At 45.2% G+C, this 71,901-nt stretch overlaps 1 protein-coding gene across 2 annotated transcripts; it reads left to right on the top strand.

The window, feature by feature from the left end:
- Positions 1-48,651: 48,651 nt before the first annotated feature.
- Positions 48,652-67,251, top strand: GPR132 (G protein-coupled receptor 132). Of its 2 annotated transcripts, none has more exons than XM_035329209.1 (2): positions 48,652-49,089; positions 63,313-67,251. In XM_035329209.1, exons 1-2 carry the CDS (start codon positions 48,967-48,969, stop codon positions 64,441-64,443), a joined length of 1,254 nt encoding a protein of 417 aa, XP_035185100.1. In that variant the 5' UTR covers positions 48,652-48,966; the 3' UTR covers positions 64,444-67,251. The 2 variants fall into 2 exon arrangements, with proteins under 2 accessions (XP_035185100.1, XP_035185101.1); XM_035329210.1 differs by having other exon boundaries at positions 48,959-49,092; positions 63,314-67,251.
- Positions 67,252-71,901: the final 4,650 nt, after the last annotated feature.

The raw sequence follows: 71,901 nt of genomic DNA, 5'->3' as shown, positions 1-71,901 counted from the left end.
TAAGTCTAGCATGCGAGTAAGTAATCTTGATTCTGCAGGAGACATTTTTACCAGGGTACAATCGAAGAAAAACTCTCTACCTTCCCACACCCTTTTCACTGCGTGATTTCAGGAAACTGCTCCCTCGTGATGAAAAGTTCCTGCAATAACGCACCCCGAGGTGTTGGTTTTTAAGCTTTTCCAATGAACAAGACGTGTCCTGCTTAGAGAAATGTGCTCGCCAGCGTACAGCTTGCCAAATGCTAGGATTCAGACTCAGGGAACTGATTTATTTATTTTTTTGCTAAATTGAGCTGGATCAAATCTTCATAAGAAAAGAGTATCTTGGCACTGTCTGGAATGAAAACAGAGATACTGCCAGTTGCGTGTTAACTTTTCAACTGGCATATGTTTTGCTGTTTAGGGCTGGTATTAGTGGGATGTGATCTTCTCTCCAGTGCCAAAAAGGTTAATGTAACTGTCCCTACAAGCATTTGAGTTAGGCAACACATATCTCAGTTTAAATCATGCTTCACATGTGGACTTAGCATACTGAAAGCATTTAGGATTTCAATCCACACTTCCTCTTTCAAGTCAAGGCTTCTTTCAGCTTCTCTGAATACCTTTTAATGACTTTTAAAAGAAACTGAACTAAGTGGGTAGAGTGCTTGACACAATTTCCAGCACGCAGAGCAGTCCGAGCTCAGCACTACGAGCACTGCTTCCAGCAAGCCTCCTCCGAGCATTCACTGCGGGCACTGCCTGCCGCCCTCCGAGCCCTCATTGCCACCAGCGATGGTCCAGAGGAACCTCTGCTCCATTTCCATGCATCTTCCAGCAAAATTTCATGGCCCATGCACCTTGGAGTCTAGTTTTATCTTAATAAATAAATAAATAAATAAATAAGTGAGGTGTTCTCTTGCGTTCTGGTTACAGGAGTGCAGCATAGCAGTCAGAAAGGGAGCATCTGATCAGCAAAAAGTCCTCTCAGTTCTGCTCAGAATAAACACCAGCCAGCACAGAGAAGGGTCTATTTCGTTGGACCACACATCTCCCCTGGTTTCTGCTTGCTGGAGTCATGCAAATCTCCCACACTTCCAGCAGAGACATGCTTTTTTTCTCAGCTGTTTAAATATTCCACTTAAATAATGGGATCCTAACATGCTTGCCTCCCCACCACAACAGAGAGAAGTAGTAGGACCTATCTGGAGTGAGCTGCCTGCAATCATGCTGCTCTTTGAGAAAAATCTCATTTTTTCCAGAGGGCTCCCCCAGCCTGGAAGCCTGGAGATAAGGAAGCGAAGATAAAGGCTGCACTGTGGGGCTGTTTGCATTGGAAGAGACAGTAAAGTTGATAGTAAATGCTGAGTGTATGAGACTGAATGGATGGATGGAAAATTACTGAGATATTATATGCTGCTTTATCTTGGGAACTCAGCAACCAAATGTGATTTCTAGCCCAGCATGATATACTAGCTGAGCTGCATCCTCAGATACAGGGGAGGATGGCTGACCAGCCTGCATGCCAGCCTGCTGCCCTTTTCGGGGGTCTGGCCACAATGAGAGGGGGGTCTGGGGTCTAACACATCTTCTAGGGACCACCAGGCTGTCTGGATTCATGTCCAACCTGTGCCACCCTTGGGAAAGTCATGCGGGCTTGGTCCTCACCTCCCTTTAATTTTTCTTTAAGTCCTTCTGGGGTTCTGAGACTGCATATCAGCCGCTCCAAGCTATTTTTTTTTATTTTTTTTATTTTTTTTTTTTTTTTACGGAGTAACAGCACTTCCCTTCCCACAGACATGTTGTGTAGATAAATGCATGGTGCCTGAGGGTGTACACTGCAAGCGTTTCTGACAGCATAAACCTGAGGCCAGTTCAGGGAGTTTGCCTCTGGGGTAGCAGAACAAGAGGCTGTACTTCTGTTAAAACAACATCCAGACTAATGAACAAATAAATGAAACACTTCCCTGCCATCTGAAGCATTACCCAGTGCTCACAGCTGCCGGAGGAAGCTTTCATTGGAGCACTAGACTGATCAAATGGAGGAACAAGGAGCCTTCATTTCTTTCAGCCACTATGCTGCATCAGAAACCCCACATTATGGTGGAAGGAATTTTTATTTTCAATATCCGTGAAAATTGATGGCTACTGATGTAGCTGAGCTGGAATTAGGGCGGAGCCTTCATTATTCTTTCACATTTTTGCCTTCGTCTTCCTCTTCCCCTCGTCCTCCTCATTCCAGCAAGTCCAAGCAGGGCTGGAGGACAGGCGTGAGATCAGGATGAAATGCAAAGGACATGCTGGGACCTTCCCAGGGACCAGACCACAGCCTGTGGGCCATCTGCATGCAACACGTGGCTCTGCTCCCCATCAGCCCCAACATGGAGCCAAACCTCACGCTTCTACATCCAAAGCAGAGGGAAGGTCTGTGACCAGCTCAACCACAACCTGTCCCCTTCTCCTTCTTGAATGTCCTAGAGGAAGATGTTGGGCACCCCAGGGACTACAGCCTTGATTTGCTTTATGCACTCCGTTTCCAAAGGAAAGCTGTTAGCCCTTGAAGCACGGGGAGAAGGGAAAAAGTAGAAATATGTGCATAGTTTGCATTTCTCTTAGGTATAAAGCAACTGGTAACACTTGGAGTGAACTTGCCCCATTGCCTTCTAATTTGAACCACAATCCTTTTTACATGGAAAGGCACATCCTTTTCAGAGGCAGGCACAGGTTTTCAGATGTGAGCTGAGGAGCTTCATGCAAGGGTTCCCACGCGAAGCTCTGAGAAAAGGGCCCTTTTCTCCAGTCTGCACTGAGCTCCTCTCCAAAAACCAGAGAAAATATAGCACCTCCCAGCAGCGACTGCCCCTCACTTTTCTTTGGCTGATGGTTGCAGAGCTTTTCTGCCCGACACGACATTTCTTCACAAGCCTGGAATCTGACAGGGGTTAAAAAAAAAAAAAAATTATACAGATGTGCATTCCAGGCATCATTCCCACATGAAATGCCCAAATTAGCCTGGATTTACACCAGCACAGTAGGTCAGCCCAGACATGAGAACTGAGTACACCCAGGAGCCCAGCCCCACATCTCTGCACCATTTGGATCAGCCTGATATACCAAAGGGATTGGGAAGGGTCCTGGGCAGACCCCACCATGATCCTCTTTGCAGTGGCAGCCGCTGCCTCAGCTCCCATTCACAGGACAGGTTGGAAGGAGGCTTTGTCAGGGGGTGGTTGGTCTCATGGTGTGTCCGTGTAACCTCAAGGAGGTTAGTCTGTAATTCTCACATCTCACGGGTGCTTAGAGGGCTGCAAGATGGTCCCATTACCTCATCTGGCCTATATCTGAAGGGGAGCACTTGTTTTCAGTGCAATGTGCAGCTTCTTTCTCTTCCCACGCCGCCATTTCATGACCCATGGGTGCTTCTCAGTATGGGTTGCCCTGTGCATTGACCCTGCAAACTGACAGTCTTCTAGCAGCTTTATGATTGATATTCATATATATAGTCTACTTGGATAACTGGGCCAAAGTCTTAGCTGTCATAAACATGTGCTAGTCCAATAGGGTCAGCTGGTGTAGATCAGAAAATATGGCTCTGTGTGACTGGGGCTGAGAATCTTACAGGGAGGGAATTGTCTGCAACATTTTGTCACATCTCATTGCAAAGCTGAGCAAATAACTCACACTATATAACATCCACTCAATGAATGCATCTGCACTGTTGCTCACAGTTAGTGTGGGACCGATGAGCACTCTCCTCCTGAGCCCCAGATCTGTGCGGGGACAAGGGCTGGCCATGCACATGTCCCCCCTACCCATGGGGAGGACCCCATCAGAAAGAAAACCTGGTGTTCACATCCCCCATAGCCTAGACATAGCAAAATTATCCCAGAGCGGTGTCCAGTGCTCACAGATTCATTTCCCATGACTCACGATGCAATAATTCCTGTCGTAATTCGTGGTATGTCTCCTTGCGTTGTGCTTCTAGGATTCGCCATCTGAAATTTGAGGAGAACTGCAAGGGTTTGACTGGGCATGTGGATTACGGGGCGTCTTCCAAGGATCTCATGGCCCAAGCACCCAGTTTCTGGCTGGAAATGTTTCCAGCCCAGAAGTGTGGTGGATTTCCTGTTTGCAGAGATCCCAGATGTTTGCTTTAAAATTCTCTCCGACCCAAGTGTTCTTGCTGGTGAACTTGTTCACTGGACTGTTTCCAGAAAATGAATGCAAAAATGGGGCTGGGTCACAGAGAGAGCGACAGGCGGTGGTTTATTTGCTTCAGATGAAACAAATGCACACAGACACTGGCTGGGATTTGACCAGCAGTGATTGGAAAACTTATAAGAATCAAGTAATGGAGATGGTAGAGGAAATCCTCTCATTCATTGTTTTAATTTTACTGATGTCACTTTTATGTCCACTTTATCCCTTGTCTCATCTAAGTCTTCCAGAGGGAAAGTTGTGACTGACAGCTTTGGTCAGATGAGCAGACATGACGTGCAAGAGGTCAATTCATTCTGTGTTTGTCAGAGAGGAAGAGATTTATTTGCTGTAGGTACATCCGGCTTTGACTTCTTTGCGATGCTCTTTTGTTTATGCAAACCAGTCGGCTAGGGGCATGGAGGTCAAGATCTACATCCCAAGTAGGAAATCGGTGCTCAGAAATAGCAGCCCTGGGAGTTCACGAGATGAAGGTCCCTCCAGGCTCCCTCTCAAATGTGCCTTACGCAAGGGAAAACAAAAGCCCTGTATTTCTTCAGGAGGCCGTATTTATGCTTTTAAACTGCAAAGCCAAGCTTTATCACAATGCAACCAAAAGATTTCAGGGTAGATACAGGGAGGAGGTGATCGGGAACTATTAGCTACCCACATTTTTCAAATGGAAATTCCAAGCACTTTAGAACATGTTGTGTTTTGATAAATTTTGCCATACCAGCTTTTTTTTGCAGAAACATTTGGGGATCGAGACAAGTCCCTATTTGCTATTCAAACACAGCATAAAGGTCAGGTTTGTGCCCAAAAGAACACAGGCAGTTAATAAACCCATTCAGGTGGCTTTCTTCTCTTGATCTGCAGTTATGTGGTAACATAGGGGTTTTTCTTCTGAGCTGAAAGCTATCTATACATGACACAGGGCTTCTCTTTCTTTGCAGGTTACTTTTACTACTTGTTTGTAGCCATGGTGTCTTGCTTGCTTTCCTAACCCATTGCTGTTAAAAATTGAAAGTGGTTCAAGTCTCAGGTGAAGTAACTCCCTCCGCTGACCCTGTTAATGACAGACCTATGTACTCTCCCTGCCCTGCCTTCACCAAGTTGGTTGGTTTCCTTGTGCTGCCATCTACAGAGCAAGCAACAGGTAATGCCCGGGGATTATTAACAGACGGTTAATTCCAAATCCTCCTCTTTAAATCCTTATGATCAGTACGTTTGCCAGCTCTGATAAGCACTGGTGGCAGCTGGGTCTGCTGGTTTTCTCTCCCAAGGCTGTCCTTGAAGCCATCGCGGCAGCACAGGCTGCCCACACGCCTTTGCTGCAGGCCTGTGCCACGCACAGCTCCAGCACTGGGGAGATCCCAGCCTCCAGGCCCCTGGACAGGGACCCAGAGCTGGGCCTTGGATCCAGGGGCCCCTGGGCTGCCCACGGAAGGGTTGCTTCCCATCTCGTTCTCACTTCATGCTTCAAACCCTTCCTCCTCGCCTACAACGGCCTTCTGTCTGTGGGAAGCTTACTGCCTTAGACACACAGCAGGCCCTGGGAGCAGTTATAAAAGCAATAGAACAGACAGGGCATGGGGGCTGTCTTTCACTTAGTTGAAGGGCTTTGAGGAAAACCTCAGAATCCTGTAAGCGCCAGGGCCACCTTTATTGTTATTATGGTGCTAGCTGAGTGTCTGTCCTCACCTCGCACCCACTGACCTGCTCAGAACTTTCCCTGCTGTTATCAGTCACAAAAAGAAAAAATCAGACACAGACCCCAGCCCTTTCAGCTTCTGGACTGGGATTCCACCCTGCTTCAACAGCTCTCTGTCTGCCCCATTGGGTTCTGAAATATTTGTGGTGTCAGCAGTGACTTGTTCAGGGACATTTTTCTGCATATCTGCACTCCTGGTCCCTGTCACTGAGCTGCTGCATGCCCTCAGCCATGTCCCCTGTCCCAAGGGGTCCTCTGAGATGAGGCAGAGTGGTGATGTTCTCCTGTAAAGGGAGGAAAAGCTTGCCTGGCATCACCCAAAAGCTTTCTGTTGATTTTAGTAGGTTTAGGGTTTGGTGTCAAGAGCTAAGTCTTGTCCACGCCAGTTCGAGTGGTGTCGGTGTGCACAGGTACACAAAGATATACCCGTCTCTTACACAAAGATATACCCGTCTCTGCAGACCAAGAAGTGGACAAGAACCACGATGAGCCAATCAGGCTGATGGGAACCCATTTACTTCTTGCATTTTAGACATTGCAAAAAAACATATTTTAACAAATCCTGATGGTATTTAAACTCTGTCTGGAACCTCATGGCACTGGCTGGACCTTCTTTTTTATCAGAGGTGAAGAAAGCAGACTGGGAATGTATTGATTTATAATGTGCTAACATCTTTAAAAATCTAATCCAGCCTGAATGCTCCGAGGGTCTCTGTGTGAAATCCTACCCTGGGTGACTCCCTTTAGGTTAAAAATAAATGCTGCATTTCTGTGTGTGGTGAAGTGGCCCAAGATGGAAAATCTGGATGCAAAGTGTACAAGCCAGCCTGCAGGGGGAATTGCAGCACAGGGCAGTTTGTCACTGGGATGGGGCTGTCATAGAGTTTTCCCCAGCAGCAGGGAGAAGGAAGAACACCTGCACGGTGGTCTTCTCCTTCCTGTTATGCTTGATCCCTCGGATGGCAGTGGGCAGGGAGGACCAAGGTCTGGTGGGAGGTTCTGGGGGCCACCAAGCACGATGGCCTCGGAGGAAGTGAGGAGGGATGGGAGAGAGCTGCAGCACTGGGAAACAAGTACACACACCGGCATACACAAACCTGGGCCAGCTGTAGCTCCCGGGACCTGCTGCGGGGCAGAGCTTTCACCCAGCGCATGGCTGAGCCGAGCTTGCCAAAGCAGGTAAAGATATAACCTGCAGCTCCCTCAACGTGTTTGTGCAGCTCTTTGAATGTGTCTCGAAGAGGAAGGAGGGCACTAGGCAATAACTCACATACCTGCACTGGATTGTGTAAAATGTGGCTGTGAGCGCCCGCCTGCCATGTTGCTGCATGTGCATTGGCTTTATTGCGCTCTGCCCCAGCAGCGTGTATGCTGGTATTTCCAGGGTGGGGTTCATCATAGGTTTCCATGATTTATTTCCCTTCTCTTTGCTGGGGTTTCTGAAGCCTCTGAAGAGGCTTTTGATACTGATGGAGGGAATCTTATTTTTGTGCCACTGCCAGTTTTTTGTGGTTAGGCTATGACTGAAGAGCCTTTGGCATTAGGGTCACTCTGTAGAGTCCACAAGAAAGAGTATTGCATCTTTATTTTTTTTATTTTTTTTTATTTTTTTTTTAAATACTGCTGAGGCAAAGTCTGGCTGCTCTGTGCTATATGAGAAACTACTCTTGAATAGGGTAGGAATTGGTTTTGTTTCCAAAGACTGACATCTAGGACAAGGCTCTGCAGAAGCCAGCACTAGCCAAGGACTTATGGCCACCACGTAGGTTTTGCTGAGAGCCTGCTTTGCACTGTGTAGTCAGCCTGCAGACCTCTCCTATGGGATCCAAATCCATCACAAAGGAGAGCCTAGAAGGCAACAACAGCCAGTCTGGCTCTTCCCACTCGGTTCCCAGGATGCTCGCTCCACCCTACACATCCCACACTGTGCCTTAAACCCCCCCGTGCCACCTCCACCTCCTGGGCTGACGGGAAGGCACCAAGTCACCCACAGCAGTGACACCTGCTTGCACCCCACACTACCCACCATCCATGGGTGCCTCCCAGGAGGCTGGGGTACAGGCAAAGTACTCCTCCTTCCCTGCAGAGGACATTCGGATTCATTTAAAACGGCGTGACTGACGTTAATGGCATGCACACCTCCCTGGAGGCTGCAAAAAGCAGTAGGAAAAGATGCTGTGAGACGAAAAGAAGTCGCCTGCGGTGGAGGAACCATCACGTTGAGCTGCTGCCCTCTGCTGCTGTGCAGCTCGGATCGAGCAGATAATCTGGGTGTGCATCCATTTCCTGCAGAACTTCTTACTGGGAGCGTCCCTGGGGCTGCTGAGCCGAAGCCGCCGCAGGACTGGGAAGCTGCTTCTCCCAGAGTTTTGTTGTGGATGAAAGCAAACATATTTGTTCAGCTTGTCCTGAACACTCATTGTCAACGTAGGTAGCCTACAAGGAAGTAACCAAGATAAAAGATTGCAACTTAATCACTAATTATCTCTTATCATGTGTTGCTGGCCTGACATGAGCCAAAATGAACACAGTGCTGGCAATCGGTGTTGTGCTGGTGCCCGGGAAGTAGGAGCCTCCGGGCTCCTCTGTAGAGTTTGGACAGATGGGACCTGGGGCTTTGGTGTCTTCTGAGCCTTGTTGTACTCCTGACATCCCCTGCATGCTGCACACAATCCCTATGACATCCTCTGTGACAATAACCATTAAATTAGCAAATTGATTTTCCATTGAAAGCTAGATAAGCAAATGCTTTTACGGAGTTATTTATAAATTCTTAAAAGATAAAATTTCATGAAATGGGGAGGTTCTTTAGTAATTCAGTAATTCAAGTTGGAAATTAGGAGAAATTTCTTCTCTGAAAGAGTAGTCAGGTGTTGGGATGGGTTGCCCAGGGAGGTGCTGGAGTCACCATCCCTGGGGGTGTTCAAGGAGAGGTTGGACATGGTGCTTAGGGACATGGTTTAGTGGGTGATACTGGTGGCAGGGGGACGGTTGGACCAGATGATTTTGGAGGTCTTTCCAGTTTTAACAATTCTGTGGTCCTATGATTCTATGCTTCTAATACTGAGTGAAGTGTCTGTCACTTCATCTTGAGAGGAGCGTACGATTACAATCAGCACCCAAAGGAAAGATCACAGACTACATCCCTGATGCTGCAGTTCCTTTCACTCCAGAAACATTATGTCCTGGATATACCATAATATTTTTTCAGCAAATTAGCAAAAAAGTCTGTTTTAGTTAGCATATGAAATGTATTCCGCACACTGCTACTGTCAAAATTGTAACTGACTGCATAATGAAATATAATTTGGGATGTAAAAATAGCATTTTAATATGCTGTACTCGGGGATCAGAATTAGATATGTCATGCTGGCTTACTGGTAATATACATTTCCCACTGGGCAACTAGGAGACAAGTTTCTATCCAGAAAGGTGCCAAGTCATACCCAATCAAGAACATGGTTTTCTAGGCTGTACCAAAAAATGTTGAATTTTGCAATACATGGCTTAATTCAGAGAAGATAACCAGTCATATGCTTTAGACCAAAATTGCAGTAGTCAGGTGATTGCTAGGGCAGGAAGCCACAGTCACACCAAGCTGGAAACAAGCAGCAATGATCTGGCATTGCACAGCTGAAATCTTACCCAACTGGCTGCTTGGGATGCTGGAGTCAGGGGTTAGGCTTGGCGTAGGGCTGGCGGTGCAATCAGGTGCCATAGCTGGGGAAAAGTTCATTGGATATGAGACAAAACTTCCATCCTTGGACATTGGCAGTCTCCAAAAAAGGGGCTGTTCTGCACCCATAGGTGCCCCTTTGTCTCCCGCATTTGCCACAGAGCCCAGTGGTGCCTCTGTGTGTCCCCTTGGCCAAGCAACAAATACCCAGGCAGGTCCAGGTGCCCACCCTAATAGCAGCCAAATCCTGCACCTTCAGCAAGGAGAGCCGTGGTCCCATATCCTCAGCACCGGCTGCCTCCACTGATGGCCTTCCCAGCCTAAAAACCCTCTCGGCAGAGTTTCATCCCCACTGTTCCTCGACCAATTAGCGAGCTTCCTAACAGGATGCCGTGTCACGTTATCTTTATTTGCACAGTGTTTCAGATGCTGGAGAGCTGGCTGGGAACTGGACGTTGATTTAAAGGAGCATCGGCCAATTTATCATCTGCTCCTTGAATTTCTGACTGCTTGCTCTGACCTCACTTCTCAGGCTCAGAACTTGGCCTCACAAGTAACCCCTTCACACCTCCTTTTTTTTTTTTTTTTTTTTTTTTTTTTTTTCCGCCTTATTTCTGTTTTATTTTTGGGTCAGGGACAAGAAAAGCCGGTTCCTCCTACGGCCCTTGCTGCGTCAGGCCAAGCTTGTCCTGAAGGTGCAGGGGGAAGCAGGGCAGGGATCCACCCTTCTGGGAGCCACCATGGTGGGGGAGGATCCTGCTGAGGACAGGAGCTTTCAAGTCCCACCAGAATGCTTTGATTAAGAAGAGGGAAGAGGGAGCCTCTGAATCACCCCAGATCCTGCTTCCCCTTGCCAAAATATCCCACAAAAAATGTTGGTTCTCGCTGCTGACCCCAGGCAGAGTCGGTGCAGGGAACAACTTAGGAAATATTAAAGCCCCCTTCCAGACACCATGTGAACAGTCGGCTGCTTATTATCCTGATTGGTTTAGCATTGCATTTTGGCTGATGCGCAAAAGCCGTACAGTCACACAAAGGACCCGGTGTCACATTAGCTGCAGCTGAGCAGTAACATTATATAAGGCCAAGGAAGGGAGAAGAGAGCACGGATCCCTGCAAAGGCCGTGGCTGTCATGCCAGGGACTCTGTCAGTGCTGCGGCTTCACTTTGGCATCCTGCAGGTCTTCAGATCACTACTTTGACCTCCACAGACTGGAATCTGCCCCACAGGATGTCCCACATTACAAGCAGGGGCAATGGCAGGCAAAGCAAGTGTGTAACAAAATGTGCGTGTGCGTGTTCATGTGAGCACAGGAGAAGTGGAGGTTAGGCTTGGAAGGGAGATCAAAATGAAGGAGAGACTTTTGGTCTGGTGCCCCTTGGCCACCTGTTCCTGCACTGCACTGGTGTAGAAATACTGCAGCCACCACCAGCCTCTGAACCACCTGGAGCTCCCTGATGTAACATCTCTACACAGCCTTTTCTTATCCTTCCTGGCTGTACCTTTCCATGTCCAACTTAATCGGCTATTTGTTGATCTTAAACTTCTCGGATTGAACTGGAAACACTGTGTTTATGTTCAGGAAGCATGGAGAAGCAGTATATATTGCATTATTTAACTTTTCTGGGGATAGAGACCTGGCTGGTGATAACATGGGGCAAAACAGGGTGGATGAGGCTCTCTGAGACTGCCTCAAGCAGTATGATTTCAGAGAAACTGAGCTGGTGTCCAGAGGTGGGAGAAGCAACCTGGAGCCCAAGAGCATCAGTGTTCAGTGGAAGGGCTTCTCCACTAGTGTGTATCTTTGTCCACACTGCAGATCCTTGGCAGTGAATCATGAAACAATTGCATATACAATAAGCCACCTCTGGGAACAGGAGGGAAAATGGATTTTTCAAAAGATATGTAAGAAAAGGGAGTCATTGCTCTTGGAAAATGGGATATTTCATCCCTCTGCAACCCAAAATGTGCCCTTTCCAGTTAAGGCACTTTAATAGCAATGGGGAATTGTCCTGCCCCATCTGTAGAGCAGCACCTTTGGACTTCTCCTTTGTTATTGGATCTGAGATTTCCCCATCCCCCAGTGATAACTGGAGTAGGTGGCCTGAGGAAAAATTCTTTATTCATGTGAAGACAACCCATCAGGTTCATTATACTGCAGATTACATATTTTGATGACAGAAATAAATTAAATAAGGTTTAGATTCACTACTTCCTTATTTTTAATTGAATAATAGACAATTAATTTGATTGAAGCTAGACATATTTCTTAGGATATCATTCGGAAAAATGTCTCACACTGCAGGTTGCCCTGTGACTCATTTACCTCTTTGGCAGTCATTTTGAGGTGCCCACTGAGGTATTTCTCCTGGATTGCTAGGTCCTTTTTTTTTTTTTTTTCTTTTGGATGTAGGGTGGGCGGTAGGGTTGTTGCCGTTATTCCATATTTAAAGCAGAGCCAGGGGCAGAGGAAAAGCAATCTGGTGTGACAGTGAGACAACTCTGGTGAGAAATGGGAGGGAAGAGGGCACAAGGTTCAGGCTGCTGAAATGGGGAAGGTCCAGGCTGAACGTCAGCTGGACAGAGCCCCTCTCTTATTCCTTGTGCTCTTGCCCACACCAGCACTAGTGCATCCAGTGGGAAGTTTGCCTGGACACGTGAAAGAGTGCCTGCAGGAGAACAGGCTGAGTGCTTTCCAGCCCACGTCTGCAAAGCCCACGGGGGTGGGCAGATGCTTGAGGAAGACTGCCCTATGAGTTATGGATGGGCAAGCCACTTCCTCACCTCAGTGCCTCTGCCAGCACCCATGCCGATGCCCAGGCTGATCAAATCTCGTGGAAATGAAGCACGAGCTCGGTGGAGAAGGAGCGTGGCCAGGTAGCTGCCCCTCAAGGAGGCTGGCTCCCTCCCTGCTGCAGAATGTGGAATACTGTTTTGCTCCAAGCAAGCATAGTTTGTGTGGGTGTAGATTTACATTTCGTTAAGGAAAATGAAATAAGGGGGCCGGTTTCAACTAGCCTGCAATTTTATTATTTGCAAGAGCCCTTGCCTTCATGTGATGTTTTACGTAACAGCCTTACACATCTGCAAAGTATGTAAAGCATTTCCACTGTTGGGAAAAAGAAAAAAGGGGAGGAGAGTCCTGAAAGGTATTGTATCTCCCAGGAGGATTTTATAAGGAATTTTTAACTCCCATCAGGCAAGAAAACAGCAGTCATTGTGGGTCTGCTCTCTAGACCCAACTTTCCCAAGGCTTTTGGGAGAGCAGACCACATTCCCTGTGAAGACCACAAAGTATGCTTGAGAACATACCCGATAACGGCTTCAGTTCAGAAATAAAAAGCTAAACTGAGACGGGCTGAGTGGGAATAAAAGCAACAGGAAACTGGGACGTGCTTCCTGATCTCAAGGAGAAACAATAGTACCAGGAAGAACATGAAATTAAGAAATGGACAGGGCTTGGGGAACAGGAGAGATGTTGCCACGGGCAGTCTGAGCAGCTGCAGAGCTGCAGAGAGCTGAGCTGAGGGCTACCTTTCTGTCTTACATCACCTGGAAGACGTGAACAAGCACACTCCTTTAATGCTGATTATTACCCTATCTGATAGTGGAAATCTGGTGCGATGTATATACATGTAAGGCTGTGGAAAAAAAAATAGCAAAAATGTTACAAATGCCGCCAAGGAGGATTGGAATGAATGAAAAATGTCTGAAGCCGTTCGAGTGCAAAGTCTAGTGAATCAGCCCATCCACTGTTCTTTGGCTTCTGAGTCTGGGTGGACCCAAACCACAAAGAAAAGAGGAAACAAAGGTGGAGTAGACGTTGAGAAAGATCTTTCTGAAACTTGGCATTAAAATGTAAGAGCTCCCAATCACTGCTCAGCCCACGCGATGTGAAGCAATTGGAGAGGACTGGAAAATCACTGCACGATGTCCTGAGATGAAGGGGGTGTTTTGACTCTTCCCCAGGAATTTCTTAAGAGCTAAATAACTTCTGGGGACTTGTCACCAAGTCCCCCTTCCATCGAAGTCTCCCATAAAATGATTTGAAGAAAGAGACAGGGAACGTGAATGTTTTCTTCAAGGCAGTAGTTCTGCTTCTGCTTTGCACTTAGTTGTCTCCATTCAGAGATGTGTTAAAATTCTAACAACCTTCCCCATTTTTACACTCAGGCATAAACCTGACTGTGGGACTCTTTCAAAATAGAAGCTTGTAACCTTTGCATACAGAGACTTGGTGTCCATCACAGGGCACAACCCCGCAAGTACTTCCAATAATGAGCACAGCTTGCCCCTGAGAGCACTTTTCAGTCCGAACCACTGTGGGGTGGCATGCTCTTTACTGTGGTCCCTTTGCTGCAGCTCTTCTCCTGTGCCACGAGCCAGCAGAGGAGCAAAGTAACCCCAGATCCCAGGACACAGGGAACAGACACCAGCCTCTTAAATCCATACTGGGGTGACCAGAAACCTCCCAGAAATGGTGCAGAGAGAAGAGATAACTCCCCTGCACCCTGCCAGGGCTGTAGCCACCTGAGCAGGACAGATGTTGCATTTTCCAGCTAATGGAAAGAGTGGTGTTTCTTCTGTGGGTTTCTTTAGGTCCCTAATTCTGTCATGTAAAAGCCACCTCGAATCACCTTGCTCTGCTGCCCCTGTGACTGCACATCACTCTTCCCTTCTTTGCCTGCACATTTTCTTGGCTGGGAGCCATTCACTGGGAGCTTTTCCTTCTCCCATTTGGGTGCTCAATTCATTTTATGTTTTATCTTCTCCTCCTTCCTTCTGAAGCATTTACCACTCAGCAGAAATATTTACATTACTAATCCATCTCCAGTCTTTTTACTGCTGCCCATCTCCGCAGCCTCTGATGCTCTTCCTTATCACTTTTCTCTTTATTACTTATCCATGATTTATACAGTACAGGGCTCAGCAATCACCACCAGAAGCATCCCCAGTTGTGCCCATACCCAGGCCCACAGAGGGAAACAGTCCATCACCCGAGGACTTTACAATCGGCCAGGACAGACGGAGACCTGGCATGCAGAGGGTCTCACCACCATGCCTGCACCCCTCATCTGCACCACACGAGTGTCCTCCTTGCCACCAGCTGTGGTTTCCCCTGCCTGCCACATGGTGGTGGAGTGTGACATTAACAATACCTCACTGCTCCAGCACGCACCAAGAAGCGGGAGGAGACCTCTCCCTTCCCACCCATCCCACTGCACTATCTTCCCGGCATGGTGCAGGGTCAGCTCTTTCTGCACAGGAGCTGCATCCCAGCATGAGCACAGTGCAGCTTATTCAGCTTTTAAAAATGATTTGCAGGGCCCAGTTTTTACCATTTAACCCCTGGGTCGCAGCCTTTCCACGTTGTGCATGCATACTATTCTTTTGCAAAGCAAATGGCAATTTTTCTTCACTGAAGGGATAAAGGCAGAAACTAAGTCTTAGAGAGAAGGGGGAACTTTTCCCATCCTTTTTTTTTTTTTTTTTTTTTTTTCTTTTTGTCACTTTTTGTAATGCTGGCACCAAGCCAACTTGCTGCATTTTACTCTTTCCTCCATATGCATGAATTTTATTTTATTTATTTTTTATTTTTATTTTTTTGCACGGCTCCAGAGGAAAAGGATCGCTGTGTCTTAACATCCTGTTCGGTTCTGCATACTGTTGAATGCTCGTTATTAAAAGCTATCTATTTATACACAAGAACAAAGCACATTCCCCTAACCCCTTGTGGCACAGCTCTGCATGCTGACTGCTAAGCCCTAGAAAGGTGAATCAAATATATGACAGAGAGCTTTTTATAGGGATCGAATACCCACCGTACATTAGCACAGTAATACCCGTTTAAGATTCTCTTTGTTATCATGTCTTTGGAAATATGAAAGGAAAACCTTTCAACAGCCTCATTCCCTCTGACTCTAATCTTGATCACGTTGAGAGGGATAGGTGCCAGATAACTATTGGTGGAAACAAAGATAAGAAGGCCGTGCATACCATAAACAGTTGTATCGCCTGAATTATGTTCTTGAACAGATGCAGTGACAATAACAGGACAGCGTTAATAGAGTGAGCGGTTAATTTACCTGCCTGATGTCTTTCAAAGTGATCAAGTTGCATTTCATTGCTGGAAAATTCCTAAGGACCTGAAATGAATCAAGAACAAGTGCATTATCTCATAACCACCATCTGACAATGCAACACAGTGGGCATCTCACAAGGAGAGGTTAATTTAAGTGGTGCCTTTGTGCACCTCACAAAAGGGACTGGGGTTGAAAACAGAATGTCAAAGCAATCTCTCTCTGCTGAAGAATAGAAGGCTCCTTCAGAGAAGTTTTGAATGTTTTGGGTCTATCAGTTCTTGGAATATCTTTAAGACAAAAGGTTGGTGCCCAAGGTGCAATTCAACATTTTTGCTTTGATTTCCACCTTTTTCATATTACCATCAAAGGATACCTGATTGCCCTCTCAAATTTACAGCTGGTACATTGGTTTCAAAGCCCACTAAACTACACTTCTAGTCATGATGGAAGCTTTTTCCACCTGTCTGCCCCAAGAGCACTTTACTGTACGCACAGCTGTGATTGCAACTCCCCTTGGCATTCACCCACCAACTGCTGGCTCTGGGCCTTCATAAAAATAAAATCATAGAAGCAAAGAATCATTAAAGTTGGAAGAGACCTCCAAGATCATCATGTCCAACCATTACCCCACTGCCAATGTCACCCACTAAACTATGTCCCTAAGCACCAGGTCCATGTCCCTAAGCACCTGTTTCCTTGAACACCCCCAGGGACGGTGACTTCACCACCTCCCTGGGCAACATGTTCCAATCTACCCACCTGCTTCAAATCATGAGAGTGTCTCCACAGAGCACCATGCCCTGTGTCTCAAGAAGGGGATTCTTGTGAAACCATGTTTCTACTTCCACTGGTACATCGTAGGCAATGGAGCAGGTCTGGCACTTCTTTTGAAGTCCTGGCCTCTCAAGAGGACAGAGGCCGTAGTGCCATCCCACCTCATGGCTAAGGACTCTAATCAAAGCATCGCCCAGTTTTCATAACTCCTCCCTCTTGTACTCTTCTGCTACAAACTGATTCAGAAAGCCTGGGCAAGAGAGAGCAGAAAAAAGTACCCTTTCTTAACCCAGTTTACTTGACAGTTTCCATAACAACTTGACACAGCTATTTTTATATCTGGGAATATCATTTGCATTTCATCATTTTTAGAACCTTTGTTGCCATATCAACCCAAGCACCATGTAGCAGAGCATAGTACCATTCAATTCTCTCTGGTTTTCTCAGAAACTTGTCTCTCAATGAATTGAAATTCAGAAGGGCCCTTGAGAGGCCTACATGTCACTTACAGTATTGTTCAAGCCCTAATTTAAATGGAATTTTGCCTATGTGATCTGTCTGCACCACAGGGGAGGGAACACCTCAGTGGGAAGCCAAGAGGAGGGCAGAGTGGACAGTTAGACCAGCAATGCTAGCAGGTTGGTTTCCTTTCTTAGGAAGCAAGTAATCAGGGGAACATGGCAGCTGCTGGCTTTCTCTGTGATGGGTGGGGAGGGAAAAAATAATTCTGAAATTTTAGAGTCTCAAAGGTTTGGTGTTAGAGTTGGCGTTTTGGGAGGGAGGTTGGCTGTTGAGGAATTTCACCAAAAAACAGGGCTAGGATGCAATGAAAATAAAGGTAGGCACAAAAGCAGCTGAAGACAAATGCCAGGGAAGAGACTGGATTCCCCAGAGTACAAGAGGAATCTCTCCAATGTGGGCTTACATGCTGCTCAGTCCTGGATTCATCCCACCCAATGCCAAGCACCAAAAGTCAGCCCAGAAGGAGAAACACCTCCCCAAGGCACAACTCAGATGGGGATTAGGTGTCTCCCAGTAACTCTCGTGGGAGGAAGCCATGGTGATTAGGTACTTCAGTTAAGTCCTCACAGCCAGGGAAAGTGAATCTGGTCCTCAGGTTCTAACAAGGATTTTCTCTAGTTCCTGCTCTGGTGCAGCAAGTGTTTATCAGTATCTACAGTTTCTCTGGGGAAGTTCAGTCTTGCAGATACAAGCCATGGCACCAAACATCCCTCCAAGGTCAGAATGCAATTAATTTTAATATCCTGATACAACGTGCAATCCGAAGTATCTATAATCCACCTGACACCTTCGGCTGACAAACAAGGTTCAAATAATCCTTCATCTGCTCTGCATTTTGTCACTCACACTTCCTACTCCCATCGGGCAATGGCAGGTCTGTCGTCCATGCCCTGACACCCTGTTGTCTCAACCTATTCAAAAAGTCCTATTCAAAATAGGTGTCCCCCATCTCCCCTCCTCCTGAGGTTTGGGGAAGGTCTCTGTGGAACAGGCATCCATTTGGCATAGCAAACTCCGTACATATAAGGTGAGCAGCTGACACAGTGCCAGTGGGCTGGACTGCTTTCCATCAGCAGCGATGCACACAACAGCGTTCGTAAGAAGCGGAGTCAGTTCCTGGTTTGCATTAAGTCGCATTGTTCTGTCTTGTCTTATTTGTCTCCGTGTTTCTTCAGGGCCTCCAGTGAGTCTGGGAAGCAAGCTAACAGCTCTGGCACGGCTGGGTTTGGCTTTTTGCTGAACACTGTATCAGCAGATGAGAACTTCAGCCTCACTGATGTGTTTTGTCATGTAGCAGGGCTAAATACAGACTCTGCCGGCTTTATTAATAGCAGCCCTATTATTTTAACATGATGTTCCACCAACCACTTGGACTGGGGACAATAGGAAATGGCACTTACATGTTTAAATCTGCGGCACACTGTGAGCTGTTTGAATCGGCATGATTCATTGTCAGACAGTACTATGTCAGGCACTGCAGGCAAAATAAAATAGGCTGCATGTGCATGATCTATATGCGTTCCACACGTCAGCCCTATGAAATGCACCCTACCCTCCTTTTGATTGAAGAAGCTGTAAATGAGCTCCATCCCACTTAAAGCATTCTTGGTAATCTCGGGAATTGCCAGCCTGGTGCTTTTAACCATGACCCCAGACGGTGCTGGGAGCTCACTCTTTGCTTGTCTGCAGGCACTTGGAGGATGTCTGGCTGGCTGCTGGAAGGAAATAGCTTTAGGTATGTCCTGGAAAAAATCATCCGATTTCTAAACCCAGCAGTTACCACCCACACTTCAGCAAAGACCAGTCAGTTTGGGAGCTTTTTGTTCTTTTTTTTGTTTTGTTTTGTTTGTTTGTTTGTTTGTTTGTTTTCATATTGACAAGTAGTAGTTTAGCTCTGAGAATCATGGAAAGCTCTGGAAGTTTGAAGCTTGCACTGTTCACATTCCTGCACATCTGCCATTGACTGATCAGCGTTCAGGGATTTCATTTCTCTCTCCTCTCCGCTAAACTCTGCTTGATTTGCAGCATAATTGCTACTATTTAAAGTCAATGAATTCAAGAGAAAGTTTCACATTTGAAAATCTGTATCCTGAAACCACTAGTCTTTGCACCAAAATAATGATTCCCAAAGCTGACATACCCTGAAAGTTGTGGCTCACCACACAAGTGGACCAATGCAAGTATTGTCTAAAATGATTCGCTTTATTTTTTTTATTATTTGCACCTCTAGTCCTGTAACAGAAATGGTCCTAAGCAATGTGTTTTTGATCCTTTCTTTAGCATCTTGGGCCCAAATACAAGCACTTCTTTCTTGAGAGCAATGTGTCCCAGGAGGAGACTGAGGCCGACAGACTCCACAGCTGCTAACACCCTTTTGAAAGACTGAAATCCTCATACCCAAATTAGGTTTTCTCCAAAAGCTGAACAATGCTTGCAAACTAAACAAAACAGATCTGATAAAAGCTTTCAGAGTGTTCCCCAGTAATTTCCAGCCCAGCAACATGCTCCATCTCTATTGCTATTAAAAGTCTCATTCTCTGCTAGTTGCTTTCAGTATGAAATTAGACCTTACACACAGTACCTCTTTTTGTACTTGTCTGCAGAAAACAATTCTCAGTTTACATTTGTATGACAGTTGTAGTTACCATTTTGAAGAGGAGTCCATTTGTCTGAAAGCTGTGATAAAATCACTGCCTTTCCCCTGTCCCTCAAAGACAGAGGTTTCTGCTCTGAGCATCTTGCATTGTCACTATTTAATACAGCTTTCCACTGCTCCCAGTCCTGTTCTTGAAATCATACTGGTAGCTAAAAGGCATCCTAGGGCATCTTTTATTTGGAAGGCAGCAGGGAAATCTGGTAGGACTGCAGTCCTATAGCACAACACATGCACAGCATGTTGTGTGCCTTCTTCTCTACTTCTCTGATCCATGACATAGGACCTTCCAGAGATATTGAGTCCGTGGCCTGATCAGAAATCTCAATTTCCATGCCTTGTCCTCCTTGCCCTTTGGTGTCTGCCCTTGTGCTGCACGTCGCCCTCAGCCTGGCACCAACCTCTGGTGTGGGCAGAGACCTGCGGGCATCACCTTCCACGGAGAGCTGCCCAACTTCACACCTGCCAAGAGCACGACCTCTTCTCTACCCTTTGTACACCAGATGGACTCTGTGTCTTTGGCTTCTCTCCACCTCAAAGAAAGAAAGAAAGAAAAAATCCACACTCCACATGCCAAGGCAGGGGCTGGTACCCTCTAACGTGATCCATCCCATTTATTTTATAGCACTTTAATGCCTCTCTCAGTTGTCTCACTACACAGACCTCAGGCAGAGTGGAGCCATGTTACTTAGCAACTCACAGTACACATGACAAAATTAACCCAAACAGTTTTGTTTATTAACTCTTAATAAGGAGCAAACAAAACAGCAACCAGAGGGTTTCACAACAAGAATGCTTTCCATTTGGGGCACGTTACTAATATTACGGATGACAATGTTATCTTGGGTGTTCTGGGATTTTTTTTTAGCCTTTTGTGAAGCCCTATTTGAAGCACAAAAGTCTTCCCAACCCTTCTCTCCCCAATGCCTGACGTTTTTATAATGGAAAAAAATATATATAGGTAATAATAGAAAATTAAAAGACAACTGGACCTAACAAGCTGTAGTTGATGCCTGCTTTGCCCTGTGAAGGCCAGGTCTGGAGGTTCGAGATGAGGGTGCTAGCCATCAGACTTCTCCAGGAGTCTGGACAAACTGCAGGGTGGGGTTTTCAAAGTATTGTGATTTACTCCAGGCTCTTCAGGAAACAAGGCCATCAGTTACACTGCCCGTGTCCACCAACCCTTGAAACAGAGTCTTGCTTCATAGAGATTTTGTGAGGACAGATGTATTAACACATGAAAGGCAGCACAGGCTTGGTGTGAAAAAGTATTTAAGCTGCTAACTAAATCACACTGCCTTCAGCAGTGACTGAGCATTGAAAGCTCGGATCTCCAGGTGCTCTGGAGATGTGAGCAAGACCTGTCCAAAATGTCTCTTGTGTAATAAATTGCTTTATGTTTGCCAGATAAAAATGCTAGCTTTTTGCATGGTTTTGCATTTATATGGTTCTTGTAATTTGGAAGTAAAAAAAAAAAAAAAAAAAAAAAAAAATTAAAAAATTGCTTTTCAAAAATATGTAAAATCTGCCAGGTTCTACCACAGGACGAGAGTCCATTGCCTTGCTGTCCCGGGGGATTCAAACAAAAGGCTCTTGCCAAGAATTTCAGCCTTAGGAGAGACTTCTGCAAGATTATTTCCAGATATGAAACCCTTTTCCTGCTGTGCCGCTGAGCCCTCCCTGTCCAACACTTCATGGTGACTGCTGATAATGGGAGCGCAAAGGGCTCCCTCCCAACCATTAACCACCGCGGCTGATCCAGGCAGTCCTTTCCGGCTTTTATGGAGAAGAATGAGTGACTTGTGCGTTTTGTGAGAAACTATTTAGACACCAGATACAGCATCTATAGGTTTTTATGGAAACAGAATGCAGATGCTTATCAGCCTCCATTTATTTTGCAAGTAACGACAAACGAATTCCTTGGAAACCCACTCCTGGCAATCCCGGCGCGCAGAAGTGCTCGGCTTTGAAACGGCTTCGAGGCAGGGTGGTCAGAGGCACGTACTCCAAGGGCCACGCTCTGCCTGATGCCAGCTGCCAGGAGGGGTGGCAGGGGGGCGAGAGGAAGGAAGGAGGGAAGGGGAGCAGGAAGCGATGGAGAAGGAACCCTGGGCTCAAGCTCCCCAATGGGTTTCTGCCCAGATGCAGGTGAGGAGCTACAGGCTGGGAGGACGCCAACAAGCCCTCATTCCACGCAAGGTGGTGTAAGTAAGTAGGTAAAATCTCAGGGCCTGACAGGAATGCTTCTCTTATCCAGGCCGTTCTCTGTTCTACACAAGATATTTTCCTTTTTGTACATTTTCCAGTGTGTTAAAACTCACTGGATGTAAGCATTTCCCTTAGGAAGTCTTTCACAAGTGACTTGCTTTCCCTGCCAGGAGGTCTTGCACTGTCTGCAGCTAGAGCCCTGCAGCCAGGTGTTCTCGACAGGAAGAGAAAAAGGGGTATGTTCAAATATATCAGGGATTCCTGCTAAAATTAGCCTGCAGCCTTGCTCACCTCCCCACCCAAAATTCTGGCAAATAACTTCCAAGGCTCCCTGAGCAGACAACATTTTTTCTTTCATCAGTGCTGGGTGCAGAGGGGAAACAGTCAGCCTGGGAAGGCACAACACAGTAAGTCGGCCTATTTATGCATAAAAAGTATAAGGCAGATTCCCCTCCTATGGGGCCTGCTCACGTTCATTTGCTACGCAGCCCCTGGGCTTTTCTCAGTCTGCTCCTACCCTTTCCATGCACCCCCTCGTAGTCCTGCTGCTGGCAGATGTGAGATCCCAGGGCACACCAGGAAAAATGGCCCCATCTTGCCTCATTGAGTAGGCAAGGGTCACCCCAAAATGCCATTCTGTACCAGTACGGCCTTGGCACAGTCTTGGGCTGTGTTCTTTCCTCCGTGGAAAGCCAAGCCAGATTTGTTTCTACATCTCATGGAAGAACCCAACCCTCCCTCCCCACTGTCTTCTTCCATCCAAGCTCTACAGTCTGTGAGGTCCTTGACATTTGAAAGGAAGCATCTCTGGAGCACATTAGGTCCACAGCTTTTCAGTAACAAAAAGATGGCAAAACAAAAAAAGTATATTGACCAAACCTGGGGGAGATTTTGAACCTCTCCCAGCCTCTGCAAGATATAAGTGAGACCATATCCATCCATCACTACAGACCTGACATCTGCTTCCACTGGCTCCAGTGTGGAGCAGCTCTGAAAAGTCACATCAGAGTGGGTAATTCATACCTGGTCCCCCTTAAGATGGCCGGTCTGCTTTCTTGCTCAGCACCCTCAGCATACCCAGCAGAGGAGTAAAATGTGCAGCCAGTGTTCTGCCCCCAAATCAGGATCAAAAAGGAGAGCCAAGTTTTATTTGAAATGTTGCTGAAGAATAGGACAGAATGCCCTGGGGAAAAGAAGGGGATGGTGGAGTGGATGGACATACCAGCTCTCCCCAGAATCCAAAATGCCTTTTCCTATCCACTCACCAAGGTTTCTTCTCCTTCTATTTTTACTTTTTTCCCTTTCTTCTTTGCACTTTCTCCAAGAGGAAATCAGAAAGCTGACACTGCCTCAAAACCTCATTTTAAGTCTTCCCCATTCCCCATTTCTACTTTTTTCCTCCGTGGCTCCCTCAGTCACACCCATGTAACTCCATGCCTTGCAGCAAGAAGACTTGGATACACATGAAGGTAGATTTGAACTATTGCCTTTGATAGTTACAGGGTCTGCTTCTGCAAGCCAGGCTTGACACAAAGGCTTCTAAAGAAAGTTTGCGCCATTCAAGTCTCTCCTGGCTTGGAGAGCAGTTACAGGTGCAGCCTCAGCCTGGCTCAGAAGGACATTTGCAACTTCATGCTCTCTTGTCAACCCCTCTTATGGAGTCTGGGGAGAGCTTGGATGTTCAAGCCACCTTGGGCCCCTTTATGCTCTGCCCATCACAAAAACTATTCAGGTGAAAAGCCCTAGATCAGTGAGAAATGATCCCTGGGGAACTGGGCAGGTTATTCTCCTCCACCCCTTTCCCTTCTTTTCCTCTCTTTGTTCCAGGCACTGGTCAGTCCCTGGCTCACCACCCTCGCACACACGTGCGCACAACCAGGCCAAGAGAGGAAATGAATCATTTGCAATGAGAGACCACGATTGCAGGATTCTTATCTTGAACACGAACGTGCACATCTTCAGGAGCTACACAGAGCCTGGCAAGGCAAAAGAAATCTTGGCCAACTCAGGGACCTGAAAACAAGATTTCCTGGGGGTCAGGAACAAGTTTGGTTTGTTATTCATCATGACCTTCTTCACCAATAAATAAATAAATAATAATAAAAAAATTAAAAAAAAAAAAAAATCCAAACAACCTATATACCAACCTTTTCAGCTGCAAGATATGCACACTGGGAATAGGAAGGTGGGAAAATCCCTACCAGATCAGTAGCTCCAGGCAGGATATCCTCTATGTTGTGAGCTTCAAGGGTCTTTCAGCTTCCCAAAGGCTGGCTGGCTGCTGCCATTGTACCAAATTGGATTACATGGGCAAGAATTCCTGATCTGAATGTCATTTGGCTGTGGTTGCTGTGTGCAAGCCAATGCTATGTAGACAACTCTCTGAAAATCCTACAGGTCCTCTGAGAACTTAGAGCTTCTCAAGGCAAAATTAATTAAGAAGTAATGAACTGAGCTTTTGATACCACGGTGGAAGTGTTGCTGCAGGCGCATACACTAAGAGAAGGGTGCTTTCGACTGATTTTTAATTAGAATTTAATAGTGCCCTGAAGTTACATCTCTCATTAAAAATAAAAAAAAAAAAAAAAAATAGCCTACCTAGTTCTATGTGATGAACAACTCAAATTAGATTTTAACATATGCAAATAGCTGGTCTGAGAGATCTGTGTGGGAGTAATAGAGATAGGACAGGTTAAATCCTTGACCCTTTACAGTTGATTTTTCTTTAACTGATCCATCAGTCAGTTTGTTTGCAATTAAACGTTAGAACTAATGGAGTTTAAAGGCAGCACTGAATAGCCATGTGAAATGCCGGCACTGAGGGCTTCAGCTGAGGTAAATTAGCACAGCCCATTGATTTTAACTGCATTAACTACATCACTGGAGTGTGCAGAGCTTAGCTGCATGCAACATTTCCAAGCCATGGCCAGTCCTGAGCCCCCACTTACACCGAATAGCCCCTTACTCTCTGGGATGTCGTATCAGGTAAACACAGCTCTGCATGGATAAGCTTGAGGAAATCTGCCCATAAAGTCATCCAGATAGCTCAAAAAGTGCTAGCTAGAAAATAGTCTGTGTTAGGGTAACTCCAAGGGCTCCCAGGGTGGCTTAGCCAAGGAGGTTTGTATCTCCGAGGTGTTTGCAGGCATGTTGCCACTGATAGCATCAAGAAACCCTGCTGAGCAAGAGCCCGCGGGGTCTGGCCCAGGAGGAGCTGCCCAGACAGGAGGCCAGCAAAGTTCTGTAGCTCATCCTGAGCAACCAGGTCCTTTCTCTGCACTGTAACAGAATATTTGTACTACAGAAAGGGAACTGATATAATTGGCCCTCTCTGTCGGGAGTGCTGTGCTTTTACTGTGCTTCTCTCAATAAATCTCAAGACGAACCATATTATGCAACTCTAAATAGTAAAATTAAATAGTAAGTGTGATCCTGCTCAAATGATCCTGCCTAGCAGAGATTACCACTGTGCTGCTTTCCAAGGGCTCCTCATTCAGAGGCATAATGTAGCTGCTTAGCTATTTTAAAATGAAGACAAAACTCCGTCCTCATCTTACAAAGTCTGGTGGCGATGGCGCTTTTCACACAGCCAAGCAGGAGGGAGAAGAGCTGACAAAACCCACAAAATCACACCTCCTGTACAAGCCCAAGGGCATTTGGGTGCCTAATGTAAGCGCCACAGCTGTTTTTCTCCACTAACTGTACCAAATACCTTGCAGTCATGGAGAAGTGACCTGGATCTCTTGCGGCTGTATGCTACAGCAATTGTCTGTGTGCAGTGCCAGCAGTGGGCTGGATGCGGCCCATAAACTCCGGTCTGCCGTGCTCAGGAGTCTTGTCTATACAGTTTTCTGCTCCTTAGGACTTCATTAAGCACGGGGGGAGCAATAAAAAGTGGTGCTTGTTGTGGTTTGGGGTTTTTTCCTTGCTTCTTTTTAATTAAACAAGGATTTAAAGGCAGTATAGAAAGGCCACGCCAAGAAGCTGTATCCTTCCTTGCCAGTTCTGTGTTAGCTAAGCCCTGATTCTGCAATGACTGAAAAGCAAGTTTGCATCTTCTCTTCAAAGGGACTGTGGTCTGCCAGGAAGGTTTCTGTTTTTTTCTGGCTATTGCCATCGTAGCTCTCCATGGGATATGGCACAGGACCCTTGTTAATGCAGCTTTACACCGTCTAGGCCACCCTAAGGCCTTCATGGCCCATGGCAGGCCACGTGCCCAAAGACAGAGGCTACAGAGGGCTGAGGAATGGGCAGGGTGAGGGTTTTGGGTCTCGGACAGGTGATCCCTGAAGGACTGGAAAAGGGGCTGGAAGTTTGCTGTGTTTGGTTGGATCCTGTGCATTTGGTCTGCTGCTGAAGCAGTGTGGTGGTAGGAGATGGTGTTTCAGCAAGCCACGTGATGTACGTGTGTCTCCCCCCTTTGAATCCTGTTACATTGGTGTAAATCGCCACCTGTTTTCTATAAAATGACACCCAGTGTCAGGCAGGTCCCTTATGTGACATCCTGAGGAACTGAGTAGGAACACAACTGAGGGGTGTAGCAAATCCACTGCAAACACCCCCAGTGAAACCTGGGCTTTGTGGGAGTCCAGGGAAGGGCTTTGGTCACTTTCTCAAGAGCCAGGATGTTATTTATAAGTACTAGAGATATTTTTAACTTTCCCTAGAAGTCCCTACAAATACCTTTCCAGAGGCACTTTTTGCTTTTTCAGCTATGGGACTTTTCCACTCCATGTCCAGATGTGGCGCAGAAATTGAGGCACTGACCTTCTCTCAGAGTGTTTCTGTCATCTCAGCATCTAAAGCAGATCGCATCAGCATCAGAGCTGCTTGCTTGGCTGGTTGTTTTAATCTCCAAGATCCCAGATCACCCCTCTGACACTTCTCCAAGCAACCCCTGTCTGTTTTGTACCTTACTCCTGCCAGGCCCCACAAAATGCTATTTCCAAGGAAATGTGGGGCGTCCCAGCAAGCAGAGGTGAAAGCAGCATCTGGATGGTCAGGACAGGCAAACAATCAAGATGAGCCCATTGGGTCTGGAGAAGGAGACAGGAATAAACCTGGGCTTGGACCACTCTCATGTGGCAAGAACAACTGGGAAAGCTCATGGGTAAATCTTTCTCTTTTGGTGTTTATCAGGGCCTCTTGTCACTGGTTCATATTTTCTCCTTGAGCCTGGGGAGAATGTATGGGTGCTTGACAGGTGGATAATGATAAGAGCTCCTCGGCGATTACTCTGTGTCACCCCCAGCATGATGTGCAGAGAGAGTGTCTCGGGTGGGTGTTGCTTCATACGGACAGAGCAGCTCTTCGAACAGTTTTATGGCTTTGTAATTTATTTACCAAAGCAAGCTCAGGTCAGTCACACTATCTATTTCTTTTTTTATGAGGTGCTGTTTATTTTTCACTCTCATTTTCTGGATGGATTGAGACACAAGAAGGTCAAACAACTTCTCCCTGAAGTCTCTAGGGCTTCCAAAGCTAAGTTATTCTGACTTTTAATGTGTTAAGCACGGAGCTTGACTTTAAGTCAGAGGAACAGCAAACATGCTTAAAGGTCCTTAAAAACCTTCCTAATGAGGAGCCTCCATCGGGGCTTTGGTCTTCCTTCTGTTACTGAGTTTTCCCATCTGTGCAGCTCCACTCACTTCAGTTGGGTCTCACTAATAGCTGGGGTGATCTGAGGGTGCCCTTCGGGAAAGGTCTGCAGAGGAATATTTTTGATTAGCTCAACTACTGATCTGGACACATTCAGAGACTCCTACTATTTTTCAGGTCTGAAATAGAAGCTCCTAAACTTAGCCTGGAGTCTTCTCTTTCAGCCCAGTCAAGGCCTGAATGCTTGGCTTTCTCTCCAAATATACCAGAGGGACTAATAAAAGACACTGACTCTTTCCACACCTTGCCTCCACTTTAGAAGTGGTGTAACAGAGCAGGGAAGTAAGAGATCCTTTGATGGTGCATGAAAGTTAACTATTCAGAAACTTTTTAAAAAGGAAGCACTTTTCTTTTTGCCCTTTCCTTTTGCAAAATAGGTCAAACACGATCTGAGACTACAAAAAATCATCCCAGAGGCTTCTGCAAAACAATGACGTCAAAGAAGAGCAATAGAGGCTGATGTCACTTACGTGGGTGCAGCTCAAACCAGCGTTCACGTAAGTGTTACAGCAGTGCCGGCAGGCTTCAGACACAGAGGGTGCTCGGTGCTGCACAGCAGCACGTCTGCAGACAGCTGCTGTGCCCACCTGGGGCACTGGAATACCCCATGGGGAGCCCAGGAGCAATGATCAGGTGTTTGCATCTGTTTGGGAAAGTCAGCCCTTCTGGTGCGTGTCCCGGGGAGGTATCATTAAGGATTTACCCCGTGTTTTTGCCCTTCCACTAGCACCTGCCTTTGGCCAAGGCTGGAGACATACACGGAGCTGGGAGGACCCTTCTGCCCCAGCTCATGTTTCAGGCTTCATGTGAGGTAGCTCCAGTTATCCCCCCCCCCAGCTCTTGTTGTAACAGAGGTTAGGGCGCTTGCAGACTTCGCAAGCTTTTGATTGCCTTGATTCCTTGATGGCTCTTGATTTCCTCTCTTCCCTGTCTCAGGGACATGCCCAAACAAGTAGACTGCCTCGTTTTGAGGGGGGGGGGTCTTAGCCTCTCCTGTTGGAGCAGGTCCAGCTGGTGCTGCGAATTAGCTGTTCAGTGGAGCAGTAACCTATAACCTGACTTTCCCACATCATGCACGTGAGTGTCCTGACCCATGGGGCTGTGGAGTCCATCTTCCACTTCTTCTCTCTGCTCCAGTGAATGTTTAATTATTTATATAACATGGTACAGCCTCTGCATGACTTTGAGACCAAACTCCAGATGATCTATCAGTTGGATGCTCACACACTTTCCCAGGACGTGGGAACCACAGGAAACGCAGGCTCAGTCTGGGTTTCCGAGCTGGGAGAGGGCTGCGACCAGTGGCATCTGTTGTCAGCGCAGATTACTGGTGTGCTTAAAAATGCTCATGGGATGTAGCCATTTATAGACTTACATGGGCCCTGTAAATTTAGAGGATGAAATTTTAATCAAGCCAGGAGAGATGCTGGACTTACCATTTGTTTACACAGACCAGGAAGTCATCAGGCAGTTTTAGGCGTGATCTCCCCAGCCAAGGCAAGATTTAGGCTGGTTTGTGTGCAGGAGCATGTCAGAAATGCCAGCGCTACAGCTAGGTAGGGCAGACGCTGCTGTGTCAAGTTAGGCTCAAAGTATCAATTAGACACTACCTGCCTTCGTGGAGTTAACCTGCAATAACCGCACTACACCAAGCTGCAGAAATTCTGTTTAAGTGATTGTGTATATATGGCTAACAAAAAGAGGAGGGAAAGATGTAAAGGCACACAACAAATGCTACCGTGAGTATGACTTTCCTGCAGCATAGCCTTTGCTTAGGTTGCATATCACAGGGAGAGATTTTATTAGAGCTCATTAAATTTTAAAGCCTTAATGGTACCTTCTGTGCTGCGTGACTGATACATAAAGGAGAGCTCGACAGACCATTAATGCAGCAGGGCGAAAGCCTCCACTGCAGTGCCTGTGGCTGGGAGATAAGCTCGGGGCTGCAGGGCATCCGCAGGATTAGCGTGACATCGTCTGGTGAGAGGCGGTACGAGTCCTCCAGCGCCAGGCTGGAGCATCCCTGGGCTGGCAGGAGCAGAGCAGACGAGCAGGGAAGACCTGCAAGGTGGCTGGGCTGGTCCTGATGCCTTTTAGAAAAGCATCGGAGTGTCAGGGCACAGGCAGGGATGGCAGCAAGGCAGGCAAATACAGGAAACCTGGTGTAACAAAACTGTAAGCAACTCACAAGTCCAGATTTTTACTTAGTATAAATGGATTTTACTGTGGCTAGATTTCTCTGCTCGGTCTGCTGGCTCTTTACTTCTTTCTCCTCCCCCACTTTCCCCACTCTTGGCTTATTGTATACTTAAAACTTCAGCAACAAGTTGATATTTTTTTTCCATCCCACTCGTCTACCACCTCCAGCCACACTGTAGAGCAGAGGAAGCGTGCAGCTGTGGGACAGGGCAGCTGCCCGAAGCAGAAAAGGCCGGGAGCAGGAGGAGCAAGCCCCCACCAGAGCAAAACTGTCACTCTGAGAAGGATGCCCTGTGCATGACACGAGCCTTTGCATTTAGAAATCAAGAATTCATCTGTAAGGCCAGTATAATTTAGGGGCACTGGGGAATTTTCAAAAATCTTTAAGGGTACAGTTTCACATCTCCAACTCAGTCTCCTCAGATGCTGAAGGTCTAAAAACACTCGGTTCTCTTTCTCTCTGAGTGGAACACCCACAACAGTAATCTGAAACTGTGCATGTTGGTATCCAGGTCAGGGAGATAGCATAAGAGCTCATTTGCCTGACTCACCAACTTCCTTGCCAAGTGAGCATGAAATTTTCATGACACTGCAAAGCAGCAGATCCACAGCCTCCTAAATGTCACTGCTCCAGAGATTTTATACCCAGAAAGCACCCTGACAAGTTAATTTGCTTTTGGGATGCAGTATTATTATTATTATTTGTGTGTGTCTATGTGTGTGTGTTGGTAGTGCTGCTGGTTTGGGGAAAATCTATCAATTGAGTAGGGGAAAACAAAGTCTCTATAAAATCTTGGGTGGGATAAGAACACCTACCAGCTCTGAAATGAAATTCCTAGGACAAACCAGAGGAAGATGATGCATGGATGTGAATTTAAGCCTGTCCATTACTGGACAAACTGGAGGAACAGTTTCCAGTCTTGGAGATGGAGTCTCTACCAGCCCATACTTTTAATACAACCAATGTCAATTGCTCAGATGGAGACACTGTTCTCCTGGAGTGCTGAACAGCTGAACAACTGTCCCAAATCCTTTTAATGGCAGCTTAAAGTGGCCTCCTACAATCATTCACAGCTTTTTTTTTTTTTTTTTTTTTTTTTTTTCCTTTGGCCATAAGTTTGTGTCCATTATGTTTTGGCATTCTGCAAGATGCTAATGAAAAACAGTAAACAAACCAAGCAGTGAATCTGTGTATTATCCATCATTTTCAAATCACCAGGGTTTGAATGACAAATGGCCTTGAAGTCTGAAAGCTGGCAGTGCTTGTCCCAACTTTTTCTCTTCATTGGCTCAGATGACATCCACAGAGGCATGTGAAACCTTTCTCCGTACCCCACTTTCATGGTCTAATGCTCACAAGTGCCTCCCTGCCTCAGACACTCCCTGCAGGACTGAGCAGTTTCCATGACCAGGTGTATCCAAGGGGAGCTACAACTCTGGGGAGCAGAGCAGGGGGAAAGATTGAAGCCTCAGTGAGAAGAGACATGCCCATGTCTATTTAACTGGCAGCATGGGTTAGACACTAAATGATGCAGTGCTCTGCAGCCTTTCATATTCCATTTCATAGGGGGATTCCTTGTTCCTGTTATAGCTACAGCACTCAGGCCATGATATGAAGTATCCACAGTGCCCATCAGGGACTTTGTGCTCTGCAGAATGTGAAGCATCACCTCCCCATGAGTACTTAGTTCACTGCTCCCTTAACCAACAGAAGATGGTACAGAGAGTTTTCCTCCTGTCTGACTAATGTGGCTTCTTCTGGACACGTCACAGCAGATGGTTTGTTCAGTGCCCATGTCAAGGAGCGTCAGGACATGTCCTGAAGGTGACATCCCTTCTGCAGGACCACTGCTAGGTACAGTCAGCCTGGGACCTTCCTGAATCCCTCTGCTTTGAGAGGTTCAGACTAAAAATCATCTATCAGTTAGACATACAAGATACTTCGAGGCTACATGTTGCAAGCTGGGTCTTGCTTTTAAAACTCAGTGAGGCCCAGACTGGGTCTCTTTATCTTTATTATTCAAATGCACTACATCTTAGTCACATTATTTTTTCAACATGGAAACAGCTAAATTCCTTCTGTGAGCAGAGGCTGCATGTGCAGCCAGCACAGCCGAGGCATGTCTGAATTTGCCTTTTCAAACTCTGAAAATTTTCTCTACCCTTGAGTAATTCAAATAGTATTACAAAGAGTGGCCCAGAAAAAAAAAATATATATATATATATATTTATATATATATATATATAAGAAGCAGCTCTCTGTGAATGCATGAGCTTTGAAAGGTTCCCTTCAGATCAGGAGATTGCGACAGTCTTTCTGTGCCACCTCAGCTCTCTGCAAGAAAAGGAGCGAGCTCCCTTCAGTCATGTAAGAACAAGAAGAGCTCTGCACGGCTAACAAGCATTTGAAGATATTTATCGAGGCAGCCAGCCTAACACAACATGGGCGAAATGTAAATGAGCGCCGCCTCGGTGCTCGCACACCGAGCACCTCATCGCAGCTGCAGGGTCTCTTTTTGATAAATAGCCAAGTAGAAAATTAAAAGTGGCTTGGTACCAGCAGCAGGGAGCTCTGTTGAGCTGCTCCTGGCCCGACGTGAGGCCTCCTTCCCTGGGGCTGGCTGGGCAGAGATGCACTTCCCAGGCACGTGGCACCAAATATATGTGTCTGTGAGGAACGCAGGCACCCACACCTGAGCGGGGCTGTGGTGGTTATCTTCCAGCCCCAGGGTAAGAAGTGAAAATTGTCTTTCCTGTCAAAAACAGAGCTGCTTCAGGATGTCTCTCGTGCGGCCTTTTGGGCCTGGACCTGGTGACCAGGTGGTGGTGGCCCTGGCATGAGCAGCTCTGATTCCTTACCGAGGGTACCCCTGGCAGGCTGGCCAGCTGGCCAGCAGGCACCACCTGGGGACAGATGGACAGACAGAAAGTAAAAGGATTCCCCTCTGATGTGTGCTTTCCCAGAGACTTACCCTATTTCCCAGTCATACAGACAGGCAGGGAGGAGCTAGAGAGCTTCGTTTTCATTTTGAAACCCTCCCTGTGTGATTCAAAGCAACAACAACAACCAACCAAACAAACAAAAAAAAATGATGTCTGCAAAGAGAGAACTTTCAGGGCAGTCTCGGGAAATTTTCTGAGTCAGGGGGAAGGCAGCGCGGTACCACCAAGCTGGGTGGCAGTGGGAGAGCCCCGCAGAAACCCCGGCACCTCTGGTGCCCTCCTCCTTGCTCCAGGCTGCCGGCACCTCATGGGCAGAGTGGGCGCCCGGAGGTTTGTGTTTCTCATGAGAGATGTCTACATGATGCTCCTCGCTTAGCTGAGAAGAGTGGGTAGAAATAGATTGCCTTCAAAATGTTCCATTTAGTCCTAAGTCCAGGGTCACTGCTCAGCCCTGAAGCGTAGGGTCCCTGGATCGACAGCGATCCCTCAGCCTGTCCCACATGGGCAACAGAGAGTTTGTGTGAAGGATTTGGTCTGGGAACTTGCACCTCTATGTTGCTGAACTTCTTGGGTTGTGAAGTTTTCATATTCATAAGCCTTTCCTCCAAGGGTTTCTTCTCTCAGACCTCTGCCCTCTTCATCTCTCCCAAAGCTTCTTGATTCCCTAGGGATGAAAAGAATCTTCTACAAGGTCCACAGACTTCTCTTTTCATTCTTCTCTGAGCTGATCTGACCTTACTCTCACCTGACAGCTTCTGCCAATCCCTGTTATCCAGGTTCTCCTCCCTAACTCCCCAAAGCAGCTCTCTGCTCCCACTCCACATTTCAGGCAGTCATTCTGAGCTCTCTTGCAGCCAGCTTTCATTTCAGAAAACTGGTGACTCCATGCCTCACCTCTCAGGAAAACTGATACTGCCTGCACATCCACTCACCTCCTGGCCCTGAGCTTCTCCGTGCTCCTAAAGCTAACACATCCCTGGTGGCAGGTCCCACCGACTCCACCCAGAGCCTCCCTGGTGAACCTTCAGCCCTGTCTGCTCCAGGAGCCACACTTTAATGCTTTGGTATCTGTCCCATTGGTCATCCCTGCAGGCCTTACCAGTGGAGGCAGCATCACCATTTGCCAGCCCACCCACCTGCCCCCAGCAAACTTGTCCCTATTCCTTTCCACAGTAACTTTTTATTTGAGGATATTTTCACCTGTATTGTTTGTCTGTTATCTCTGTAACTATGAAGTCTTATTTGTCCCATAACCATTTCAAATACTGCCTTTCCTATAATAAAAATTACTTTTTGAACTAATCCCATTCCTGTTAATGTCTCCATGCCAAATCTCTTCTCCTTTCCTTCTCCTTTCTTATTAACTCTCTGCAGTCAGATTTGATAATTTCTGCCTTTGCTTACAGCAATGTCAAACTCTAGGGTATTTCTCATTGTGCTCACGCTAAAACCTCCTGTCTTCATACCCTCTTCATCTTCAACAGACTTTCCTAGCACAAATTCTTTTCCCCTGATGTCCTAGACAAAATGCCACAGGTGAAGAAGTCCCCTTGCCCTCCCTACACCAGCCCACTCTTCCTGCCCTTCTCCTTATGCCTTCTCTGACTGTAATACCTTCACCTAGGTCCTGACTTCCTAGAGCAGACACGACGATGACTCCTTCATCCTTATGTCCCTTACTGCTCCCAGGAGGCTCCATCCAACCCTTCTCACACTACCCAATGTGGCATCCATGCTGTGGGTTGTGGGATGCAGCAGCCACCTGCTTGGGTAGCCCTCTGCATTTATGCAGAAGATGCCTGCATCTGGCTCAAGATTTTTACCTTCCTCCACCCATATTAGCCTCTGCAGCCAGGAGAAAGGCCAGTCCCTCAACCTCAAGCAAGTGCTGGGTGGAATTGGCCATCCTGTTATGGGATAGGATCCAGGACCTAGCAGCCAGGACCATGCTGGTGGCTACCACATTGCCCTGCCACGTACTGCAGCAGCTCCCGAAGTGGGAGGCTGTCTGGCTCACAATGTTTCTCCCTTTCTCAAACCCATGTTCAATCACTGCTACTGTCTTGCACTCTTTTCTCTCTCCTCTTCTTGAAAGACACTCCCAACATCACAGTTTGTCTCACAAGCGCCTTCCCTTGGGCCAGATATAGTAAATGACATTTCATTTTCTATTAATTACTGTAACAGTGGTGTATGTGACCCAAGAGTGGTTTAGAGTCAGTCTCACTTGGAGAAGTGAATGCCTACAGATTAGCAGAACTGATCGTGGAAACTCCTAAAACTAGGTATTTTCTCATGAGCATTCAGGTCTTTCTTGTTTTCATCCAAGTAGAGCTGACATGAAACACTAGCCTGAACACAACAAAAAAGATTTTGAGTGCTAGTCTGACATACGAAGGCAAAGCAGAACAACTTGGGAATCATAGAATCATAAAATCATGAGCTGTAGGTAGGCAGCACAACAGGTTTGAGGCAACCTAGTTTGTTTTTGCTTGTGTTTTGTATTTGTGGTAGAGGTTTTACATCAGGAATAGAAAAAAAAATGGCTGTTGCATAGGTCCCACCTATTTTTAGCGGGGGGCAATAGAGAGCTGGTTAGACTAACAACACCAAAGAGCGTCTGAGAAAGTGAACGTCATGCAGCTCTGCAGGCAGAGAGCAACTCAGCAAGGCTGAGTGAGAAAAAAACCCAAGAACTTGCAGTCGTTTATATCGGTGCTAGAAAGCTCGGTAACAACTGAGGCAGACAGGAAGTTATGTTACTTGTGAAGAAATTTAATGCAATTAATGCCTGTGAAGCCTGGTGAGATGACTTTCCCGATTACAGTAACAAAACTGCTGATAAGGAAGGGCCCCCTGGGTGGTGGTTCTCTATATCGTCACTATCAGCTTGTGAGTTGCTGTGAAGTCAGTTTTACAGAGATGCTGAGCAAAAGAGGAAGAGTATCTGGAGAATGATCTGCTACAGACATCAGGCGTAGTGAGGAAATCCAAAAGAGTTATTCCTTAAACCCATTATTCAGTAAACCCTTGTCCGATTTGTGGAAATAGAAGTTCTGTATTCATGGAAGTCTTCAGCGTGGGCAGTATATGCTAGAGATGCATGCAGCCAAAAGAAAAACAGCATTCGGATGGTGCAGGTGAACTCTCTAACCCAGCAGGTACTGTGCCCAAGGTGAGATCCTTCATTACAGCATACCATGGTGAACTACTCACTGAATGGAAAGTTTGTTGCTCCCTGAATACCAGCCATCATGATTGTGACCTGATTAATTGAAGCATTAAGTGCCCTAACCACTCTGCATTAAAAAGTTAAGAATTCTAACTTGAGAAAAGTTACTGTCCAGATTCACCAGTAGAAAAAAAAATTTGGATAAAAAAATCTGAATGCAAGTTGAATCTTCTGATGAAAAATTTATCAGATAGACAAGAAGACAGACAAGTGTACAAACATAACATGCTAAAAACCTCATCCTGGTTCAGCGACGAGGTGAAGGAATCGATATGAAATAGAAAAGCTATCTACCACAAAGGTGAAAGGGGGAAATAGCTACCAATCAATATAAAATAGAAGTAACAAAATGTGAGAAATGAGTCAGTGAAATTAAAACTATCTGGAAACAGCTCAGAGCAAAGAAATATTGTGTATCCACATCTATTAAGACCACAAGAAGCTTAACAATAGTGCAGGAATATCACAAGGGAGAGGTAGTAAAATTAGTAGTGACATAACAAAGGAGAGAACTTAAGAAAAAGTTGTTATCTGTATTCAGAAAGAAGACACATCATGTACGTGTATAACATGGGGATGACGATGGACTTTTCTGCTTGGTAGTATCTCGAGAGGTTGATATATAAGATACTGGAGAACAATATTTTCAATGAGCAGTCTGATTGATTAGCACACCTAAAAGGTACGATGTGATATTACCTAGTTCAGTGCGAAGAAATGCTTGCACTGTATCACAGAATCACAGAATCAACACCATTAAAGGGTAAAGACAATGAAATGGACAAGTACAGGAAAATAGAAGTGTCAGATAACCACCTGTGAGCTAAGGGCAGGACCAAAGCAAATGCTCACAAGCATCTTTCAAAGAAGAATCAAATTTATTTCCAAACTGAGTTCCAGCCTTTATGATTCTGTCCTAGATGTGGTGAATTCAGGGTTTTAAAAGGCATTGAATGCTGCTCCATGAAATAAACTGGAGACGTAAGAGATTTGAAATAGAAACAAATGACTGCACCTGTGAGCATGCATACATTGACAAATTTAGGCAGGGTTGTAGAGAAATTATTTTATCTTTGCACTTTCATGCATAGCATTGGAAAGATCAATGCTGACATAGACTCTGACCTGCAGACCCGTGGGGTAAGGCAGAGGCTTTGGGGAGAGGATGCTGCCTCCGTGATACAGCTTTTCCCCTGGGAGTGCTTTTAGACGCTGCTGGAGACTAGACCTTGAGCTAGACAGACCACTGGGCCCCAGTAAAGCCACTCTTATTGTTTTATGTTACCTGCACACCTCCCATGTGTGCATTCTTCAGAGCGATCTGAAAGGGAAATCAGGGACTACCTGCACCAGCCCAGTGACCAGAGCAAACACCTGCCCGTGCGAGGCTCAGGGCTCGCTCTGCTCTTCAGCCCTTTATTTGCTTTAGTCCCTATTCATCCCTGTTAAACCACCTCTCGGCTTTCAGTGACCGCGTGCGGGCTAATTGCACAAATATTTGCACAGAAAAAACTCCTTTCTCCAGTCCCAGCTATCGCTACAGCCGAGCCTTTGGCATGACCTTTGGCGGGCAGCAGTTGTGCTTTGGGCACTGCTGTCAGGGCTGGTTCTTCATTAGATCTGACACAGCTGTCTGCTGAAGGACAAAAATAGCCCAGGGACCGGGACTTCCTTCTGAGCACCAAGTTCCCCACTCAACGGGTCTGTTCCCCAGTCACTTTTCTTCTGAACTATGAATGTATTTTCCACGTAGTTGTCCTTTTGGTGGGAGAGATACAGACCTCACCCTCTTCCACCCCCCTCTTCATCACACCTTTTCTCCAGAACAGCCAAAAGCTTTGTAGGTATCAACAGGCACAGACAGGCACTCCCCACCAGCAGGGGATGACAAGAACTACAGTGGTGCAATTACCATACACTAAAGAAAAATACGATAATAGAAATTTTAAAGTAAATCTTGGCTGCAGCAGCATTTTCTGGAAGGACCCATTAATGTGAGCAGGATGGGTCTCCGCTACTGAGGCTCTTAGGAAAGGTGACCGTGGTTTCTCCACGCACACCTTTGAATCCAAAGGTGTTTTGCTGCTCGGCACTGGGCACGTGGGGAGACTCAGCTGAAGCTTTCTGGGAATCTTAGATGCTGAAAAGCGTTATTTCTAAGTAAGGAAACAGATTGTGGATTAGATGTGGGCTAAAGAGAAGGTGTGTTCGTATTAGGTTTCTGTGTTTATACTAACAATAGGTTCCCAGAGTTATGCCTTTTTTTGTACCTTGAATTTGCATATGAAGAAAATATCAGGAACTAAAGACTGCTTTACTTTAGGTGAGAAGGCTGAAGTAGTTGTGCTCCTTTTGTATGAATCAGGTGTACTCCTTATATATAAATGATACGCTTGCTTCAGTGGAGCCCAGACACACTGGGACTGGAATAAAGGAGGCATTTTGAGGGATGTTCTTTGACAACTGGGACAAAACACCATGGGAAGTGACCAAACACACTGGGGGGCTGGTGGAGTCTCCATTCTTTGCACCTCCAGAGTGAGGCCACATATCTCTCTGCAAGAGAAGCTTCAGCCCAGCACGATGTCTTTGAACTCAACACAGAGCATTGGGGTGAAACAAACAGCTTGTGAGGCCCAGAGGCCATAATCCAAAGCCAGCAGAAACCTCCCCAGACAAGGACCCGGCCCATTTTTATGCATACTGGAGTTCTAGGGAAGGTCTGGGGAGAATGAGATTGTTTGGGCTGGTTTTTCTTTTGAACCCTGTAATAACACCACTCATGTGTAGTTGCACATGCTCTTTAAAGAGCTGGGATTCCCCCTGCCGATAGAAGATACGGGGCACTCTCACTTCCTTTCATCTCCATCAAACTATTATTTCAACATACCACCTACACAGCCAGATGAAAAAGCATCAGTAGAAGGGAACTGTTTTGTTTTTCCTTCTCAGAAAAAAAAAAAAAAAAAAAAAAAAAAAAGGCAGAAAAGCTCGGAGTCCAGCTTTGTAAGTACTAACTCCTCCTCTCCATCTGGAAATTCCCCTTAGTTATACAATAAACATACTCCCCTCAAGTATGTTAAAATAAAGTGAACTGAAATTCAGTACCAGACACGGAACAGCCTATTAGAACCAGAGACTATTTGTAATCTGGTGGTTAAAAAAAAAAAAAAAAAATCGAGAACAGATAGAATCTGATTTTTCATTTAAGACTATTTTAAATTACTTATTCAATGAAGTAATAATTCACTTTATAAAGTTGCACTTGAATACAGCCTTTCATGTGATTTTCTGATTGAGCTTCATAAGGTTGTTAATTACAAGAGGTTGCTTCTCTTCATTCCCAAATAAAGGATTAAACTTTGCTCTTTGAAGAGCACCACTGTGCTGCTTGAATTTTTCAAAAGGGTTTTGGCAACGTAAGATGATAATTTATTGTTTTGCTGTCCATCGATGCTTCCAGTACCACCCTCCTCCAACAGGGAGATAACAGACAGTATTCTAAGAGAAAACATTTTTTGCTAGGAATAGGTGAAAAAAATTTAGATCACCATGACACACTCATAATTTGTTACAACACACCAAGGATGCCTTTAATAGTAAATAATATTCCAGCTTTTATTCTCTTCCTCTGCTTTTAAACCTTTGGTTTGCGAAGAAGCTTTCTAGAGACAGAGGCCAGGCTTCCAGTCTGTATTACCATTTCAGAGCAACAAAATCAGTAGAAACATCCCAGGCTGCCATTCAATCAACCAGCAGATAAAGATTGCATTTATTTTTTTTTTCAAACTGCTGCCACGTGCTAATAGGAACAGCCATTGGAGATCCTGATTTTGTTCCAACAGAGGTCTACTTACTAAGGTGGCTCAGATCAAACTGCATAGCTCAGGTCTAGAAATAAGACCTCAAGTCACAAAGCATTTGAAGCACACTCTTCAGTCTGACATAAGCTGCAGGCAGCTGAGCCAGCAAAACAATTTGCTGACAACCACCTTTATACCATCTCTGGCTTTTGTCAGACCAAATCCTTCCCAATAAAATGGCAGAAAACTATCCTATCATTTATCCTATTGTATCCTATTGTATCCTATTGTATCCTACTGTATCCTATCCTATCCTATCCTATCCTATCCTTATTTTTTCTTCCTTTTTTTTTTTTTTTTTTTTTTAACTAAAAAAGGATAGATTTAGATTAGATTAGATTTAGATTCCTATTACCCTATTACAAGGAAGAAATTATTTACTATGAGGGCAGCAAGGTACTGGAACAAGTTGTCCAGAGAAGCTGTGGGTGCCCCATCCCTGGAGGTGTTCAAGGCCAGGCTGGATGGGGCTTTGGGCAGCCTGGTCTGGTGGGACGTGTCCCTGCCCATGGCAGGGGGTTGGAACTGGGTGGTCTGCAAGGTCCCTTCCAACCCAAACCACTCTGATTGCGAATATCTTGAAAAAAAAGCAGAGCAAAGCAGCTGCATCCTTTCTGGATTTTCCTTCTTCTTTTGTCCTCACAACCTTTCCCACTGCTCCCAAAATGCTGTGACGTTGCCAGAGGTGACGGGACACGAAGGGGTTGTTGTAGCAAAAAGGAAGTCAGGCTTTGTGGGTATGCTTGTATTGGTGCTTTCCTGCATATCTAGCACTGGGAACCTAATGCTAGATACCCAATAAAGCCTGTGCTTTATTTTGACCTGCTTATCTGCAGCTGCACTGCAACCTGCCTTTCTCCTGCAAGAAGTTCTCTATGGCTGGGGTCTGAGTGGTGACATTGGCAGCATCCTGTGGTACCTTCACTCAGTCAAGTCAGCAGGAATCCTGGCATTGATTTCTGCAGAATTCTCTGAAATTCTTGCCTTTAGACTTAGATCTCTCTCTATATATATTTTAATTTGTACTAATTTCTGGGTTTCATATGGTGGGGTTTTGCCACTTCATCTCAAAATATCTTCAAAAGAAGCAGTCATCACAGCTGTCTCTCTAAATAGAGAAAACAAAGGTGCAAAGATGTGATTAATGAAAAGAGCCCACAAGATCAGTCCAGCACTGAGTTGCATCTGTTTCCTTCCCATTTTTTTGTCCACATACTCTACCGAAGCTGGTGGAGAATAACCAGATATTTGCATTTCTCTACATGCTGAGTCTTAGAAATTTGCCTGCACGAAAGTTTAATGCAAAAACGCTCTGCATCTGAGCAACCTGGAGCGCACAGAGCTTTGCTTACACTTTGCAAACTCACGTTAAGAAAGCTAACTCAGGTGTCGCTCCCACGCACCGCAGACTGCAGGGCAGGCAGACTTCCCGTCTCCAGCCTCGTGTGCTAAAATACCTCTGTACCACACCAGCACCAGGTGAAGTTACACCATTTGTCTTTCTGCAAAAAACTCTGTTTACAAGGCGACTGAAGCTGCTAGAGTCTTAGGAGAAAAGGCAAGGAAAGGCATCCTTGCAATGCTGCAAATAATCCTTCTGTGTAACATGGCTGCTTCACAAATACAATTTCAAGAAACATATTCCCAGACCAAGTAAGGTAAGGAAACCATGTTAGGAAGATAAAGCTGTAAATTCATTGTTTAAGGGAATGGAAACTGATGAACGCGAGCCAAAATCCTGAGTGTCTCTAGGAAGACAAATTTATAGGAAAATCTATTTATATCAAAAAATAAAAATAAAAAAAATGTGCCAGGCTCCAGAAGTCAGCATTCTGAAGGGTGATTTCCAGTGGATTTTTCTGTTGACTGTTCTGTCTTTATGATGGAGTAAAAGGAACTGAAAAACTGGTGGGAAAGAAAGGGGAAAAAGTTGGATTTTTTTTCCCCTCAGTGTGTGTACATCATTAGAAATCTCAAGGAAATCCATTTTTGTTATTTCTGACCCTGTCAGGGAATTTGCTTGAAAAAATCTGAAGAAAACACTTCAAGATATGTGCTCCACTAAATCCCTCCCTTTAACTGCATGTCAGATCTTAACTAGGCACTTTCCTTCCCCCAAAGCAGTAAGTTGCTCGTGACAATACAGCAGCAGAAGCTGAAAGGGGCCTCTCACACCTACCAGCATCCCTCGAGGCTGAGAGAAGATGCCTCAAGAGGAGCGTCATCGGTAGCTGTGCAACTGCAGGAGGTGGTTTCAGGGCCTGCCCACAGTGGAGTGGTGTTAGCACCCAGATCATCACCACGCGTGAAGCTCAGTTTCCCCAGTGGAAGCTGGTGACACACAGAAGGTAGAGCAAAATGAATAAACAAGCAGAGCCTGTGCAAGCTCTGTGGGCTCCCCACTGGGGGTGCAGTTGGATATTGTGCAAAATGCCTGGCAAAAACTAAAAGCAAAATGGTTGTGCAGAGGAGAAGTGTTTTGGAGCCTTCTTCTTGCATATACTAGGTTTTGGGGATGGCTGAAGCCTCCTTGACCATATCCATGTTTCGTATGTGTCTGTTTATTGCTGTCAGCAACCTGGTTGGGCTCAGCACTTGCAAGGGTTTCACCCCCAGCAGGCTGCCCCTGATGCTGTTAGGGAGGGAGGTACGTGCTGCTGGCACAGCTGTGTCTCCTATTGCCTGCTGCGTGGGGTCAGTGCCCTGCAGGGAGGTCATGGAGACCTCTGAGGTCTTCTTGCAAAAGGAGCTTTTTGAGAAAGTCTGAGAAACTGGGAGGACATGGGAGGGCATGGGAGGACATGGGAGGGCATGGGAGGACAACTCCACCTTCGTGTGCCAGTTCTGCAATTACTTCTCCATCGCACGGAGGTGTCGAAGTTCAGATTTGTGACTCAGGGGCTGGTTTGCTCTAGATAAGGGCTATCATGCCCGGGTGTTTCCAACCATATACACGAGGGAATTTCTGGTGCAGTAGAACCCCAAGATGACACAAGTTGCCCATCTTGGTAAATAAATACAGACATTTCCTTTCAGAGGACTCGCATCCTCAGCATTCATATGTGATCACAGAGGTGCACAATGCATCATGCTCAGGAGAAAACCCAGAACATGAAGTCCCATACCCGATTAAATCTGCCGACCCATTTTGTTGTCCTCATGCCCTTTTCCTCCCACTCCTCCTCCGTCCCATTTCCTTTTCCTGTGATGTTTGCATGGCAGCTCCTGCACATGCGAATCAGTAAATCAAACCGTTTGCCGACTACTATTTTCAGCGTTATCTCTGCTCTGCAAAACATTTCCTGCTTTCCTGCCTGCGGCATTTCTCTAAGGTGCCCCTCGTCAGTGAAGTCCTAGCACAGATGTGACAGGGTAACCCGCGGGCACCGGTCGGCTCTGTGGCAGTTTCCTCTGGCAGGGCACAAGGTTCCTAAAGCCCCTCAGCCCCAGAGCACTTACAGCAGCTCCCCGAGGGGGTTTGATGGGGTCTTTGCCACAGAGAGCTGGCAGTGAGGCTCCCTCAGCGTGCAAGGAGGAGGTGATGTAGTATCAACACCAAAGCCTGTTGAACGTCTTGTTGAATCTGCTTGCAGAGGTACAACAGGAGGAAAAAGCCTTTTGGATACATGGCTGAGGGCTTTGAATGGGGTTTGGCCGTGATTCTGTCATCCCAGGTTTGTCCAAGGCACCTGCTCTGTGTGCCGATTCCCTGTCCTTGAGCCATTTACCTCCCCGGGGTTTCCAAGCCAGAGAACAAATTTTATGGCACCGTTTCCATGATTGACAAGGTTTTTTATACTAACCCGAGATACAGTAATGAAAAATAAAAAGCCCCATGCAGTAGCACCAGGCTTTGGGTTGCCAGATGAAAAAAATCCAACCACTCCTGAAACATCCCCTTGATGCGTACTGAAATACTGCAAGTTCACCAGCTTTTGGTTCTACCATGGAAGGCTTCCAAAGAGAAAGAAAAACAAAGTGAGATTTGAAATTACAGCGCTGTGCACAGGAGGTGAAAAAACAGCTTGAATTTCTCCATATTTACACGACAGGATAGATGTGGTTGCTCTGGAGTTCAGACCATGTCGTAGACGTGCAGTTGGCTCTTCCCTCAGTGGCTGCTAAGGTTGACCAGAGTTCAGGTGCTGCTGCTTTGCCTCGGTCATAAAATCACACATGCATATTCTCTGAGCCGCACCCTTTTCCTGCACACACTGACAAGTGTAACTTTCTTCACCCTGAGGGTGTTATAATTTCCTAGTATGAGGAGGTGTTTTCTTTAAAAAAAAAAAAAAAAAAAGAAGCCAGACATGTCTGTCAAATGTCTGCAACCTGGCTGCACGTGCAGCAGCAGCAGCAGTGCTGAGCCTATGCTGCAGCTCGGTGGTCCGGGCTTCAGTCTTGTCCTGCTATCTGGATGTATTCAGAGTTTTCAGCCACTTTTTGTTGTTTGAGCCATATGAAATAATAATGTGAATAGGCTGTAAGGCTTGAGGACACAGAGCCAAATCCGTTCTTGCTACAGCACTCACTAATTTCAGCCTGGGCTGTGGGTGAGCCAGTGGCAGTGGTACCTGTTGGCGAGGCTGCTGTATTTAAGGTAGTATTTAGATACAGTAGTGATGCAGATAGTTTAGATAGGTAGTGATGTACTCCACCTTGTCATGAGGACCTCCACAGGCACACTGACACCTCTTTACTCTTTCCATATGGAAGAAAAATATGGTACTGCCCTGGAGAAATAAATAAAGTTAAAGGTCTCTAAAATGCACCATGTGACAATCAACCGCACGGTGCCAGGGAGCTCTTGCCGGGGTACATGTTAATCCCAGTGCCTGAAGGCAAAGGGCTGCATAACCAAACAGGGCTTTGCTCTTCAGGGTGAGAGACTTCTGCTTGAAGAGGGCATGATCAGTCACGCATTTGACTTACAGATTTCCACCCCCCAGGCACACGGTGCATCACTGCATCAGTGAAAGCTGTGGAAGGGCAAAATTATACGTGTCATTCACAAAAGCAGGTGAACTGAAATCAGGAGAGCTTTAAAGCACAGAAGCGGGTTGCAGGCATTACACAGCGTGACAAGCCAGAAGTGACCTGACTGTGTCATCCTGCCCTACGACAGCGCGGTGCACATCATGTTTAGAAAAGCCAGTGCGCTGAAAATCTCAGCAGCTGACACTTCTGCGCCTCATTTCCAGCAGCACTACAGGAAGGTTTCTGTACTCCCTGCAGGATGTGTGCTGTGAGCTGGATGTGCATGGGAAGCCAGAAAGCCACGTTAGTTCTTTTGCCACTCACCTGGCCTGTTAGTTCTTTTGCCACCTTACCTTGCACAGAGCTGCCCCACACGTGCAAGGGAAAGACTGCATGCAGACAGTTGCTGGGAGGAAACTGAGCTGTGGTTTCATCACACTGCTCATCCCACGGTATCTCGTTTGAGGGATCCAGCCTGCGGTCAATCCTGTTATCGACTGAAAAAAAAACACCACCACCACCACCACCAAAAAAAAAAACAGTGCTTCTGGATTCTGTCCCTGCCTCCCCTGCCTCAGATTAATGGCATCACAAGCCACTGTCACAGCTAAACTGGGCTTGTGTCACGAGCTACTGAGAGCCTTCATTAGTCACAGTTGTGTATCATTCCTGAGCAGGGGGACTTGTTCACAGGCATTTCCACCCAGTTCTTGGTGAGAGGGCTACAGAGCTCAGCAGTCCCCGGTTCTCCTTAGCCCCACTCAGGCCATTGCTGTCCTGGAGAGTTTTGTGGGGAGGTAGGACAGACAGGGAATTTGAGGTTCCCTCCATTCATAGGTTCTTGTTATTCTTTATTTTGGTCATGAGCAGGGGAAGCTAACACTAACATTGAGCATTTTTGTGTGCTGTGGAGCAGAGAAACACCAAATATTCTACCAGCTTCTCTGAATAGTTTCCTAATGAAAAAGGGGAGTGAATAACTCAGCCTGAAAGTCCTTCAAAGACTTTGGACCCCACCAGACTTCCATGGTTATTTCTGTTTTCTGGCCAATGGTGCAAAATCATTTTCTCTAACAGTGCTGGAAATATCCCAAGAAAGGTCTCTGTTGTGCAGCTGTGAGCTAGCACAAAGCTGGACTCTTTTTTCCTTAATTTTTTGAAAGTCTCTGTACCCCAACAGGAAGATGATAAAGAGTGATATGCAGTTCAACATGCTTAAACAAGGTACCTGCCTTAATAGCATCCAGCAACTAAAAGGTAGGAAGAAACATGCTCAAAATGCCCTATTTGCTCCCTGAGGGGCAAAGAAATGTTTCCATTTACTTCAATTGGATTTAGACAGAGGCCAGAGGGTTTCTGCCTTCTGCTACACATGGTTCTTTATCTGATATTTTTTCTGCCTGGATATGGCATCAGTACAATATAACTCAAGCCAAAATTTATACCACTGTACTGCTTGTGTTATCTCTACTGAATACAGACTACACTCACTTGAAATGTTTGATTTGTTTTTGCCACTCATGGAAGTGCTAACTGTGTTTTCATCTCCAGTCACAAGATCTTGTCGAAAGCTTTTGAAAGCATCTTCCAATGTGAAATCTTGACATCTGACCCTAACTTGCTAGGGCAATAATTGTGGGTGATGTTGATTCGGGCCATGCACTGGTAGAGGCATGAAGCAGCAGTGACTCTAAATAGCAATGTTTTTCGGGTTCATATGGAAGACAGGGGGCACAGAGAGCTGTTATCTTCCACTTCTCTCTGGAGGACCACACAACTTTTAATGTGTCACCATAATGTCTAGTGGGCAAATGTGTATGTGCCTCTATTTGGGTATTCTCACTCCTGTGTCAGTGTGAGCAAGTACGCATAGCAGGTAGCATTATTGGGCAGGTATCTATCTGAGTGCACGTTTGACTGCTCTCTAATGCAAGCTGTGACCTGGTGCTCACAAATGCCACAGGGGAGCCCACCAGTCCCCATGAAATTTCCAGTTCTTCAGGTCAGAGAGCACTCCCCTCTCTCCTGTCCCACATCTCTGAATGAGGAATGGTCAGCTACACAGAGAAATCAGCTTTAGCCCTCTCAGAATCATTATGCCCACCCTTCTCCATGGCTGCCTTTGAGTTTGGCATCTGCACAGAGAAGGATGAGGAGGAAATCATGGATGTGGAGCGATGCACAGACTGGGTCCAGCACTATGCCCAACCAGCCTGAGCTGGTGCAGATACAAATTTCACCAGTCTCCTCCACAGACGGAGGCTACCAAGCTGGTTTCAGCCTCTTCTACCCCAGTTCCTCCTGGGCACCGGGAGTGAAGTGCTTTTTACAAGAAGACCCTTCCCCAGAAACCTTCTCTGGCAGAAGTGAACCAAAGTTACTTTTTCACCCCAGAATGAAAGTACGTAGCAAGCATTTATTTTATTTTCCAGAGGAAATATGTCACTTTCGATACAGCTATAAAAAGCAAATTCAGTAATCTGCTTGCCCTTGGTTGTAACCCAGTTCCTCCCTGGCTTACCTTAGCCTTCAGCACTCTGTAAACACTGACAGACCCTCAGGGAGAGCTGCAAGCACCTCACCACAGCTGGAATCAGGGCAAGTTGATAAGGAAGTTGCCCAAAAATCTAATAAATCTGGTTCTAACTGCTCAGGGTCACACGTTATCTGGAATGACACATGGAACAGGTCTCACACAAGGTCTAAGCTGGCATTGTAACACTGATCTCTCCTTCCTCTGTCACTTAAAGCCTGACCTAAGGCTTTTGCCCCTACAGTCATTCTTATCAATGCTCTTCACTGTCCAGCAAACCTGCTTCTTCTTGAAGCTGCTCAAACCACCATCTCATCTTCTGGGTACTGTCTTTTCTAGCACCATTGGCACCAGAAAGGTCTTTCCCTGATATCACCACCCCCTTCTGTTGGGCTGTAATACTGCTCCTCATCCACCTAAATGCCTAACCTAGCGCATATACAGGTGACTGTATGTGTAACACCCAGGGTGGGTTTATCTCCATTACACAGATAAGAAATAAGCACTTATTGCAGACATCCCCTTCCTCTGCCAGAGCCTGGCAGCCCAAGCTGCTTCAGAAGACTTTTTTAAATGTTGGAATTTGCAGCAATGATGCAGGAACACTGATAACTCTTTGGGGCAGTTCATTGCTCTCCTGTCGCTCCATAGCACATTGGCACAACGACTGGGGTGCACACCCAGGACTGGACTCCAAGAGATGAAACTTCTGGTCACAGACGCAGCCTGCAAGTTACAAGATCTGAACTTACATCTTCTCACCCCTCTACAAGTGACTGAATTACTGAATTTGAAAACAATTATTTCCCTTGTTAAGTTTTTTTTTTTTCTTTTTGTTGTTGGTGTTGTTTTCTCTTTTATTTATTTATTTTTTTCCTCTGAGCTGTTCTCCTGACTGCACTGGTCAGTCTCTGCTTCCTTCGTCAGCCAGCCCATCGTGCCATGGCCACACATGCCCAGCAGTGCCCAAGGTTACCTCCTGCATCTCACAGCCTCTCTGACACAGCCAGAAGGATGGATTAAATAGAGACTGGAGGCAAAGAGCAACAGCTCAAATACCCCCAAAATGTGCTGGGCTGCCTGGCTGGGCACAGGGGGGGCAGAAAGCAGAGCCTTTCTCACAAGCCCCATCCTGAAATGCAGCCATGGTTGCTTAGCTGATAACTGGTAAAAGGCAGCAGCCATGCACAGCTGGTCTCATGTGTGCAAGAGTCCACGGTGAAAAAGCAGCACTGTGTGCAGGCACCATTTAGTGTCTGAAGGCAATGCGGGGGACATCCATGAGAACAGACTGTTTCACAGGACTTCTTGAGACCTCTGAATCTGCAGCAGTGTTGCAGAAACTCTGATAACCTCTGTGCTCTGATCAGCAGAAACGTCATAGCCCCCAGTCCGGGGGCTGTGCTTACTCACAGGCCCACAAGCATAATGCTATTTATTCCTCCATCTTCCTACTAATGCCACATTTTCCTGTCCTGACCATTTGTTTTTTCCCCTTTCTGAATATCCTCTACTTACAGTAATTAGTTAACAGCTTCTTCTGCCTCTTCTCACTCTCTCAGTGTATTTTCAGGGGCGGATCTTCCCAACGTGGTTAATACAGATGCCATTTTACAATGACCTTCTCAAGTCATGACAGGACTATGATTTTCAAGGCTGGGGGATTCCAGCCACCCTCATATCTATAACTGTGCACCTAGCTACAAGTGACACTGGTACCCTGAGGAAGTCACCAGCAATGTATTTCCTTTCGGCTCATGACACTTAGGACTACGTGGTGTCACAGGCAGCTTCCTGAAGTGTCTACAGAACAGCCTGCGAGCGCGGCACAAGTCGGAGTGCCTTATCATCTCCTCTGCAACAGCCAGGGAAAAAAAGAAGTAAGTGGTTTCTAACTCCAAGATAAGGCATTCATTCTGCTTAGCAGTATTTGGCTTCGTTCTGCTTCGGTTGCTGCTTTTCCATGCTGCGTATTCGTGCTTCAGTATTGTAGACTCTAGTGATGTTTCACAATCTAAAACGCCTTGTGACTGATGTAACAGGCATAAAGTGCTGTTGGGTCTCTGTTAGTTAGAGCTCATTGCAGCTGAAGGAATCTTTTATTCATCCTTGATGGTCCTTTCCAGCTCAGGACATTCTATGACTCTGATTCTTTACTTTCCTCACAAATTCTCTTTCCTATACAAAATATATTCTTTCCTTACAAAACGATTTCAGTTGCAGTCAGACAAAAGTGATTACTAAGACTGAAAGACTTTGGGAGGATCCAGGTTGCTGTAAGGTTAGATCTGACAATCACTGCAAGCATGAATACTAAACTACTCTAAAAATGCCAATGCCATTGGCATTGCCAGACTTCATTTGGTAGACCATTAGAGAATTCACACCCAGCATTTCCTCTCACCCTGTCTCTGCTGGAAGAACTAGACAGGCATTTTATCGTGAGGTTTGCCTGATGGTCTACTGTGCCGGATTGGATATACAAACTTTATTTTTTTTCTCCATCTTCTGTTCACACAGTACTGTTCATCACTGGCACACAGAAATATCAAGACTAAGTTGAGATTTTTTTTTTTTCCCACCAAATATCTTGGATTTGCCTTGTTTTTCTGAGACACCAAAAATTCTGTGACCATGCTCAGTGTAGTCCTCTGCAAACACAAGACTTTGCTTTTAAATAAAAGCTGATACGCTTTTGCATTCAGCACAGCCGTTGCTCAGTGTAGTAGCTACTGATTTGAGACCACACGTCTTCTGATACAGTCACAGACTGGTGACAGCAGCTGCATCACACCAGCAGATGGGCAGAATGAATCAGTATGAGACTTTAAAGGATCCTAGTTTTGAGAAATTCTGAGAAATTCTGAGGTCAGAACGGATCTTTCTTACATAAATGAAATTTAGCAAAGGGTAAACATCCTACAAGAGCTAGGCTCCCCTAATGACTAGGTCAAACTGAACTCTGTTTCCCATATTTAGTTTCTCATAGGGTCTTCTTGGTTGCTTTTTATCTCCCTGGTACCTCCCCCCATATTTATTTATTTATTTATTTTAATTTATGTTGCGATAGAAAACACTTCAGATTATAGATACTAGCTCTGTGGAACTTTTAAAACAAAGTTTTCTCCTCTGCCAAAGACTGATGTGCACCTGGGCTGTTTTAACCTGCTTTTCCTGTGATACTATTTGGACTCATCTCTGCATTCAGACAAGTGGCTCTTCAGCTTCCAGTAACCTCATTATTCTACTCTTTAACAGCCGACAGGCAGGCTTATTTTCTTCTGAGGAGCTTTCCATAGGTCTGTACACAGGACACTACATTTAAACAAATAGAGTATGAACTGAGCACCTCTTCTGTAGAGGTTTCTGCCTGAAACTGCAGACAGCTCTTTCTGGTTCAGCATTTCCCATGCCTCTTGTACAGACAGTGAGTTTACAGCCTCATCATGATCACACAGATAGCACTGATTCAAGGGCAGTGTTTTGACTGTCTCTGGGTGCCCTGACAAATCTCTTCTGAGCTGAAATGGGAATTTCACAGTTTTATCTAGAATGATTTTACACTCCCAGCCAGGTTCCTTTATTTTTGCATACAAGAGGCTATGAAAGTGCAGATAGGTCACTGGTTCCCAAAACAGAGCTGGGAGTGGGGAAGCAGACAGCAGTACTGCTGCAGTGACAGAGGGTCATGACAGGGCTTACATTAATAGTTGTGGTCCCAATGCAGCAGGAACATGGCTGGAGTGAAGGCTGCAGCAACATGAGGACAGGTTTCTGTGGCTGCTCTCCGTGACTTAGTACCTGTACATCTGACCTCAGCTCAGCACAAGCTCAGGTTTTGCTTGCCTTTTCTTGACATGCATTGTGTTCTCAGTGTGCCATGGGGTGTATTTAGCTAAAGCAATGAGCACTTCAGTGCTGAAACTAATCTGTGTTGTCATTGCCCCATTTCCACCTGAGGCTGTTTTTATTTTAGCCTTTTTCCCTGGCCAAAAGCACCTGGATATCTCCTCACCACTCCAGGGTTGCTGTGAATGTCTCGTGCAGGTCTGGCTGGGTTTACCAGAAAACCCTCTGCCACATACTCTTGCCTCCTCAGTAGGCTCTGCCTCACTGTATGAAAATCACTGCTTTAAATCAACTCTGTGGGGGCAGTGTATACAAGGGACACTGTTTTTGCTTAGTGCTGCCTCCTGTGCTGGTGATATATTGGAGCACTGGAGGAGGAGGTAGTCAAGGATCCCATCATACTGGCAGAAATTCCATCATTTTTACAGCTGCTTTCTGTAAGGCATGTCAGGCTCAACAGAATCTGGCTCTTAGTCTATTGTTACTTTATCTCTCTTCATGGATCAAGGCTATTTTAAAAGCAGGGTATTTAGTGCAGATGCATGCCATCAAACACATCTACAGTTCACACCTGATTGATGCATGGTGGAAGAAAGCACATGACAAAAATATTCTGCAATAATATAATTCTGTGGACCTGAAGTCTGTAAAGACAAAGGGTTGAGTACTCAGTCTCATATCTGGAAAGTGAAGTGGGTTATATCATTGCATAGGCAAGCAGGGTCTTACTGGATTGGAAAGGGCTGAGAAGTGGGAAATTCAGAACAGGGTCCACTGGAAATAACGCATGGTTTTGATATCCCTAAGGAAGGATGCTATGAGGAATAGCTGGTAGCTGGGAATTTTACATATCTTTCAGTGTAAAGTCTAAGGGTCCCAAGCACACATGAGATACTCAGTGGCAGATGTACAAAAGGCTGAAGGAGATGTCTGCTGAGGATATGGACAAGACACAACAGGAGATTTAGCAGACAGAGGAGTGGGCTCACAGACACGTCAGACACGTGGTTACCAAGAGGAATCTTTGAGCGTCACAGTTTTTACTGGCATAACTAAAGTCTTAAGGGGAAAACCCTGCTGCTGGTACATGAGTTAGCTCTATAGGAGGTGACCCGGCTGGCAAAAAAAAGGAAAACAGTAGTTCTCCAATTAGTTGAGAGTGAATCACAGCACAAGAAGGAACAAAGAAAATGAATTTCAGGGTAAATGGAAGAGGAGGAAATACTGGTGTCTGAGTTCAGAGCACTCAAAACTACAGTCTTTAACTGTTCTGTTAAAAATAGGATTGCTTCAAGAATAGAAGGCACTGTGGTTTTCACAAGGCTTTGCAGATCCCACCTGCTGAGCCACATTCACTGCACCCAGAGTAAAACAATTTTCAGTGAAAACTAACTAGTGTTATCAGCAACAAGCAATTTGTCAGTGAGCCTAAGTCTGGAAGGTGGCAAAATTATTTGGGGCATATTTTTGCTCTGTTTTTTCCCTGCAGCCTCTTAGTAATGATGATACTACCAGCAGCAGTGCAGCTCCCACATGGCAGTGATTCCTGCACAGATCCACGAGGCCAAGACCAGTAACTTGCCCATAGCAGAGAGAAAATATAGTGTCGAACGGGCAAAGCTCAACAGCATCTTTGCATTTTCCTATTACTGGCAGAGAGTATTTCCTATTACTGACATCCTCTCTGCGCTGACTCTTTTCAGCACTGTTACGCCACAATCGGTCTGTGGAATTTCAGTCGGATGAAAGGGACAACCGTATTTTCAGGCTGCAGGGAATGCCTATGATTCCTATGACTGTCACTATTGCAATAGAGGTGTCAGTGCAGGAAGGAGGGAAGTTTGTGAATTTGTGAGTTTGACCAGGAGATGTGTTTGCTTATGAGTAAATATTCTCTGCAAGTATCACTGCCTGATAGCAGTGGATATTGTTGTCCCCTGAGCCAGCATATTCTGGCTTCCATGGGAACTTGAGCAGCAAAGTAGGTACAAGTTACCAGATGTGGTTCTCCTGGGTCAGCAGTGGATTGCTAACCACTGATTGAGTTGGGATAGATGTGGGGAAAGCAACCGCAGGATGGCAAAAGACAAGAGCAAACCATGGCAATGCACAGGCCACATATGGAGAAAGACACAACCAGGTGATGACAGGCTGGCAGGATGTGACCTGATCTGTAATAGAGAACACAGTCTAGCCAGGGCTCAGTGGTGAGGCCAACAGCACACAAGACCGAGCTGTGGTCGGACAAAACCCTTGGCCATTAATAAAAAAAAAACAACCAATACAGGGAAACAAATTGAGCCATCAGTGAGCCGCAGTCCACAGCCATGTTACAAAAAAAGCAAAGAAGCTTACCACAAGGTAGGATAAATACACGTCACTAAAACACGTGCCATCTACCTGTCTGGTACAACAGCATCGCTCTGTTTATGTGTGTCATCAGCAGAGCCCAAGGGGCCACATAGCTTCTGTGGGTCCAGGAGCACAGCTAGGTGCCAGCTTCAGGCTACCACAAGCCATAGGCATGGCTGTGCCATTCCCACACTGATTGCCCTGCCTGCCTGAGAGCTGATGGGATTGAATGTTCACATCTCTGGACAGGATACAACCCAGCTGCTCCTAGCTGGGACAAACGTCTCTTGGCTGCAGGGTCACTGTTGTTGTCCTTTGCTTTCTCAGGCACAAACTTAAAGGCCTTTATATAGGCCTTGGGTTGGTCCAGGTGTCACACGTGGCTACCTGCCTGCGCTTACTGAACGGTGAAATACACATGGCCTCATTCCAGAAATCTCCAGCAACTTCAGAAGAACAGTTGCTGCCTCAGAGATAATTTACAGTCTTGGTGGTTTGAGGTGAAAATGGCTCTAGCACAGGTCTTTCTGTGTCTCAGTGTGCTTCTTTCTGACCGGAGATGTTGGAGTTTTGGCAGGAGTTTGCTGTTAGAAGGCCAGATGACTGAGGCCCAGAAGAAGGAGGAAGATGTCCTTAAGGAGCTTCTGGGGAGAAACTAAGGGCAAGAGGGTGGTGGCACAGCAAGCTGTTTGTTGGCGTTATTCTTGTGGCATCTATTGGGTACCCACCCAAGATATGGGAAGGAGGCCCAGAACTGTCAGTAGACAAGGATGAACAAAGAAGAGCTACGAATGAACACTGAAGAGCTACGAGGAGAGAGCAAAGATTTGTCCATACCTTTGTATCAAGGGTTGGAAAGTGGGCCCTGCGAACCACCTGGGTCACAAGATAGAGCAGTTGGGTGATCCCAAAACCCCAGTGTCTGCTGTTGCTAACGCATCAGTAGGAAGGCTCAGGCCTGAGGGCTGAAGACAGACTGCAGCAGTCACAATCTGCCTCACATGGCCACCACACCACCAAGGAGGGCCAACCCCCTGATCCCTGCCTGTTGTTTTGGGAATCCAGAGCAGCATTCATCTTCACATTATATCTCTGTGACAATTTTTCTGGTGATTGGCTGTTTTAAACATGCGGGAGCACCCCAGGGGGTTCCAGAGAAGCTGTGCAGGGGAATGCCCCTCTCAACTCTTTCTTCCAAGACTCGGTGATTTCAGCGTGAACTAAGTACAAAGTCTGGCCAGTTATTTTTTTAAATAAGCCACTCAAGTAACAGAGGCCTTATTTAAATAGCCTCCACTCCCAAGGCTGTGCTAGCTTTATGGAAGCATAGTTATAGCTAGTGCTATGGAGGCTAGGCATAGCTGTGCTAGCTTTATGGAGGCATAAAGCACGAGTGCCTACTGGTTTCATGTCTGGGGAAAAAGTGGGTGTGAAACAGAAGCACAAAACTTGCCAGTCTCAGGGCTATTCTCAGCTCTTCACTTTCACCACATCTGCTCCAAAATCTATGCTTCCCACAACCTTTTGACATGACTGGCTTTGTAGTTTAACTTCAAATTTATGACTGCATTTCTGGGGCACCTGATGGCTCTCCTGATTATGAATCAATTCATCTGACCATGATACATTTTCTAGAAAATCTGGTAGGTATCAGAAAATAAATCTGGCTGGCAACATCATTTCTCTGATGTTTTCAAGGAGGACTTTTCTCAGTCACCAGTACCAAAAGTCCCAACATCATGAATCATGGCCTCAGAGTCTTGAGACTGGTGAAAAAATGTCCACTGATATTGGGGACCTGGGAGTCTGTTTTTCAGCTGTGAATTTCCCCTATCTACTCTCTCATCCTTTGTATGACATGTATATAGTTTTACCTACCACCTTGACTGAGGTAGTTTCAAACCCTGTAGCTGAAGCTTTCATTTTTACATTTCTCTCTTATCTGCCTGGCATTGTTTTTTCATCTACCGTCCCTCACCAGCCACTGTAACAGGAACATAAGGTGCCTGTTTTATGGAAGGATTGCAGTTTTGAGTCACGTCATTCATCAGCCCTGAATTACGTGACAGTTCACCTCATTGTCCCCATAGCTGCTTATTTTAGCACAGTAGTATGTTTAAGGAAGTGGATGTGTGGATTTAGGCAAATGACCACACACACGTATTTAAAACCTCTGGTTACTAACAGTTCGTATCTATGAACAGTGTATCACGAAATAAATCAAACACCTTCTTCACCTTCTTCTCATCAGAAATGGTTGCTCCTCCTGAATGACAGATGATGAATATCTTCTCTCTTCTGTCAAATATGTTCCTTTTTTTAAAAAATAAAAAAAATAAAAAAAAAATAATGACTGCTTACATATTCAGTATAAAGTTATGTATTGAGACTGTATAACTGATCCCAAAGCTCAGCTGCTTCCTCACAGCAACTATTTGTGGTTCCTGGCAGTGGTCTGCAAATGCTCCATGTTTTAACCAGCAGTTGTCAACAGAGAGATTATCTGCTTTCACCACAATGATCTCTGTCTGGTGTCTCACAGTTGGAGATTGTTGTAACCACTGATGTAGGAGTGCTTACTTCTTGTAAAAAAACTAACTAAACTTCAGATGACTATATTTGATCATCAAAACTAAGCCTATGCCTTGCCTTGGTTCAGCAGAAGGATGCTTAAAGATATTTCTTGTTTCCCAAGAGTCTTCTCCATGGCCACAACAGCCAGAGAGTGTTCAAAAGAGGGCAAAACTCAAATAGAAATCTAACAAATGGACAAAAATTGCCAGTTTCGTATTTCAGGAATCACATGGAAGGCTTTTGTTTGGTTTTGTTTTTCATGAGTTGGTATTAAAGATGCCTTACAGTTTTTATTTATCTCTGCATTCAAATCCCATGAATGCTTTCCCCTTCATTAAGCTAGGATGGAGGCAGCCATTGTAAGATAGAGCTGTGCTCAGGCTGGATTCCTCAAATAGTCCTCTACCTTTGAAGCACTTTTTTTTTTTTTAATTATTATTTATTTATTTATTTATTTATTTATTTCTCCACAGGACTTTGATACTATATGGTTTCTAATCCTACTATCTTGTGTATGTCATTAAAAATGGTCAGTCTGCTGGGTAAATAAGTGGAGCCACTGCTGTCTTTCCTTTACCTGCTGAGACTGCCTGAAAGGAATGACTTTATGTACTAGCCTCTTTATTACTAACGAAGGGAATAATAATAATAAAAGCAGTTCACTGACTTGATGGGCTAATAGGTCATAGTCTTTTTTTATCCACAGAAATAGCAAAAACATTGTTTACTTTCAAGAACAACAGAGCAACTAATCCACAGAAATGTCTTACTTTCTATTAAAGTTAACAGACACAAAAGATAGTGGCTGGAAACTCAAGAGACGGGTAACATAGTTTCTGCGTGAGAAAGAAAAGCCTAGATTCAGAATGGGAGTGATGTGGCTGGTGATGAGTATTGTAGGTGGTACATCTGCCATATTTAGGAACTGATGACTCATGATACTAGATTTGAGCAGTCAAACCAACATTATCTTTGTAGTACTGTGTCAAATAGTTATGGTACCACTTGCTACTAAGGAAAGCACACAAAACAAAGAGAATCTCAGGTCCTGTTTCATTAAAGGCTGATTTACACTTTAAAACATGAGGGCTGATATCCTTCACAAATACTGGGGGCAGGAAGGGAGGTGTGAAGGGCTTGTTTGTTTTTATCTTAATCACTACAACAATAGTTCTTTTTATTATTATTATTAATATCCAAATAAGCCCCTCAAAATTCTCATCCCTACCAATAATTCTTGGCATAGAAGGATGATTGGAAAATGATTTGAAAATGAAAAAAATACAAATAATGTGCTCTGCTGATATCCTTGTATTCATGTATTCATGTTATGGCTTTCACTGTGTCTTTTTTTCTCTTTTGCCCTTCTGTATCTCAGGTGAATGAATCCAAAGGCTTTCAACCAGTGCTTTATTCAACTATTATGCTTTTTTCCTACCTCCCCTGAACTGTATCTGAAATTTTCTTTTTCACCTCTCCTAGATATATTATAGCTCCAGCTTCTCTGTTGGAAATCAAAAGTTTTGCATGAGTAGCTAATAGCAACAGACAATAGCGATATAAAGCCTTTTGCTTTCCCCCTCATTTTCACTTCCCTCTTTGCTAACACCTCAGTTTTAGCAAAAGCACTTCAGACTCTTCAGATATTAAAGATCAGATATTAATGCAACTGGCCTGGATATTCATAAGCAGCAATCAGTGAAGTTCATCAAGTCTCCACACTTCTCAAGACCCTTTTCTGCTTCATGCAGGACCAGACTCCAGTGAGGATCTTTAAATCTGAAACAATAAGCTCTAAGTCAACAGGCTCACAAAAGCTCACGTGTTCTTCAGGACTTAGCAGTTAAGTTTTCAAAGAAAAACCAAAAAAAAAAAAAAAAAAAGTGATGTGGTTGAAGTGGCTGTCCATCTGCCATGTGGCTCAAATGACCACAAGTACTGCTTACCCAAGGTGCTTTACTTAGGACTTGCAGCATCCACAAAGGTGCCTGGTGGGGTAGTTTTGGTGCAAAGGCCCCTAAATAGTCAGCAGAAACCAGCAGCACCTCTGGAGGTTGGTAGAGGGTGTAGTTCACATTCAGGCTAAGCTGCTCTCAATACAGCCTCTCTCTCCATCTGCTTCTGGCTTCTCTGCTCCTGGCCACATGCTACTACTAATCCCCTTGTGCCTGCCCAGATGCTGCTGTGACCCTGGAGGGCCAATTCAAAAAGGCAAACCGATGGATAACTGACCCAGATAGAAAAGGAGACGTATTTTCTGCTAGCCTACCACTCTGCATGAGTTCACTGCAGGGTCAGGCAATGTACTGGTCAGGGAGAAGGCAGAAAACAGATCGGTGGCAGCTAGGCTGTTATTCTGATGTGTCTGTGATGTGAAACCACATCCTCACAGCATCCCAGGTTCATGGTCTCATCTCCGACAATCTGTGTGGGACATCTCTGCAGGATAGTTCAATGCTCTCTCATGCTGGGCAAGCGAGAGGACAGATGACCACCACGCAGGCTCTCCTGCACAACAGCACTGTGCTTTGGACTCTAGCCACAAGATGGGACATCTGATTCCTATATCAGACATCAGTCTGGTGTTTGAACTCAGATCTACCACTGTCTAGCAAAGCCCAGGAACTCCTGCTTTCCATTCCTCCCAGGAAACCTGGGCCGCCAGCCACAAGCGGCACAAAGTGCAGTGGATCAAGGACAGAGGGAGGAAAGGGCAGGCAATGTCAATAAGGTTTTATGGACCCATTTGGTAGGAAGGCAGCAAGACATTTCTGCTGCTTTCTTACCACACATCAAGAAAGTGGGATTTCACATCCAACTTGCCTCTTTCATCCACATCCCTTTTTATTTGAGCATCAAAATGTGCCCTAACCTCTTCTAAGATTTTCTCTGTGTAAGATCTCAATACATTAGAGGAGGTAGGCACTCCATTTTAGGAGCAAGAAATGTAATCACCTATTTGTCTAACAAGTGGGAACATAACACAGCAAGATTAGAAACCCTACCAGAGATCTACCTTCCCCAGTATTGTGATTATAACCCAGGCCAAGAGCAAATGTCCAAGGAAGAAGGTAAATATGGAGCAAACCTTCTGTAGTAGACTATCCCATTTTCCTGTGATTTGTGCTCAGGTGCTTAACAGAGGTGTTGTCTCTGTTCCTTCAACAAACCAGGAAGATGAGGCATTTTATAGGTGATAAACATGCATGTGCTGACTGAGGCTTGAGTCTTACTCTGTGAGCCTCAGGGAACAAATTCCCACATGTTGCTAAGTATGTGTTGGGCTGTTGAAGCAAAACACAGCCAGCATCTGATGTTAACAACTAACAGTAGCTGGTAAGCCCCAGCAGAAACAGAGCTGTCACAGAAAGGAGGGGACAGCTACTTTGGAGAGGCTCTGCTCAACAGGTTAGCCTGCTGTCCCCAGTGAGGTGCCCACAGGTAACCAGCTGCTCCTTTAGACAAAGCAGTAGGGTTGTGAATGCTGCATTAGGGAGATGTGGGGATTAAGCCATCGCAGCCCAGCCTCCACAGAAGAAGACAGGACTTTGAGTCTTCTAGGCTGAGCAGAGTATGAAAACAGCAGACCCTAAAGGCCTGCATAAAAAACATGCATTCAGTTTCAGTGAGTCAATATTACAAGGAGAATTTTCATGAATTGCCTGTTGAGTTCTGCTTTCTGATCTTCAGTTTGAGGGCAAAAACCCTCTCCAGTTCTGGTGAGCTGAGCAGAGACTTGTCAAGCTCAGGACCAGAAGACTGCTCTGGATAGGGCCCAGAGCCAGGAGAAAGGCAGGGGCAAGGGGAGCAAATGGATGCCCTCCCCTCCTCCTTCCTGGAATGGGGCTGCGATCATTATTGCTGGGAAAGATCCATGCTCCTCAACTGACAGGCCAGACCTTCGCAAAAGGCACCGGGCACATGTTCTTTCTTCCTGAGTGTAAATTTGTGCCTATGACTGTTCTTTGTCAGTTGAGACTTTGTGCCTGGCAGCTGGCTGGCAGAGGGTCTCCTGAGCCCAGCATCAGCTCTGTGGTTGAGGCACTGCAATGACAGCCCGGGAAAAAACAAAACAAAAACAAAAACAACAACAACAACAACAAAAAAAACTGCCTGGTGAAGGCTGATTAAAAAGTCACACACCTCTCCTTCCTGAGGCTCTCTCAGGTGCCAGACACACAGGAAGGAGACATGGCCTGGAGGTAGGGCCTTGCCTCTCCCTCATCACTTGACTGATACAGAGGAGGCACTGGGTTGGCTCCATGCCCCCCCCTGACCCACCAGCACCCACAGACCTTCCTGAGGAAGAGTGCGGTGCAGAGAGGAAGCAGCAGGCTGGGAGCAGTGGCAGCGCAGAGCAGAGCCCTGCTGACAGGCCTGCGCTGATCCATCCCCTCCTTTCTTGTCCTGCACAGGTGCACCAACATCGTGGGGGACACGGGAGGAGGTCAGAGGCCCAAGAGCCCTGAAGAACTGGGCCTGGAGAAACTGAGGAGCAGAGCAGGAAGAGAGGAGGCAAAGGAAGGAGGCAAGCAAAAGAAATATTGGGAATCATGTGTCTACACAATAAGTCTTCTTTGGGAACATGTGTCTACAGAATGTCTTCTACCACTTCCTTCCTGCTCTGCACCATTGCTGGCTGCTTGCTGGTGAGGCAGGTACCTCAGGGGGAAGCATGCCTTCACACAACAAGTGGCGAACAACAGGCGTAGGCAGTGCAAAAAGAAGAATTCTGAAACAAACAGGGCCAAGAAGCACATGAAGCCCTGGGGGAGGGGAGGAGAGTGCACCTTCAACCACTCGGAGAGGTTTTGTGCGCTACGGCGCCGTTGCTCACAGCTGAGACAGCGTGCGACTGTGCCACGTCCCTACCTCGGCTGTCACTGCCTCCATCACCTATCAGTCTCATTCACCTGCTGTGCTTCACAGCTCCGTCTGCAAGCCACCTTTGTGTTACGCAGACTCCCAGTGGTCTCTCATTGCTCACACTCAAGGAGAGGACAAGCTCTCCTATGCCATGTTCTGGGTGAGGTCTGGTGCAGAACCTCTGCTGGCCCAGAAGTCAAACACTGCTTTTATCCCCCCTCCACAACTGTTTGGTTGGTGGCCTGCAGAAGGCCTCATCTCATTGACCCAGGGTGGCAGGTGCCCAGAGGCAGAAAAAAATAAATGTCACTCCTTATCACAACTATCACATTTCTAAATATTTCTAAATTAATACCAGCTATGAGCACACTTTCACTGCTAGCAAAAAAAAAAAAAAAAAAAAAAAAAGGAAACAAATTCAAAAATATTGCAACAGCCCTGCTGAGTACTGTGCAGTCTTCCCCCCACACAGTCGTGAGGATCCTCTTCTTCAGTCATCCTGAAGCTGGGACATTTGAAACTAAAGTAAACTTCAGATCCTCCTAGAGAAGACCTGAACGTATCCATTGGATACCAGATGGTCCAGCTCTCAGATGAGGAGAGATAAGAGATGTGTCCCTCTGGCACTTGGCTGGATCAAGGTACTTTGGCCTGACTAACGCAGTGACCACTGCCTGCTAACCTCTAAAGGTTTCAGCATGCAAGCAGAGCATGGTTTGCCGCAGAGGGAAGTGGAAGGTAGACACTGAGCAGGTCACACCCTCCAGTGTACTTCTTCCACACCAGCAGCACTTTCTCGGTTCCTGTGTCTACAGAGTCCCCATTCCAAGTGTCACCCTGAGGAACAGCTTTCTGTGCCACTGGTGCTGGGGGTGGCAGGTACCGCTGCCTCTGCCCCACCTGCTTGCTTACCAGGACTGGAAATGCATCTTCAATCAGAAACTGCTGTCACTGGGGCTCTCGGGCTATCTTGAATGATAGATGCTCTGTTAGGCATTCAGGTGGAGCTGCTTATGCAGCCCCCAGGGAGGGGAGGAAACAGCCCCACCAGCTTGTCCACCCTCCCAGAGATGTAGGAGACAATGCAGGTCCCCACTGCCCTGGGAGCAGACGGCTTCCCCCTAGGTCTGTTTGAGATTGGCCCAAACCAACAAAATTAAATGTTCATAGGCTGACACAAGCTACCTTCTCCCCTGTATGAACAAGAAGAGATTAAAGAAATTTTAAAGAAATTGCTCATGCACAGTGAGGATGAAGGCTCATACCCCACCTCTGTGTGAAGGGACTCAACCTCTACCAACACATCTCCCCTTGGCGGTTAGCTGACTGTTCCCTGGAGCAGGTGTCCACCTGAGTGCCCAAAAGATTAGGCCAGACAAGATCTCTTCTTATTAAATATCTTGCACCGCTGGCAACTTCAACTCACAAATACAGGAAAGTACAAGTTTTAAGAGAATACAACACCATTACAGCCCCTTCACCTCCATGTTCCTCTCTTCACTTGGTAGGAGATTTCCTTGTGAAAGCTGTGCAACTTTGCAAGAAATGCTTCTCCTAGCACTACATAATGCTAACCAAATGCCAAGTCTGCTCTTGTGTATGGCCACCTTGGAAAGGTGGAGTTTTTGTAACCACTCCTTTTTAAGGAGCATTAATTTTCTTCACCGCAATTTCTTAAAAGCTTACATATTCTTCTCTTCAGCCTTGTTTACTTCCTTTCACTACATATTTCCTGTTGTTTCCCAGAGGTATCAAACAGATGTGGTAGGCAGCTTTGCTGACTTGCTGTGGTGAATGTTATATAGCACTACAAGTTTATGTTCCTCAGCTACAGTTATTCATTAAGAGGAGAGAGGTGTGAATTATCTAGATCTGAATCACTGTGCTTTATTACAGTGTGGCAGTACACACCAGTATCTGGATTCTAGTTCCTGTATGCTGGGTAGTCTCTGGTACATTAACTGCCCCCACCCAATTGAGATGGTTGTCCCATTTGACCAGAAATTATAGCTTCTTCTACCAGCCTCTGTCTGAAATCTCAGCAGTTTGCAATTTTTGTTATTGAGTTTGAAAAAAAATAATAATAATAATAATAAAAAATGAGATTTATGCCCTTAATGCTGTTAATTTCCTCTGCAAAGTGACTTTAGTATTTGATCAGCAGCTCAATTCTTATGTCTGGGGTCAGTCCCCAGTCCCTGTTTTAGTGACCAGGCATGCTATAGTCAAGAAATTCCTTGAGGAAAGGCACTTTTTCCTGGAACTAAATCAAACCTGGCTTCCAGGGGATACTACAGGAGAGCAGAAGGTCTTGGAAAGCTCACCTGTCCTAGATGGTTCCCCAAGACAAGCATCCCATTTGTTCCCCTGCGATGCCCTTGCACCTATGGGACTATAACCTTTACTGACACATTTCTAAGTGATACAAATGTTAACTTTCTATTTTGCCTTCTGATTCTCAGGAAAAACACAGCTGGAAAGAAATCATGGAAGATCATAGAGACTGTCTGACAGCCATAAAGGATAATGCCACCATTTGCACAGACATTTCCTACAAAGACAGCAAGACACTTCTCATTGCTGTTTACAGCTTTGTTTTTGCAGTCGGCCTTCCAGCAAATTGCATAACTTCCCTGCTTACATTTATGCAAATCCAAAGGAATAAAGTAGTTGCCATCTACATTTTCAGTTTATCATTGTGTGAGCTGATGTATTTAAGTACCTTGCCTCTCTGGATTATCTATGTGCAAAATGAGCACAAATGGTACATGGGTGAACAGATTTGCAAAATAACAGGATTCATTTTTTTCTGTAACATATACATCAGCATTCTGCTTTTGTGCTGTATTTCTGTGGATCGCTATGTGGCATTGGTGTATGCTCTGGAATCAAGGGGAAGAAGAGAACGGAAAAAGGCAATCATAATAGTATGCTTTCTCGTTGCTGTGGTTACAATAATCCACAGTCCAGTATTTAGCATGAAGAGTATACATAATGATACCTGCTTCGAGACTTTACCCCTTGACAAAAAACTGGCTTCTTTCGGCTTTGCCAGGTTCCTATTTGGATTCGCCATACCTTTCATGATCCTCATTTTCACAAACTACAAAATTTTCCAAAGTACAAAAACAAGTACCAGCTTGACTTGTCGCCAGAAAGCCAAAGTGAAGTATCTGGCAATTGCCATTATTGTCATTTTCCTGATCTGCTTTTCTCCCTACCATGTGGTACTCTTAATAAGGTCTGTATACTTTCTGCTTCATACAGATTGCTCATGTCCATTTGAAAAAGACATATACCCAGTTTTTACAGTGTTTCTGTGTTTATCCACTGCAAACAGTGTTGCTGATCCAATTATTTACGTGCTGGTTAGTGAAAACGTCAGAAAAGACATTTTAAGGAGTGTGAGAAGATGGAGGTCAAACTCATCCAGGTTCAACTCATCTGTTAGTCATAAGACTGAGAGCACCAAACTGAAAACATCAAAAGAATTGCAGGAAGGAGCACAAAGAGAAGAAAACAAAGAAATAGAAAATTCATCCCACATTGAAAAGACCTGTCATACCAGCAAAGACCCAGAAGGTGGTAGCTAGCAGGTCGCTGCTGCAGCTAGCTGCTGACAGCACATAAGTTCCAAACTTGAGCTGCAGACTGCATGCTGCAGCACACCAGTATTTACATGCTGACGTCTGAAGGAAGGTATTTTTACACGAGCCAGCAACTCCTAGAGGACTCTACAGGAATGATGCTTCTTATTTATGTTTCTCTCCTACGATAAAGGTTGCCCACCAGTATCATCAACGCAAACCTTGCTTTGTGAAGGACGTGTGGAATAAACTGTGAAATTTACTTTGACTCAAACTGAAGTCTTAAAAGCTTATTTTTTTGGAACTGCTCTTCTCCTTTCACAAACTGAGAAGCAGTTTTATCTGAGTTGGACAAAAAAGAAACACCGTACCTAGGAAAACAATGTAAGGCCCATTCTTCTGGTTGAAATTACTAGTTCTCGAGAAGGTACATGTTTAGATTCTCATACACATGCACCGTAGTTAACGTTTGCGGTTAACCAGTGGAAAATATTAAAAATGAGGAAGTCTTTCAATAAGAGCCTTGAAAATGTTCCTAATGCAAAAGTATGCAGCTTAATCTAGCTTGCACATTCTGAATATAATAGAGGGCAAAATAGTGTCCTGAAAACACAAAGCAACAGTACTTCTACAGTATTACTTGAGAAACGGCACTGTCCTGATATTCTTAAAAATGTACGTTTCTAATGCTTAATATTTTAGAATTAGTAGATTTTACTTGTTTTGCAGTAAATTCTGGAATGCACTGAAGTATACAGAAAATGTAAAAATTTCCAAGTGGAACTGGGGACTGTTCTTATGCCATCTCTGAACATTTGTTGAAGTTGTGTTTCATTTCTGACTAAGATAACATTTCCCTCCCGGTATTGATCTGTTGTTTGTCTTAGTGTGTAGGAGTCTATACAGGAGGTAAGAGCCTTATAGAAAAATGAAGGGTAGAAGCATGGAAAATGTAGTTCCATAGAGAGGGACTCCCTTGGACATGCTGGTGGCGCATAACGAGACAATGCTGAATAGATTTTGTTGTTACTGCCTCTGCTTTTGTTGTGAATAAATTACTGATGGCAGTATCCTGTGCCTTCAAACCAGAAATTACAAAATAAGAATCATATAAACCTGCCACCTGGCAAGATTTAACTGAACACTTTCTTCGTATTTTTATGTGATCAAAATAAAACAGGAAAAGATCATGAACCAATTACATGTTTATTTGAGTTCAAGTTTCTGAAGTGTTCCATGGTGTCATTCTGCTTTATCTGCAATGTTGTATTTCAGTAATATTTTTTAAATGCCATTAATGTCCACATTTCTAAATCAAACTAATATTAGCCAAGGTGAATGTAAATATTTGTTAATGTTTTAAAATGTCATAGATATTTCTGTACTTTATGCTTGATTCTTACACACTTTTTGAAAGAAGCATTGTGCCAAAATGGCATTTCCTCAAGTTACTGTATTTATGATGTATTTAATTTTTGGATTATTTAACGACTCCTCTGGCACCTTCCTATGAAATGTCTGTGTCCTCAAAAATTGTTCACATGGTACTGAATGGACTAGAATATTGTTTCTAGGAATAATGTGAAATTCTGTTGTGATGTTAATTAACAAACAGTGTTTCTCTATTTCCTTATGTTTCCTAGAGATCAAACTCTCTAAGGAGAGAATTGTGAAGTGCTGAATACCTGCAACTTTGCTGAAAATCAGACTTTCCATTACTAAAAAAAAAAAAAAAAATCAGTAGCAGGTGGTGCTCATAACAGCCCCAGTGGTGTTGGTTAATCTCTGAAGATGTGTATGCAAACTGCACCAACCTCAGGATTTTCGTAGTCTGAATGTAAAACTTTGATGAATAACAGCAGTGAATTTGGAAGAAACCAAAGAGACAGACTTCTGAACTGACTGAAATGGATGCAAATTAGATATTCACCCTGATGAATTTAGAAATCGCTCTTTGATGTTTTTTCTCAGATAAAGAGTGATTGTATTTAGACCAAACAATATCGGAGTCCAGGGCCACGGAAGCAGGGGACAGGAATTAGCAGGGTTCGATGCAACAACAGTAATTCTTTTTCCTTGCCTAATTTACTTGCTGTTCCAAGTTACTTTATCATTGTGCATCTTCTCTTAAATAAAATCCTTGGAGCATCTGTGTCCAGACAGGCTCTGAAATAAACCCCTCTGCAGCTTGATCTAACTTCAGAGATGACCTACATGATCTCCAGGGGTCCCTTCCAACCTAAATTTTTCTGTGACAGAATGTTGAAGGGATTACAGGGGCCAGGTACCAAGCAACGTATCCAAACGGGAAACTGCAAAATCCTAACTTTTTTAGAGTTATAAATAGAAAAAAAAAATTAATGGCTGAGAGAAGTCACCAAGAATGCTATTTTCGTGTTGTTAAAATCAGGTACACTGACTGTTCCCATGTGGTAAGTTGAAGCCTGTTATCTCAGTGTTTTGTCACACAGCATCTGATTATGCCATAGGGTAAAGGAAGAATCTCAGTGCTGGGACGCTGGCTAGAGACCCAGCAAAGGACACTATTAGGATCTGAACGGATCTGAAAGGTTGATTGAATGTGTGGATCTTTCCATCATTCCCTCCTGGAAGGAAAATCCAGTGAGCCTGCAGGGAGTACTTCACTCTGTGAGGAACAATTCACCTACTACATCTTATCTGCGGTTCTCAGCCCAGCTGTTTGGATCTGCCCCTGATAACCTGCCAGCTTTCCCAACTCATCTTAAGCTATAAGATGACTTGGAGAGAGTAGAGAACCAAACCTGAGGCTGCATCTTCAGATGGACAGGTTTCCACAGAAACCTCAAAGCAATAAGTTGCTTACAGGCATAACAGGGGAGAGAGTATAAATTCCACTCTATTTTGTATCCAGCATTTACTTGGGTATAACTTCCATAATTTGATTTAAAGAGTAGGCTACTTAGAACCATAGAATCACAGAATCACAGAACATCCAGAGTTGGAAAAGACCCACGAGGATCATTGAGTCCAACTCCTGGCTCTACACAGGACCACCCAAAACATAACCACGTGTCTAAGAGCAGTGTCCAAGTGCTTCCTGAGCTCCTTCAGGCTCGGTGCTGTGCCCACTGCCCTGGGCAGCCTGTCCCAGTGCCCGACCACCTCTGGGTGCAGAACCTTTCCCTAACACCCAGCCTGACCCTCCCCTGTCCCAGCGCCATGTCATTCCCTCTGCTCCTGTCACTTTCACCAGGGATAATAAATAAAAGATTATTTTATTTTTACATGTGTCTCAGCCATTCTTAGAGTACCTTGGAGATAAGTGGATTGCTGATTATTTTAAGTACGACTGTGAAACATAAAGTGAATAATTTCTGACTATCAGCTAGAGCTGACCAAACTAGTTTTGCAGACAGTATGTATTTTTCTTTATTCATCAATTTTAAACTAATTGCAAATACTGCACTTTTAAGTCTTTGCTTGTGGTAACACTCAGAAATCTCCACTCCTGTCTAAGAAGCAATCAGTATGCTCAGTAGCAAATTTTGCCTCAAGAGGACAGTTATACTTCCTCTACAAAACATGCAAACCCAGATATGAATAAACTCAGACTCTATGAGAGTGACAAAGTTTCATCTGCAGCTGGTGATCCTGTAGCTGCTCTGATTCAGTCCCTGCTGTCACATATAACTCAATGCTGAATTTCTGGTTGGTACTGAGTGATGAAACAACTCAGAACCAAGCTTTCAAAGAATCTTAGTTTTCCTTTGTGTGTTGCCTCGTAGGTTGGAATATTTGTCTTGTTTTCAAGCCAGTCCAAGATCACGGAACAAATAAGGGTGGGGGATTGCATTAAAGAGCTGTAATCACTTTTTGAACATCTTCAGTGTGCAGGGGAAGCATTCAGGTGATAGCATCCCCAAAGCTGGATCTCCCAGCATGTTCTTTGTGACTAGTGTCTAGAGATGAGGATATCACACCTACCAGTCCTCTCCATCTCTTCTGCTCTCTTTTGGGGTGCTTTGCATCGTGCTGCACTTCCCCAGGTTCCCTGCACAATAAAACTTTGCACAGGAGAGGGCGCCTCTCGTGTTCCATTTGCAATAGGAATGCAGCAGGGCCGCCTGACATGCAGTTTTCAAGAGAAAGCAGTATGAAGAATGAAGAGAAATCTGTTATCCCAAATTAGACTAATACTAATATCCTGAGAACAGTTGCTAGTTGCCGTTCTCGTGAGTAATTAGTAAGAAAAAGTAGGACTCTAAACTCAGTGTAATTCGGATTACTGATAATTTCTAGGGTTTTACTCTCTTACTCCATCCTGTAAGAAATGCTCACAGATAGTGGAGCAAAAACCAGCCGTTCAGGCAGATGAAAAGTCTGCTGAGGAGGGACGATAAGATATGTGGTAAGAATTTCACAGAACATCATATGAATATCATCTACGCAAGCAACCGCAGGATAAGACTTCTTAGTACACCATGAAATGATCCATCCTGTTTGGCAGCTTCAGTCTCTAACAGGGCCCATACATGATCACAAAGCATCTCCTGCATGTTCAAAGGTCTGTCTTGAAATACTTTCTTGAGGGAGGTGAAGAATCAAAGAGAAGAGATACTGTGGGAGAAGAGTGTTGTATGATATACAAAGTCCTGAAAAGCTTCATAACCCTAGAGTCACAGATGTTCTGAACAAGTATGCAAATACCTGGGTGTTCAGAAAGTTACTTATAAATTCTTCAGTCTGAATCACAGTTCCCCATCTGTAAAATGGAACACTTCTTCCCTTGAGCATTGTCTGTCTTCTCTGTTTAAAGCGCTACCCCTCGCAGGGGATGCTAGAAGGAGCGAGCAGGTGTGTGTGGTGTGCACGCTGTGCGTACTGCAGCGGGGCAGTGAGCTGCGTGGAGGCGAATTTCAGCTACTGAAACACAAATTGTACTGAGACAGCACTTTCAGGGTCAGCTTCAAAGCACTTTATTTGCTTCTATGTATTCCGGTCTGGGAGGGGGGGGAGAGAAAAAAAAAAAAAAGCAGCCTTTAACTTATTTAACTTTGGGCCTTTTACTAGATCCTTTGGATTTCAATGCGATTGGTCCTCAGTGTGATATTTTAGAGTTTGGAGTTTTGTTGCCTGCCTCCAGAAGATAAGATTAAGTTAACAACACAGATCCAGAGACTGACTTCCAGACTGGAAACACGTAAGGCCAAGTGCTTGCGAGGCTCATGGTATCTGTACAGGACTGAAATCAGCCAGTAATGCTAAGGGCATTTGCGGTTGCAACTTCTGCACATAGCAAGCTGCTGGTGATAATCTTTCAAATCTTCAGTGCTTAGAGATCTGTCCATGTGCACACTGCTTCTCAAGCTCTTCCTTTCCCTGGCAAAGATTTTGTAGGTTGGGAAGCACTTCCTTAACAACAGATTTCTGGAATGGGTGGGTCTCTGACAGCCTGATGCAAGACAACAGTACTGTCACTTACCCATTTGATTAATTTAGGGTTGCTTTTTCCCTTTCTTAATTATAGTTGAGGACAAGGCTGGGCTCACACTACCCACTACAGGTAGTTTTTATTATTGTATGTTTGACATTTATCAGTGACTTGGCAATATGTTGGATAAAGGACATTGGATAAGGTATTAAAGAAAATCCTGTAATTTTCCATTTAGCTGCATTTATGGTTCCTGTATATCTCTAATTCTTTTCTTCAAATCTTTCCTAGACAAAATAGGGCTTACAAGAATTGATAGTCCACAGCTCTTGATGGAATGGTGTGCATACCTGCACTGCTTGCAGTAATAGCTCTGTCCCAAAGATAACAAACACACAAATCTCAAACAAAACTCTAGACTGAATGCACATTGTTATGTGGAGAAAAAATAAATAAATAAATAAATAAATAAATAAATAAATAAGGCAGAAAAAATGTTTATTAAATAACAAGGGAACTTAGGAGTGTGACTTACTTCTTGCTTTCTTCACTTACTGTGGGAATGGCACACCAACAAAAGGCAGGAGATTCTAGAAAGGCCAGGCACGAATCTGAAGTTTCTGCCAGAAACAAAAAGAGGTGACTGGGAACTTTCTTTGTACACTGGATTGTGAAGGAGATACAGAAAGACTATAATGTAATAATAGAACAGATTCAGGGAGAACGGAGGGTCAACAGATAACTTCAGTGCTCCACAAAAGCAGAATTCAGAGCTGTGTGATCTCACAGCTCAGCAATGGGCCTTCTCTAAAAAGAGGCTATGGGCCCTGCTTGCTTTATTCAAGGATCTGTCACTCCCTCTTCTGACCAGAAATGTTCTCCTCTCGTGAGAGGGCAAAGGCTGGAAATTTTAAATCTTTGTATTTTTGTTTTATTATCATTCAGTTTCAGATACCAGAACCTCTTCTTAGTCAGATTCCACGATGAGAAATAACACTGTACAAGGAAAAATCCCAGAAAACCATCATTTTCTCTGGAGATACTGAAAACCATTAAAAATAAATCAACACAAAGTTAAACTAAAGCTATGAAACCAGCCCTCTTGCCCTGAAGGTTGTGGAAAACAGAAGTTATTTTGAATAATCTGAAGTTATTTTGACTTTAAACCTCCAGGATTTGGAGGAAACAATTTTTGATGTAGAAAAGTAGCTTGTGTGTATGCTTACATAATGTGAAACAATATTAATGTATAATCCTGATTTGTCAGTGTTTCAGCATCGCATGTCTAATTGACTAATATGAAGAAAAGCTTTTATGAAAGCAATGTATCGTCAACACATCGGTCAAATATGGATCGTGAGTCCACTGCCTCTATTATGAACCATGCAACAGAACTTTTGGAATTTCAGAAATGGCACTGAGACGTTAATTCTCCTTTTTTTTTTCCTATACTTCCAGGCTCTGTTCTGGACAAACCTGTGGTTTCCAATTTAATTCAAGCCCTGATCCTTTTAAGGCACGGGATTCCCGGAGTTTAAAGCAGGCACAAGAGGGCACCAGACTCTAGCCTATCTGTCCTCCTGACATCGTGGACTTCACAGTGGGAGGAAAAAAAATTCTCCAAAGTTCGCTGCCTGTAATCATAAATGTTTAAGACTTCGTGCTGCTAGGTAAACCAGTCCATACACATGAGTGTCTGTGCAGGTGTGCTTTCATGCTCATCACGCAGATAGCTGTTGAAGTAGAGGCAAGGTTGGTTTACGATGTTTATCCAGCTATGGAAGAAACACACAACCTTTTTCATATGGAGCCTATGAACAGAAAGAAAACCAAGAAGCATAAAACAGAACTGAAAACAAACAAGAAAAGTCATGCAGAGAAAAGGAAGGAGCCAGTTCCCTTGTGTCACACAATAAAACGTGGAGGGTGATGGAACTCGCCGGGATCTGCCCGTGATTTCCTGGAGAGGATGTCAGTGACAGCGGAAACCACCTAAGGCATTCACTTGAGCCAGGCACTGCAGCATCTAAACACCACGCAAATACTAAATA

The sequence above is a fragment of the Oxyura jamaicensis genome, chromosome 5 (assembly GCF_011077185.1).
Source record: "Oxyura jamaicensis isolate SHBP4307 breed ruddy duck chromosome 5, BPBGC_Ojam_1.0, whole genome shotgun sequence".
Classification (NCBI taxonomy): domain Eukaryota; kingdom Metazoa; phylum Chordata; class Aves; order Anseriformes; family Anatidae; genus Oxyura; species Oxyura jamaicensis.
The sequence above is the reverse complement of the archived record's forward strand: the minus strand, read 5'-3'. Positions and strand labels throughout refer to the sequence as shown.

Excerpts from the sequence above, each read along its gene's own strand:
- GPR132 (XM_035329209.1), top strand. The coding sequence starts at position 48,967 with ATGACACTTAGGACTACGTGGTGTCACAGGCAGCTTCCTGAAGTGTCT. Across the intron at positions 49,090-63,312 it reads ACAGCCAGGGAAAAAAAGAA|GAAAAACACAGCTGGAAAGA; the intron begins GTAAGTGGTTTC and ends TCTGATTCTCAG.